Source organism: Bacillus rossius, unplaced genomic scaffold (genome assembly GCF_032445375.1).
Source record: "Bacillus rossius redtenbacheri isolate Brsri unplaced genomic scaffold, Brsri_v3 Brsri_v3_scf227, whole genome shotgun sequence".
NCBI lineage: Eukaryota > Metazoa > Arthropoda > Insecta > Phasmatodea > Bacillidae > Bacillus > Bacillus rossius.
The window spans coordinates 1-55,456 of NW_026962401.1; the positions used below are offsets into that span (position 1 = coordinate 1).

General features: G+C 57.4%; 24 non-coding genes and 1 pseudogene across 24 annotated transcripts; 14 read left to right on the top strand and 11 right to left on the bottom strand.

The window, feature by feature from the left end:
* Nucleotides 1-4,790: 4,790 nt before the first annotated feature.
* Nucleotides 4,791-4,953, top strand: LOC134543871 (U1 spliceosomal RNA). The gene has a single exon (XR_010077319.1). It is a non-coding gene; the product is annotated as a U1 spliceosomal RNA (small nuclear RNA).
* Nucleotides 4,954-5,252: 299 nt separating this feature from the next.
* LOC134543881 (U5 spliceosomal RNA) lies at nucleotides 5,253-5,372 on the bottom strand. Its single transcript, XR_010077328.1, has one exon. It is a non-coding gene; the product is annotated as a U5 spliceosomal RNA (small nuclear RNA).
* A 543-nt stretch (nucleotides 5,373-5,915) lies between these two features.
* Nucleotides 5,916-6,078, top strand: LOC134543882 (U1 spliceosomal RNA). The gene has a single exon (XR_010077329.1). It is a non-coding gene; the product is annotated as a U1 spliceosomal RNA (small nuclear RNA).
* Nucleotides 6,079-6,377: 299 nt separating this feature from the next.
* LOC134543883 (U5 spliceosomal RNA) lies at nucleotides 6,378-6,497 on the bottom strand. The gene has a single exon (XR_010077330.1). It is a non-coding gene; the product is annotated as a U5 spliceosomal RNA (small nuclear RNA).
* A 543-nt stretch (nucleotides 6,498-7,040) lies between these two features.
* On the top strand, nucleotides 7,041-7,203 carry LOC134543893 (U1 spliceosomal RNA). The gene has a single exon (XR_010077340.1). It is a non-coding gene; the product is annotated as a U1 spliceosomal RNA (small nuclear RNA).
* Nucleotides 7,204-13,557: 6,354 nt separating this feature from the next.
* On the top strand, nucleotides 13,558-13,720 carry LOC134543894 (U1 spliceosomal RNA). The gene has a single exon (XR_010077341.1). It is a non-coding gene; the product is annotated as a U1 spliceosomal RNA (small nuclear RNA).
* Nucleotides 13,721-26,324: 12,604 nt separating this feature from the next.
* Nucleotides 26,325-26,461, top strand: LOC134543880 (U1 spliceosomal RNA; annotated as a pseudogene).
* Nucleotides 26,462-39,521: 13,060 nt separating this feature from the next.
* LOC134543884 (U5 spliceosomal RNA) lies at nucleotides 39,522-39,641 on the bottom strand. The gene has a single exon (XR_010077331.1). It is a non-coding gene; the product is annotated as a U5 spliceosomal RNA (small nuclear RNA).
* A 543-nt stretch (nucleotides 39,642-40,184) lies between these two features.
* Nucleotides 40,185-40,347, top strand: LOC134543895 (U1 spliceosomal RNA). The gene has a single exon (XR_010077342.1). It is a non-coding gene; the product is annotated as a U1 spliceosomal RNA (small nuclear RNA).
* Nucleotides 40,348-40,646: 299 nt separating this feature from the next.
* LOC134543885 (U5 spliceosomal RNA) lies at nucleotides 40,647-40,766 on the bottom strand. The gene has a single exon (XR_010077332.1). It is a non-coding gene; the product is annotated as a U5 spliceosomal RNA (small nuclear RNA).
* A 543-nt stretch (nucleotides 40,767-41,309) lies between these two features.
* On the top strand, nucleotides 41,310-41,472 carry LOC134543872 (U1 spliceosomal RNA). The gene has a single exon (XR_010077320.1). It is a non-coding gene; the product is annotated as a U1 spliceosomal RNA (small nuclear RNA).
* A 299-nt stretch (nucleotides 41,473-41,771) lies between these two features.
* On the bottom strand, nucleotides 41,772-41,891 carry LOC134543886 (U5 spliceosomal RNA). Its single transcript, XR_010077333.1, has one exon. It is a non-coding gene; the product is annotated as a U5 spliceosomal RNA (small nuclear RNA).
* Nucleotides 41,892-42,434: 543 nt separating this feature from the next.
* Nucleotides 42,435-42,597, top strand: LOC134543873 (U1 spliceosomal RNA). Its single transcript, XR_010077321.1, has one exon. It is a non-coding gene; the product is annotated as a U1 spliceosomal RNA (small nuclear RNA).
* Nucleotides 42,598-42,896: 299 nt separating this feature from the next.
* On the bottom strand, nucleotides 42,897-43,016 carry LOC134543887 (U5 spliceosomal RNA). Its single transcript, XR_010077334.1, has one exon. It is a non-coding gene; the product is annotated as a U5 spliceosomal RNA (small nuclear RNA).
* Nucleotides 43,017-43,559: 543 nt separating this feature from the next.
* On the top strand, nucleotides 43,560-43,722 carry LOC134543874 (U1 spliceosomal RNA). The gene has a single exon (XR_010077322.1). It is a non-coding gene; the product is annotated as a U1 spliceosomal RNA (small nuclear RNA).
* A 6,342-nt stretch (nucleotides 43,723-50,064) lies between these two features.
* Nucleotides 50,065-50,227, top strand: LOC134543875 (U1 spliceosomal RNA). The gene has a single exon (XR_010077323.1). It is a non-coding gene; the product is annotated as a U1 spliceosomal RNA (small nuclear RNA).
* A 299-nt stretch (nucleotides 50,228-50,526) lies between these two features.
* Nucleotides 50,527-50,646, bottom strand: LOC134543888 (U5 spliceosomal RNA). The gene has a single exon (XR_010077335.1). It is a non-coding gene; the product is annotated as a U5 spliceosomal RNA (small nuclear RNA).
* A 543-nt stretch (nucleotides 50,647-51,189) lies between these two features.
* On the top strand, nucleotides 51,190-51,352 carry LOC134543876 (U1 spliceosomal RNA). The gene has a single exon (XR_010077324.1). It is a non-coding gene; the product is annotated as a U1 spliceosomal RNA (small nuclear RNA).
* A 299-nt stretch (nucleotides 51,353-51,651) lies between these two features.
* LOC134543889 (U5 spliceosomal RNA) lies at nucleotides 51,652-51,771 on the bottom strand. Its single transcript, XR_010077336.1, has one exon. It is a non-coding gene; the product is annotated as a U5 spliceosomal RNA (small nuclear RNA).
* A 543-nt stretch (nucleotides 51,772-52,314) lies between these two features.
* Nucleotides 52,315-52,477, top strand: LOC134543877 (U1 spliceosomal RNA). Its single transcript, XR_010077325.1, has one exon. It is a non-coding gene; the product is annotated as a U1 spliceosomal RNA (small nuclear RNA).
* Nucleotides 52,478-52,776: 299 nt separating this feature from the next.
* On the bottom strand, nucleotides 52,777-52,896 carry LOC134543890 (U5 spliceosomal RNA). The gene has a single exon (XR_010077337.1). It is a non-coding gene; the product is annotated as a U5 spliceosomal RNA (small nuclear RNA).
* Nucleotides 52,897-53,439: 543 nt separating this feature from the next.
* Nucleotides 53,440-53,602, top strand: LOC134543878 (U1 spliceosomal RNA). Its single transcript, XR_010077326.1, has one exon. It is a non-coding gene; the product is annotated as a U1 spliceosomal RNA (small nuclear RNA).
* Nucleotides 53,603-53,901: 299 nt separating this feature from the next.
* On the bottom strand, nucleotides 53,902-54,021 carry LOC134543891 (U5 spliceosomal RNA). The gene has a single exon (XR_010077338.1). It is a non-coding gene; the product is annotated as a U5 spliceosomal RNA (small nuclear RNA).
* Nucleotides 54,022-54,564: 543 nt separating this feature from the next.
* LOC134543879 (U1 spliceosomal RNA) lies at nucleotides 54,565-54,727 on the top strand. The gene has a single exon (XR_010077327.1). It is a non-coding gene; the product is annotated as a U1 spliceosomal RNA (small nuclear RNA).
* Nucleotides 54,728-55,026: 299 nt separating this feature from the next.
* On the bottom strand, nucleotides 55,027-55,146 carry LOC134543892 (U5 spliceosomal RNA). Its single transcript, XR_010077339.1, has one exon. It is a non-coding gene; the product is annotated as a U5 spliceosomal RNA (small nuclear RNA).
* Between the last annotated feature and the right edge of the window lie 310 nt (nucleotides 55,147-55,456).

Here is a 55,456-nt window from a genome sequence, read left to right on the forward strand (position 1 = left end):
GAGGGGGCTTGAGATCAGAGATGTGGAGGGTAAAAAAGTAGCGGTGAGAGAATGGCGCCCTGGGGGACGCCGGCGGAGATGGGGCGGGGGCCGGAGAGGACCCCCTCCACCCGAACCCGGAAGGTGCGACCCTCCAGGAAGGAGCAGAGGAGGCGGATGAGATGAGATGAGAGGTCGGTGGCAGAGAGGCGCTGGAGGAGCTGGGCATGCGGAACGGAATCGAAAGCACGGGCGAGGTCAAGAAGCACCATGCCCGTGTGTTGCCGCCTGGCGAATCCCTGGACCACCAGGTGCTCCACACGGGCAATGGCGTGGGTCGTCGAGTGGCGGGGGCGGAAACCGAACTGGTGGCGGGGGTAGAAGGTCCAGGGTGGTGACTTGAAAGAGGAGACGGCGGTGGATCGCCCGTTCCGCGACCTTGGACAGAATAGGAAGAAGCGAGATGGGCCGAAAAGATGAAGGGAGAGACGGGGGCTTGCCAGGTTTGGGGATGGGTGAGACGACGGCGGTTTTCCAGGGGGTGGGGAAGTGGCAGAGGAGGAACATTGCGTTGAAAAGACGGGTCAGAAACACAAGGGCCTTGCGAGGTAGGGCACGGAGCACGGGGGAGGGCAGAGAGTCGTGGCCAGGAGCAGAACGGGGCCGAAGGCGGGCGAGCAGGGTGCGGACCTCGGAAGGCGTGACGAGCGGCAGGGGGAAGGTGGCCGGAAGGGGGGGCAAAGTGACGTGGCGAGACAGGAGGCGGGCCCCGTCCTCGTCGTCCGAAGACTCGGAGGACAGGGAAGGGCCGGGTGCGGATGCGAAGGTGGTCGCCAGGTAGGCGGCCACCGCCTCGGATCGCTCCGAGGCCGTTTCCGCCACACCCGTGGGGGTGGTCAGCGGGGGGATGGTGGTAGGAACCGAGCGGAGACGACGGACGTGAGACCAGAGGGAGCCGGAGCAAGCAGAGAGGGATTGGAGACGCCGAGTCTCCAGACGGGCCCTCCACTCCGCGACCAATCGCCGGCAGCGCCCCCGCAGCACCAGGTACACCCGCCGGTGCAGCAGGGAACGACTAGCCTGCCAGAGGACGCGGAAGCGGTTGCGCAAGGACAAGGCGTCCCGGAGGTAAGGCGGAAATGGGTCGACAAGGGGACGGGGGGGAACCAGAGGTATGTTGGCAGAGGCGGCCGCGGAAATGGCGTCGGTCAGCGAGAGAACGTTGGCGTCAAGGCGGGCAGGGGTATCGAACGGAACAGACAGGTCTATGGCAGCGGAGAGGGAACGCTGAAAACCGCCCCAGTCGGCCTTGGGAAAATCGAAGCGGGGGAGGTGGGGGTTAGAACGGGGGTGAAAGTGAAGTGTGGCAAGAACAGGCAAGTGGTCGGAGGTGCCGGAGGTGATGGTGGTGAGATCCGAGAGAATGGGGAGGGGCGTGGACAGTGCAAAGTCGATGATGCTGGGTTGCCGGTTGAGCTGGGCCGGAAAAAAATGTCGGGGTCGGAGGGGCATAAAGAGAGAGAGGAGTACGCCGAAGGAGTTGCCGGAGGGAGCTGCCCCGCCGGTTCGCGGCGGCACAGCCCCAGAAGGGATGGGTGGCGTTGAAGTCCCCGGCCAGCACGACGTGGGCGTCGAGCCGACCGAGGGCGACAACGTCGGCCGTGGGAAAGGCGTACTGAGGGGGGAGGTACAAGGATACCAAGGTCAGGGAGTACGGGAGGCCGTGCAAGCGCACAGCAACCGCCTCGGCCGCGGGGGAAGAAGGGATGCGACGGCGATGATGTGAAATGGTGTTGCGGACGAGTAACGCCACCCCCCCGCCCCGACCATCGCGATCGGCACGGTGGACCGCATACCCGGGGACCAGGACGGGGGCAGAGGGGGAGAGCCAGGTCTCAGAAAGGAACACGACGTCGGGCGATCGCTCGTGGAGCAGGTGCAAAAGGTCGTGGAGCTTAGGGAGGAGGGAAAAGACGTTCCAGATGAGGACACTAAGGGGAGGGGCGGGATCCATCGAAGAAATTCAGAAGGGCCTGGAGGAGCACTTCGAACTTCTCGGTGGAGGTGCGGGCTCGGGAGAGTGCCGTCAGGACAGACCGGATGAGCGGGAGGTACTGTCGGATGAATGAAATGAAGTCGTGAATGAGGGATGAAAGCGACGAGCAGTCTGAGTCGGAGGCAAGCGGTCGAGAGTCAGAAGAAGGAGCGGAAGGAGGAGGGTGCGAGGTGGCAGAGGGGGGAACAACCGGTACAACGGGGGGAGGGCGTGCCCAAGCATTGGTGGAGAGAGCAGGAAACGTCTTGGGATCGGACAGGGACGGGACAGAGGGCCCGGTCCCCACGGCAGTCGTCGTGGCGTCAGTGAGTCGTTGAGGGTGTCGGCGCAGGTAAGCCTGAATCACGCGACAGTCAGTGGAAGTAGCGAAGTGGGCCCCGTCACAAAGCGTGCAGCGTCGGGTAGTCGAGGTGCAGTCCCGAGACCAGTGGGGCCCAGCGCACTTGAAACAGGCGAGGTCCCGGTGGCATCGGGAGGACGGGTGTCCAGGCCGCTGGCAGCGGTAGCACTGAGGTACGCGCCCCGAGCCGCGGTATTTCTCAACTGCCACCACCCAGCAGCCCAATGTCTTCAACTTCAGGAAGGGGGCTGCCTCACCCAGACCGGATGTAGTGACCAGGAAAGGCCGGGTCGTTGAAGTAGGAGAGGTGCGCATGGCCACCACAGATGCCACAGGTAGGTGCAGGTCGAGCAGGGACTGGGTGACCTCGTCAGCCGTCGTGGAGAGAGGGAGTTTCTTGATCACAACTCGATCGGCACGCTCGTCGGGGCGGAGATGGGTGTAGGGTTTATATCCGAGGCGTTGGAGTTCGTCAAATAGGAGCTGGTGGTCCTGAGGGTTGCTGGTATAAAAGGAGGTGCGGTCATTGACGGAGGTGACAGAGAGAGGACCGGAGAGGAGAGACTGAAAACGTTGTGCAGTGGCGAAGGGGCCGGCTGTGGGCGTGAGAAGGCAGGCGATCGGAGGCATGCGAGGCGTGCGAGGAGTGGAGGTAGGCGGGCGAGGCGCCGCCGAGGAGGAGGCACGAGGCTGCGAGGCTGGAGGGCGGGGTGGAGCACGAGATGAGCTGGGACTCGTCGAAGAGGGGCCCGGGAGAGTGGTGAAGGGCACAGGAGGAGGTTGCGTGTCGGGCCGGTGCCGCTTAGCATGCTGCTTGCGGCGGGGCTTGGCAGTCAAGGGTCGGTCCGAGGAGGCAGCCCCAGCGCCGTCGTCGGTGTCGGTATCCGGTAGACTGAGGAGACTGTCGTAGCGGTTGCTGGTAGGGACGGCATCGTCGGAGGAGTGCTGGTCGGGGTGGGCGCGCTTGACGGTCTTCGTGGGAACGATGAAGCCGGTGTCCATGGGAGTAGCAGTCGCAGCAGGAGGAACGGCGGCAGGCGGTGAGTCGGTCGGCAACAGCGGAAGAGAAGGCGCAGGAGACATGATCGGTGAAGTGATGCAGGCCGTGGTGGTAGTAGTAGTCACAGTTGGTGGTGTTGGAGCAGAGGTAGTCGTAGGCAGAGCGAGGATGGTGGAGACGTCCAGGCCGTGAAGATGTTTCGTCTCGCTGACCTTAATGCAAACAGTCTGGGTGCGCAGCCCGGCTGGCGCGGGGGAGGGAGGCGGAGCCACCCCCCCGACCCCAGCAGCGCCCGCCTCCCCAGACCCGACTTGCATGGTCTCCAAGCGCTGGCGATGCGGTCCACAGTATTGTCGTGGCTGGGGTGGCCGATTGTCAGTAGTCATCTCATCGCCAGAACCGGCCTCGGCCGAGGGCCTCGGACCAAAGTCGTCCCCGCCCTGGTTCGGCGTCATCGGGAGAGAGTCCATTCCAAACTCACCCCTCGGCCTCCCCAATAGGCTACAACTTGGTTGCCGGGAGTCACAAGAAGTGGCCTCGGCCGATGGCCTCTGACCGAGGTCGCCCCCGCCCTGGTTTGGCTTCATCGGGAGGGAGTCCATTCCAAACTCCCCCCTCAGCCGCCCCAATAGGCCGCGACTCGGTGGCGCACAGCACTCACAAGAAGAAGATCTAGGATCTAAGAACTAGATCTACACAAGAGCACTCCTGGTGGTCGACTCAGGAACTAGCAGCAGCAGGTCTCGGCGGCTCGCTGAAATTGCTGAAAGGAAACCAGTTAGTTAATGGCCAAAAGTGCTCAGATTTGCTTCAAAAAGCTTTTAAAAAATTCCCCTGAACAGTTTGATGCCTTTGAAGGGAAACCAGAGCACGGTTGAAACTTTGAAAATCCGGACTATATAGGAAAAATGTGCGGACCACCACTAATGGTGAAAATAGCGTACGGTCGTGCAGCCTGAAGCCGCGAATCGTCCGAAAATCGCCTCGTGGGACACGGCACTCGATATTTCGTGAAACCCTAGGTATGTTGCTAATGGAAAAAAGTTCCCCTCTCGACTGTGCCGTGGTGCCCGCCTTTTTGCCGAGGCGGACGCGACGACCCGAGTGCCGCCACGCGGCAAACGGTGTAACCAAGTGCCGCCACGCGGCAAACGGGGTAACCAAATGCACGCGGCGGTCGACCGTCGCCGTGGGTACAGAAACAAAGGAAACGAGGTGCGAGTAGAAACGGGCAGTTGTAGGAAGAAATTGTATTTGCATTGTTGGTGTGTACTGTCATGTAGTGTGATGAACTGGCACGGGAGTGTTATGTCTGGGGAAAGAGCTGTTTCGGAGGTAGAAGTACATAACCTCAAAACACGTTGATGAGGTGGTCCGAGCTCCAAGTGAAATAGAAAAGCGAAACACTGCGCAGCATACTTACCTGGCGTAGGGGCTACCCTGATCAAGCAGGGGGTTCCCCCAGGGTGAGGCTCTTCCCTTGCACTTCGGTTGAGCTGACCTCTGCGATTACCCCAAATGTGGGTAACTCGGGCGCGTAATTTTTGGTAGTCGGGACTGCGTTCGCGCTGTCCCGGTGAAAAAATTTCAACTTAGTAGTTGTGAAGTAGTGTTAAGAATTATGTACAGTGAAGTGTAATTTTTTTTTTTTTTTTCATCTGTGTATGGTATGTAATGCATTCGTAGGTCTCAAGTTTACGGTGCCTTGGCGAACAACCCCACCGTCTTGAAAGTGCGGAAGGAAGGTACGTAATTGTGCATGGTAATAGTTGAAAAAAGAAAAAAAAAATTCCCATGAACGATACTTGTCCAATTCGATTTTTCAGATTTCCCCCTCCCCGCCTCACCCCCGGGCCCAGTGGTTTAACGGTAACCGGCCCAGTGTGTAAACACTGGGCACAACAAAAAATTGTTTAAAGACTCATCAAATGTTCCCCTCCACGGAAATCTTTAGTAAAAGGCGAAAGATTTATGCGTTTGAAGGGAAACCAGAGCACGGTTGAAACTTTGAAAATCCGGACTATATAGGAAAAATGTGCGGACCACCACTAATGGTGAAAATAGCGTACGGTCGTGCAGCCTGAAGCCGCGAATCGTCCGAAAATCGCCTCGTGGGACACGGCACTCGATATTTCGTGAAACCCTAGGTATGTTGCTAATGGAAAAAAGTTCCCCTCTCGACTGTGCCGTGGTGCCCGCCTTTTTGCCGAGGCGGACGCGACGACCCGAGTGCCGCCACGCGGCAAACGGTGTAACCAAGTGCCGCCACGCGGCAAACGGGGTAACCAAATGCACGCGGCGGTCGACCGTCGCCGTGGGTACAGAAACAAAGGAAACGAGGTGCGAGTAGAAACGGGCAGTTGTAGGAAGAAATTGTATTTGCATTGTTGGTGTGTACTGTCATGTAGTGTGATGAACTGGCACGGGAGTGTTATGTCTGGGGAAAGAGCTGTTTCGGAGGTAGAAGTACATAACCTCAAAACACGTTGATGAGGTGGTCCGAGCTCCAAGTGAAATAGAAAAGCGAAACACTGCGCAGCATACTTACCTGGCGTAGGGGCTACCCTGATCAAGCAGGGGGTTCCCCCAGGGTGAGGCTCTTCCCTTGCACTTCGGTTGAGCTGACCTCTGCGATTACCCCAAATGTGGGTAACTCGGGCGCGTAATTTTTGGTAGTCGGGACTGCGTTCGCGCTGTCCCGGTGAAAAAATTTCAACTTAGTAGTTGTGAAGTAGTGTTAAGAATTATGTACAGTGAAGTGTAATTTTTTTTTTTTTTTTCATCTGTGTATGGTATGTAATGCATTCGTAGGTCTCAAGTTTACGGTGCCTTGGCGAACAACCCCACCGTCTTGAAAGTGCGGAAGGAAGGTACGTAATTGTGCATGGTAATAGTTGAAAAAAGAAAAAAAAAATTCCCATGAACGATACTTGTCCAATTCGATTTTTCAGATTTCCCCCTCCCCGCCTCACCCCCGGGCCCAGTGGTTTAACGGTAACCGGCCCAGTGTGTAAACACTGGGCACAACAAAAAATTGTTTAAAGACTCATCAAATGTTCCCCTCCACGGAAATCTTTAGTAAAAGGCGAAAGATTTATGCGTTTGAAGGGAAACCAGAGCACGGTTGAAACTTTGAAAATCCGGACTATATAGGAAAAATGTGCGGACCACCACTAATGGTGAAAATAGCGTACGGTCGTGCAGCCTGAAGCCGCGAATCGTCCGAAAATCGCCTCGTGGGACACGGCACTCGATATTTCGTGAAACCCTAGGTATGTTGCTAATGGAAAAAAGTTCCCCTCTCGACTGTGCCGTGGTGCCCGCCTTTTTGCCGAGGCGGACGCGACGACCCGAGTGCCGCCACGCGGCAAACGGTGTAACCAAGTGCCGCCACGCGGCAAACGGGGTAACCAAATGCACGCGGCGGTCGACCGTCGCCGTGGGTACAGAAACAAAGGAAACGAGGTGCGAGTAGAAACGGGCAGTTGTAGGAAGAAATTGTATTTGCATTGTTGGTGTGTACTGTCATGTAGTGTGATGAACTGGCACGGGAGTGTTATGTCTGGGGAAAGAGCTGTTTCGGAGGTAGAAGTACATAACCTCAAAACACGTTGATGAGGTGGTCCGAGCTCCAAGTGAAATAGAAAAGCGAAACACTGCGCAGCATACTTACCTGGCGTAGGGGCTACCCTGATCAAGCAGGGGGTTCCCCCAGGGTGAGGCTCTTCCCTTGCACTTCGGTTGAGCTGACCTCTGCGATTACCCCAAATGTGGGTAACTCGGGCGCGTAATTTTTGGTAGTCGGGACTGCGTTCGCGCTGTCCCGGTGAAAAAATTTCAACTTAGTAGTTGTGAAGTAGTGTTAAGAATTATGTACAGTGAAGTGTAATTTTTTTTTTTTTTTTCATCTGTGTATGGTATGTAATGCATTCGTAGGTCTCAAGTTTACGGTGCCTTGGCGAACAACCCCACCGTCTTGAAAGTGCGGAAGGAAGGTACGTAATTGTGCATGGTAATAGTTGAAAAAAGAAAAAAAAAATTCCCATGAACGATACTTGTCCAATTCGATTTTTCAGATTTCCCCCTCCCCGCCTCACCCCCGGGCCCAGTGGTTTAACGGTAACCGGCCCAGTGTGTAAACACTGGGCACAACAAAAAATTGTTTAAAGACTCATCAAATGTTCCCCTCCACGGAAATCTTTAGTTTTTTTTTTTTTTTTTTTTTTTTTTTTTTTTTTTTTTTTTTTTTTTTTTTTTTTTTTTTTTTTTTTTTTTTTTTTTTTTTTATAAAGTGGGGCCCCTAGGGGCCCACACACAAAAACATCATTTAATACATAAAGATACATACAAGGCAGTGGACAAGAACACTGTACAGAACATAAACACAAAGATGAAGAACATGACGATGCTGCTGGACCCCGCCAACACGGAGGTTCTTGAAGGTCCCGGCTACTTGTTGGGTGGAGGGGGGGTGAGGGACTGCTGGGGGTGAAGAGATGCTGATCCAGGAGCCGCGCAGCTGATGGAGGCCGCGCGGAGAAAACGGCGATGCTGATGACGATGGGAAGAAGACGGAGTGGCGATGTAGATGGTGAACTATGGTGGCGGGTCCGCGGAGGCTACCGGTGGACGTGGAGGTCTACGCCGTCATCTACCGGGCCCACCGGCCGCCGGGACGTCGTCAGCGTCGTCGTCGGAGTCGTCGCGTAAGTGGTCAGTCGAAAAGAGCGGTCGTCGTGGGTGGGGTGCAGGAGGCAGCGGCTCCGCAAGTTGAAGGATGAGGGGGTTGTCGCTGCGTCGGCATCGGCGTAGGAAGTAAGTTGTCATGGAGCGAAGGAGAGGGTGAAGGTGGGGCAGGCCGGAGTCTGCCAGGAGAGTCAGCCTGGAGGTGGCGCGGGGGAGTCCGAGAAGGAGACGAATCCCCAGGAAGTAGGTGCGGGTAATGGGGCGAAGGTTGAAACGGGATGAATGAACCCACACGGGGGATGCGTAGGTGAAGCGTGGGATGACGTAGGAATGAAATGCGGTGATGCGAACCGGGAGGGGGGTGCCAGATGAGGGTCGCAGTATCGGTGCCAGCTGCGCCAAGACCGCCCTGGATTGAGTCTTCATGGAAGCAAGGTGCGGGATGAAAGTGAAGGTACTGTCCAGGGTCACCCCCAGATAGCGGACCTCGGGTGACCAGGGGATGGCAGTGCTGGAAACTCGTGGGGGGTGGTCCTGGCGTGGGTGGATGCGTGAGAAGAGAATGGATTGGGTCTTCGAGCAGTTCAGCCCGATGCCGTGCGCGAGGAACTGAGTAGAGAGTGATGTGAGCCCGCGGCTCAGGCGGTCGCCGAGCATCCGCTCGGAGACGGAGGAAGCGAGGAGGCAAGTGTCATCGGCGTACTGAACCAGGTGAGTGCCAGGTGGTGGTTGCAGGTCGGCGATGTGAAGGGTGAAGAGAAGGGGTGAAAGGATGGCGCCCTGGGGGACGCCGGCCATGATGTGACGGGGGTCGGAGAGTTCGCCCTCCACCCGAACCCGGAAGGTACGACCCCCCAGGAACGAGCAGATGAGGCGTATGAGATGAGGTGGAAGGTCGGTGGCGGAGAGACGGTGAATGAGTTGTGAATGGGGCACGGAATCAAATGCCCGGGCAAGGTCCAGAAGCACCATGCCCGTGTGTTGGCGCCGTGCGAAACCTTGGACAGCCAGCACCTCCACACGGGCGATGGCGTGGGAGGTGGAGTGACGTTTGCGGAAACCGAACTGGTGATGGGGGAGAAGATGCAAGAGGTTGACGTGAAGGAGAAGGCGTGTGAGAATGGTCCGCTCTGCGACCTTAGAGATGATGGGTAGAAGAGAAATGGGGCGGTACGATGATGGTAGGGAAGGGGGCTTCCCGGGTTTGGGTATGGGTGAGACAATGGCCACTTTCCAAGGGGTGGGGAAATGACAGAGAAGGAACATCGCGTTGATGATGCGGGTAAGGAAGACCGTCGCCTTCCGAGGAAGAGCACGGAGGACGGGTGCAGGCAGAGAGTCGGAACCGGGGGCAGAAGGGGGCTTGAGACGGAGGAGGAGTGTGCGCACCTCCGATGGCGTGGCGAGAGGGAATGGCAGAGAGTCCGGAAGAACGGGCAGAGTGACGTGATGTGCGAGGGGGGGGGGGTGTGTCCCCGTCGTCCGAAGACTCGGAGGAGAGGGTGGGGGGGTCAGCGGAGGCAAACGTGGTCGCGAGGTAGGCAGCGACCGCCTCCGATCGCTCAGGGGCAGTCTCCGCCACCCCGGCCGGGTGGGTGAGTGGGGGAATAGTGGTGGGGACCGATCGGAGGCGCCGGACGTAGGTCCACAGAGAGCCGGATGCAGAGGCGAGGGAGCCGAGACGCCGGGTCTCCAAATGCGCCTTCCACGCCGCGACCATCCGGCGGCACCGGCCCCGCAGCAGGAGGAACACCATCCGTGTCAACGGGGACCGGTTGGCCTGCCACAGGCCGCGGAAGCGGTCGCGCAGGACCACGGCGTCACGCAGGTAAGGCGGGAAGGGGGTGATGCGGGTACTTGGAGTGGCCAGCGGAATGTGAGCGGAGGCGGCCGCAGAGACGGCCCGGGTGAATGACACGACGTTGGCGTCGAGACGGTCGGGGGTGTCGAAGGGGAGGGTGAGGTCGAGTGATGATGAGAGGGTGGTCTGGAACCCATTCCAGTCGGCGTTGCGGAAGTCGAAGCGGGGAAGGTGCGGGTTGGAATGGGGGTAGAAGTGAAGGGAGCCGAGGACGGGCAGGTGATCCGAGGCCCCGGCGGTGAGCGTGGTGAGACCAGAGATGATGGGGAGCGGTGTGGTGAGGGCGAGGTCGATGATACTGGGATGACGGTGGTGCTGAGCGGGGAAGAATGTGGGGGTGGCGGGGGCGCAGATGGAGAGGTTAGTACGCCGGAGGAGCTGACGGAGGGAGCTGCCTCGGCGGTTGGCCGCGACGCAGCCCCAGTAGGGATGGGTGGCGTTGAAGTCCCCGGCCAGCACGACATGGGCATCGAGCCGACCGAGGGCGACAACGGCGGCAGAGGGGAAGGCAAATTGGGGTGGGAGATACACGGAGACTAGAGTCAGGGAGTAGGGCTGTCCGAACAGGCGCACGGCCACAGCCTCAGTCGCGGGTGAAGGTGGAATGTGTCGGCGGTGATGGGTGAAGGTGTCGCGCACCAGGAGTGCCACCCCACCCCCCCGACCATCACGGTCGGAGCGGTGGACGGCATATCCCGGGACGCGGAGGGGTACAGCGGGGGTCAGCCAGGTCTCTGATAGGAACACGACATCGGGTGAGTGCTCGTCGACGAGGTGAAGGAAGTCGAGAAGCTTAGGGAGCAAAGAAAAGGCGTTCCAGACTAGGAGCTTAAGGGGCGGCGGGGGATCCATCGAAGAGACCCAGAAGCGCTTGGAGGAGCACCTCGAATCTCTCCGAAGGGGACTTGGCATGGGACAGGGCGGTCAGGGTGCGGCGAATGAAGGGAAAGTACTGCCGAAACAGCTGGATGAGGTCACGTATGATCGCGGTGAATGAAGTGTCGTCAGCGTCCGGTCGGTGAGATGAGGGGTCCTGAGGTGCAGATGGAGATGGCCCGTCGCGGGAGGGGAACAGGGTGGCGGCGGCGGAACCGCGCCGAGTCCAGGCGTTGGAGGTGACGGCGGGAAAGGCACGAGCGTCGGTCAAGTTTGGCGGTCGCGGTCGCGGTGCCGGGGTGGCCTCAGGCTGTTGTCGGGGGGGGTGGCGTCTGAGGTAGGCCTGGTTCACCCGGCAGTCCATGGAAGTCGCGAAGTGCGCCTCGCCGCAATTGACGCACTTCGGAGTCGTCGAAGTGCACTCGCGGGACCGGTGGGGCCCGGCACACTTGAAACAGGCCACCGGCCTCTCGCAGCGTGTGGATGGGTGGCCGGCCTGCTGGCACCGGTAACACTGCGGGACCCGCCCGCTGCCACGATAGCGTTCGACGGAGACCACCCAGCAGCCCAGGGAGCGTAGAGCCAGGAAGGGAGCTGCCTCCCCCAGGTGGTGAGTATTAACCAGGAACGGACGGGTCGTGGCGGTGTCGGTGACGCGGAGCGGAGTGACGGAAGCAACGGGTAGGTCCAGGTCGAGGAGGGCGGCGTGCACCTCCTCGGGGGTAGTGGTGAGTGGGAGACGCTTCAGGACGAGTCGGTCCCCCTTCTCGTCCTGTCGCAGGTGCGTGAAAGGCTGATGGCCGAGCTGGGTGAGGTGGTTGTATAGGAAGGTGTGATCAGCGGCGTTAGAAGTGTAAAAGGAGGTGCGGCCGTCGACGGAGGTGATGGATAGCTTGCCAGAAAGGAGCGACTGAAACGATTGGGCCAGGGTGAAGGGGCTGGTGGTGATGGGGAGGCGGCAGCCGATGGGCGGCATGCGGGTAGGCTTGACGGTGGCGGCGGCGGAGGCAGATGCGGGGGCGGCAGCAGGTTGGGTGGGAGGCCGGGTGCGGGGTCCAGGTGCAGATGCGGAGGTGGATGGTCGAGGCGACGGCTGACGAGCAGCGGAGGTCGATGGCTGAGTCGCGGCGGTCGTAGTCGGTCGGGGGGTGGTGCGGCGGGTGAGGTGTGAGATGCGGGATGACGTGGATGGTGCAGGTGACGAGTCCCGGGACGAGGTCCCCTCCTCGCCGGCGGAGTCGAGCTCGAGGGCGCCAAACCGGTTGGAGATGGAGGTGCGGTCCTCGGCGCGCCCCATCCTCGGCCGCTTCACCGTCCGGCGGGGGAAGCTGAAGCCGGTGTCCATCGGCACGTCCCGGGGGGCCGCAGGCTCGACAGGGATGAGTGGCAGTGAGGGGGAAGGCGCTGAGAATGGTGAGGAGATGGGGTGAGAAGCAGAGGGGGTGAAAGTGCAAACTGTCGTGGTCGTCATGGTGGTGGTCGTGGTGGTGAGGGTTGCTGCCATGGTGACGTCCGGGGTGAAGGGGGTGTCGGAGCAGAAGCCAGGTGGCACCATCTGGTGACGCTTGGACTCCGACACCTTCGTGCAGCGCTCCTGGGTGCGGATCCCGGTCCGGCTGGGGGTGGGGGGCGGCGAGCATCCCTCTGCTCCAGCATCGCCCGAGGCACCCGTCCGGTCTCGGTGGCCACCAGGAGGCCTGGTGTAGTCCCTCAATGGCGGTTGGAGTCGGCCCTCAAAGTCGGAGTCCCCCAGGGGCGGGTCCTCCCCGGACCCCCCCTCGGCCATGCCGACGAGAAACAATCAAGTCGGCAGGCCAAGAGCCACACCTGGGAGGAACTACTCTTCTCGGCCACCTGGTGACAGCCCCAGGAAGCAGCAGCAGCAGTCAGCAGTCAGTTAAAGGTGGAAGAAGATGGAGTGAATATAATAGGAGTGATGCTGAGTAGAACTTGTAAATAAAAATAAAATAATAATTAGTGGAACCCGAGGGTTGAATTTATTTCTGCAGAGTCCCCCCAGCAATGCCCAGGGGGGGACCCTGTTGCTTGCTGCTGAGAGTTACCAGATCCGGATATGCACCCAGCAGCAAGTCTTCGCACCAGAAACGACTGGTCGGATTATAAAAGCACGCGAGGAAAACTCGAATTAACTAAGGAAATCCCTGCAAACCACTCAGAGTAGCACCTAAGAGCAGTTTGAAGGGAAACCAGAGCACGGTTGAAACTTTGAAAATCCGGACTATATAGGAAAAATGTGCGGACCACCACTAATGGTGAAAATAGCGTACGGTCGTGCAGCCTGAAGCCGCGAATCGTCCGAAAATCGCCTCGTGGGACACGGCACTCGATATTTCGTGAAACCCTAGGTATGTTGCTAATGGAAAAAAGTTCCCCTCTCGACTGTGCCGTGGTGCCCGCCTTTTTGCCGAGGCGGACGCGACGACCCGAGTGCCGCCACGCGGCAAACGGTGTAACCAAGTGCCGCCACGCGGCAAACGGGGTAACCAAATGCACGCGGCGGTCGACCGTCGCCGTGGGTACAGAAACAAAGGAAACGAGGTGCGAGTAGAAACGGGCAGTTGTAGGAAGAAATTGTATTTGCATTGTTGGTGTGTACTGTCATGTAGTGTGATGAACTGGCACGGGAGTGTTATGTCTGGGGAAAGAGCTGTTTCGGAGGTAGAAGTACATAACCTCAAAACACGTTGATGAGGTGGTCCGAGCTCCAAGTGAAATAGAAAAGCGAAACACTGCGCAGCATACTTACCTGGCGTAGGGGCTACCCTGATCAAGCAGGGGGTTCCCCCAGGGTGAGGCTCTTCCCTTGCACTTCGGTTGAGCTGACCTCTGCGATTACCCCAAATGTGGGTAACTCGGGCGCGTAATTTTTGGTAGTCGGGACTGCGTTCGCGCTGTCCCGGTGAAAAAATTTCAACTTAGTAGTTGTGAAGTAGTGTTAAGAATTATGTACAGTGAAGTGTAATTTTTTTTTTTTTTTTCATCTGTGTATGGTATGTAATGCATTCGTAGGTCTCAAGTTTACGGTGCCTTGGCGAACAACCCCACCGTCTTGAAAGTGCGGAAGGAAGGTACGTAATTGTGCATGGTAATAGTTGAAAAAAGAAAAAAAAAATTCCCATGAACGATACTTGTCCAATTCGATTTTTCAGATTTCCCCCTCCCCGCCTCACCCCCGGGCCCAGTGGTTTAACGGTAACCGGCCCAGTGTGTAAACACTGGGCACAACAAAAAATTGTTTAAAGACTCATCAAATGTTCCCCTCCACGGAAATCTTTAGTTTTTTTTTTTTTTTTTTTTTTTTTTTTTTTTTTTTTTTTTTTTTTTTCATCAAAGGGAACTCCCACTGAAGGGAGTTACCCACCAAAAAATTCATCTTTAATATAAAAAGCGGATACAGGTGAACACAAATAAAACACAACATAGAACACGAATACATGGCCACAAGGGCGAATGGTGACAATCTTTATTCAACACTGACGAAACGGGGCCCCTCCGACGATACCGTCCTAGAGGTCCAGCTGCTTGTTGGGCGGCGAATCTTCTGTGGGCTGCCGGGGGCGACTCGGGGCGCAGAAGGTGCCGGGCCGCAGATGAAGACGGTCCGGAGCAGTGGCGATGTTAGGCAGTAGTTCACTGAGAGCAGAGATCTTGATGGGATGATGCCTGGTAACATTCCTCAGAGCCAACCGTGGGCGTGGTGATCACCGTCGTCAGCTGCCGGGCCCACCAGCCGCGACTGCACCAGCGTCAACGTCATCAGGGTCAGGGCGTCTCAAATGATCGTAGGTAAAGAGCGGTCGGCGGGGGTGAGGGGCGTCAGGCAGGGGCTCTGCAAGGAGTCGGATCAGGGGGTTGTCAGAACGCCGGCAGTGGCGGAGAAACTTCTTAGTCACCTTGCAGAGCAGCCCGTGTAAGTGCGGGAGCCCAGTCTGGTCCAGGAGGGTCTGTCGTAAGGTGGCGCGAGGGAGACCGAGCAGGAGGCGGGCACCGAGAAAGTAGGACCGGGTGATCGGACGGAGGTTGTACAGAGAGGAGTGGACCCAAGCCGGGCACGCGTAGAGGAAGTGGGGAAGAACAAAGGAACGGTAGGCAGTCACACGAACGTCGAGAGGGGTGCCGGATGTCGGTCTGAGTATGGTGGCCAGCTGAGCCATGACGGCACGGGACTTGGTGCGGATTGAGTCGAGGTGCGGCAGAAAAGTAAAGGTATTGTCTAGGGTGACCCCCAGATAACGGATGCGAGGCGACCAGGGGATGGCTACGGTGGAGATGACTGGCGGGTGGTCGTGGTGTGGATGAAGTCGGGAGAAGAGGATGGATCGTGATTTAGAGTGATTGAGCCCGATGCCATGCGCGAGGAACTGATTGTTGAGGGAAGTGAGGCCGCGGCCGAGACGGTCGCAGAGCAGCCGCTCGGAAACTGAAGAGGCCAGGAGACAGGTATCATCGGCGTACTGGACAAGATAGGTGCCGGGAGGGGGCTTGAGATCAGAGATGTGGAGGGTAAAAAGTAGCGGTGAGAGAATGGCGCCCTGGGGGACGCCGGCGGAGATGGGGCGGGGGCCGGAGAGGACCCCCTCCACCCGAACCCGGAAGGTGCGACCCTCCAGGAAGGAGCAGAGGAGGCGGATGAGATGAGATGAGAGGTCGGTGGCAGAGAGGCGCTGGAGGAGCTGGGCATGCGGAACGGAATCGAAAGCACGGGCGAGGTCAAGAAGCACCATGCCCGTGTGTTGCCGCCTGGCGAATCCCTGGACCACCAGGTGCTCCACACGGGCAATGGCGTGGGTCGTCGAGTGGCGGGGGCGGAAACCGAACTGGTGGCGGGGTAGAAGGTCCAGGGTGGTGACTTGAAAGAGGAGACGGCGGTGGATCGCCCGTTCCGCGACCTTGGACAGAATAGGAAGAAGCGAGATGGGCCGAAAAGATGAAGGGAGAGACGGGGGCTTGCCAGGTTTGGGGATGGGTGAGACGACGGCGGTTTTCCAGGGGGTGGGGAAGTGGCAGAGGAGGAACATTGCGTTGAAAAGACGGGTCAGAAACACAAGGGCCTTGCGAGGTAGGGCACGGAGCACGGGGGAGGGCAGAGAGTCGTGGCCAGGAGCAGAACGGGGCCGAAGGCGGGCGAGCAGGGTGCGGACCTCGGAAGGCGTGACGAGCGGCAGGGGGAAGGTGGCCGGAAGGGGGGGCAAAGTGACGTGGCGAGACAGGAGGCGGGCCCCGTCCTCGTCGTCCGAAGACTCGGAGGACAGGGAAGGGCCGGGTGCGGATGCGAAGGTGGTCGCCAGGTAGGCGGCCACCGCCTCGGATCGCTCCGAGGCCGTTTCCGCCACACCCGTGGGGGTGGTCAACGGGGGGATGGTGGTAGGAACCGAGCGGAGACGACGGACGTGAGACCAGAGGGAGCCGGAGCAAGCAGAGAGGGATTGGAGACGCCGAGTCTCCAGACGGGCCCTCCACTCCGCGACCAATCGCCGGCAGCGCCCCCGCAGCACCAGGTACACCCGCCGGTGCAGCAGGGAACGACTAGCCTGCCAGAGGACGCGGAAGCGGTTGCGCAAGGACAAGGCGTCCCGGAGGTAAGGCGGAAATGGGTCGACAAGGGGACGGGGGGGAACCAGAGGTATGTTGGCAGAGGCGGCCGCGGAAATGGCGTCGGTCAGCGAGAGAACGTTGGCGTCAAGGCGGGCAGGGGTATCGAACGGAACAGACAGGTCTATGGCAGCGGAGAGGGAACGCTGAAAACCGCCCCAGTCGGCCTTGGGAAAATCGAAGCGGGGGAGGTGGGGGTTAGAACGGGGGTGAAAGTGAAGTGTGGCAAGAACAGGCAAGTGGTCGGAGGTGCCGGAGGTGATGGTGGTGAGATCCGAGAGAATGGGGAGGGGCGTGGACAGTGCAAAGTCGATGATGCTGGGTTGCCGGTTGAGCTGGGCCGGAAAAAATGTCGGGGTCGGAGGGGCATAAAGAGAGAGAGGAGTACGCCGAAGGAGTTGCCGGAGGGAGCTGCCCCGCCGGTTCGCGGCGGCACAGCCCCAGAAGGGATGGGTGGCGTTGAAGTCCCCGGCCAGCACGACGTGGGCGTCGAGCCGACCGAGGGCGACAACGTCGGCCGTGGGAAAGGCGTACTGAGGGGGGAGGTACAAGGATACCAAGGTCAGGGAGTACGGGAGGCCGTGCAAGCGCACAGCAACCGCCTCGGCCGCGGGGGAAGAAGGGATGCGACGGCGATGATGTGAAATGGTGTTGCGGACGAGTAACGCCACCCCCCCGCCCCGACCATCGCGATCGGCACGGTGGACCGCATACCCGGGGACCAGGACGGGGGCAGAGGGGGAGAGCCAGGTCTCAGAAAGGAACACGACGTCGGGCGATCGCTCGTGGAGCAGGTGCAAAAGGTCGTGGAGCTTAGGGAGGAGGGAAAAGACGTTCCAGATGAGGACACTAAGGGGAGGGGCGGGATCCATCGAAGAAATTCAGAAGGGCCTGGAGGAGCACTTCGAACTTCTCGGTGGAGGTGCGGGCTCGGGAGAGTGCCGTCAGGACAGACCGGATGAGCGGGAGGTACTGTCGGATGAATGAAATGAAGTCGTGAATGAGGGATGAAAGCGACGAGCAGTCTGAGTCGGAGGCAAGCGGTCGAGAGTCAGAAGAAGGAGCGGAAGGAGGAGGGTGCGAGGTGGCAGAGGGGGGAACAACCGGTACAACGGGGGGAGGGCGTGCCCAAGCATTGGTGGAGAGAGCAGGAAACGTCTTGGGATCGGACAGGGACGGGACAGAGGGCCCGGTCCCCACGGCAGTCGTCGTGGCGTCAGTGAGTCGTTGAGGGTGTCGGCGCAGGTAAGCCTGAATCACGCGACAGTCAGTGGAAGTAGCGAAGTGGGCCCCGTCACAAAGCGTGCAGCGTCGGGTAGTCGAGGTGCAGTCCCGAGACCAGTGGGGCCCAGCGCACTTGAAACAGGCGAGGTCCCGGTGGCATCGGGAGGACGGGTGTCCAGGCCGCTGGCAGCGGTAGCACTGAGGTACGCGCCCCGAGCCGCGGTATTTCTCAACTGCCACCACCCAGCAGCCCAATGTCTTCAACTTCAGGAAGGGGGCTGCCTCACCCAGACCGGATGTAGTGACCAGGAAAGGCCGGGTCGTTGAAGTAGGAGAGGTGCGCATGGCCACCACAGATGCCACAGGTAGGTGCAGGTCGAGCAGGGACTGGGTGACCTCGTCAGCCGTCGTGGAGAGAGGGAGTTTCTTGATCACAACTCGATCGGCACGCTCGTCGGGGCGGAGATGGGTGTAGGGTTTATATCCGAGGCGTTGGAGTTCGTCAAATAGGAGCTGGTGGTCCTGAGGGTTGCTGGTATAAAAGGAGGTGCGGTCATTGACGGAGGTGACAGAGAGAGGACCGGAGAGGAGAGACTGAAAACGTTGTGCAGTGGCGAAGGGGCCGGCTGTGGGCGTGAGAAGGCAGGCGATCGGAGGCATGCGAGGCGTGCGAGGAGTGGAGGTAGGCGGGCGAGGCGCCGCCGAGGAGGAGGCACGAGGCTGCGAGGCTGGAGGGCGGGGTGGAGCACGAGATGAGCTGGGACTCGTCGAAGAGGGGCCCGGGAGAGTGGTGAAGGGCACAGGAGGAGGTTGCGTGTCGGGCCGGTGCCGCTTAGCATGCTGCTTGCGGCGGGGCTTGGCAGTCAAGGGTCGGTCCGAGGAGGCAGCCCCAGCGCCGTCGTCGGTGTCGGTATCCGGTAGACTGAGGAGACTGTCGTAGCGGTTGCTGGTAGGGACGGCATCGTCGGAGGAGTGCTGGTCGGGGTGGGCGCGCTTGACGGTCTTCGTGGGAACGATGAAGCCGGTGTCCATGGGAGTAGCAGTCGCAGCAGGAGGAACGGCGGCAGGCGGTGAGTCGGTCGGCAACAGCGGAAGAGAAGGCGCAGGAGACATGATCGGTGAAGTGATGCAGGCCGTGGTGGTAGTAGTAGTCACAGTTGGTGGTGTTGGAGCAGAGGTAGTCGTAGGCAGAGCGAGGATGGTGGAGACGTCCAGGCCGTGAAGATGTTTCGTCTCGCTGACCTTAATGCAAACAGTCTGGGTGCGCAGCCCGGCTGGCGCGGGGGAGGGAGGCGGAGCCACCCCCCCGACCCCAGCAGCGCCCGCCTCCCCAGACCCGACTTGCATGGTCTCCAAGCGCTGGCGATGCGGTCCACAGTATTGTCGTGGCTGGGGTGGCCGATTGTCAGTAGTCATCTCATCGCCAGAACCGGCCTCGGCCGAGGGCCTCGGACCAAAGTCGTCCCCGCCCTGGTTCGGCGTCATCGGGAGAGAGTCCATTCCAAACTCTCCCCTCGGCCTCCCCAATAGGCTACAACTTGGTTGCCGGGAGTCACAAGAAGTGGCCTCGGCCGATGGCCTCTGACCGAGGTCGCCCCCGCCCTGGTTTGGCTTCATCGGGAGGGAGTCCATTCCAAACTCCCCCCTCAGCCGCCCCAATAGGCCGCGACTCGGTGGCGCACAGCACTCACAAGAAGAAGATCTAGGATCTAAGAACTAGATCTACACAAGAGCACTCCTGGTGGTCGACTCAGGAACTAGCAGCAGCAGGTCTCGGCGGCTCGCTGAAATTGCTGAAAGGAAACCAGTTAGTGAATGGCCAAAAGTGCTCAGATTTGCTTCAAAAAGCTTTTAAAAAATTCCCCTGAACAGTTTGATGCCTTTGAAGGGAAACCAGAGCACGGTTGAAACTTTGAAAATCCGGACTATATAGGAAAAATGTGCGGACCACCACTAATGGTGAAAATAGCGTACGGTCGTGCAGCCTGAAGCCGCGAATCGTCCGAAAATCGCCTCGTGGGACACGGCACTCGATATTTCGTGAAACCCTAGGTATGTTGCTAATGGAAAAAAGTTCCCCTCTCGACTGTGCCGTGGTGCCCGCCTTTTTGCCGAGGCGGACGCGACGACCCGAGTGCCGCCACGCGGCAAACGGTGTAACCAAGTGCCGCCACGCGGCAAACGGGGTAACCAAATGCACGCGGCGGTCGACCGTCGCCGTGGGTACAGAAACAAAGGAAACGAGGTGCGAGTAGAAACGGGCAGTTGTAGGAAGAAATTGTATTTGCATTGTTGGTGTGTACTGTCATGTAGTGTGATGAACTGGCACGGGAGTGTTATGTCTGGGGAAAGAGCTGTTTCGGAGGTAGAAGTACATAACCTCAAAACACGTTGATGAGGTGGTCCGAGCTCCAAGTGAAATAGAAAAGCGAAACACTGCGCAGCATACTTACCTGGCTGGGGGCTCCGATCGCGGCCCAACGGCGAGAAGTAAGCGATTGAGTATGATGTTCAAAGAGAATAGTTAGGGACCAGTAAGTATATTAGCTATACCAGGGGTTCGCATAGGAACCAAACTCCCTCCCTGTTACACACTTTGCCGATTACCGTTATTTTGCATCAAGTTCCTCGTTCTTCCACCGCGCGGCAGCACTGTCTCCGACTGTGCTGCCGCCTGGCGACGCGTCGGCGAACTCGCTGCTCTCCATCTGCTGATCGCCATGCTCCGACTTCGGAGCATTCTGGATTTTCATCATGCTGGCCTTTAACTTCGTTGCTGTTTTTCTCTTGCTGTTCTGTCTTCCTTGTCGTGCTGCCTGCCTGCGCACGGCCTGTGATTTTTGCTTTTTGCTGTTCCTCGCCATTTTTCATCATTAATTGCTGCTTCGTTTCCTTGTTCGCGCTGCTTGCTTGCGCGCGCGCCATCGTTGCTGTTTTCTGCCGCCTGGTGGCGACTTTCCGTACTGCTCGAGGTTTAATGGTAACCCGATTTGTGTGTAAAATCGCTGTTTTCTGCTTTGTTCTTGTTGCTGCCTGCCACCTCGTGGCGCTTTTGTCAACTGCTTGCGGTTTAACTCTTGTCTGTTTTCTGCGTAAAATTGTGGTTTTTGGTTTTGTTATTGCTGCTGTCTGTTCTGTTGTGCGGCGTGTTTTTGGTCTTTGCTGCTCTTTTTTCTCGTACTTTTCGTGTCTTTTTGTCTGTTTTGTGCCTTGTGCGCTTGCTTTTTTCGACATTTTGCTGACTTTGTACTTTTGTATTTTCTATTATGGCTGATCGTTTTTCGACATCTCGCCCAACTGTTGGTCGGTCTGTTGACCCTCGGGTTCGCAAGACATACCTGAAATGTTCTCCGGATGCTGCCGGCCAGAGGCGCACTTTGACACGGCCTCGCAGCACCGCCCCTCCGCGGCGCCCTTCTGTGTCCAGCCCTCGGCCTGATGTTCCTGTGGTTCTTGCTGTCCCCCCTTCTGTCGACCGAGCTGCCGCTGCGTCCGGTTACGCTGGTCCTGCTGCCACGACTGCGCTGACCGTGCTGGCGTCCCTCACCACCACCACGACCACGACCACGACTTGCTCTTCGCCGCTGTCTGCCTCGCGGGTCGCGGCGGCGCTTCTGCCCATGTCTGACGAGCTGTGGACTCTGACGGCGGGCAACCTGTCCGACTCCGACTCTTCCCAGCACTCGGGGCAGCGGACCCCCAGTTCTGCAGGCCGCTCTTCGCCCTCTGGCTCGCAGCACAGTCAGGCTGACGTGCTGCCCTCGCAGCCCATTGGCCCTCTTCATCGCCCTGCTGCGGTGCCGCCTCCTGTTGCGGCCTCTCCTGCTCCTGCGACACTCAGTTATTCGCCTGGTCCTGTGCTGCCCCAGGGGTTCCTTGCAGGTATTCCGCGCGCGGAGCACGCCGTGGTGGACGTGTCTGCCTTCGGCCTTACCCCGCCTGCTGCGCCTGTTGTCACGCTGGCTGCTCCTGAGCCTCGTCCTGGACCTCCTGTCTCGCCGATAGTCTCCGCGGCTGGTGCTGCCTGTTCTGTGGTGCTCGGCTCTACTCCCGCCTCTGAGGCCGATTCGGACGCTGGACGCGTCCGTCTGGGCAAGCGGCGCACGGAGCCCACTCCTGCCAACTTTTCCTGGGCTGAGGACCCCATTGTCGAGTCGCTGCCTCTTGCTGCGGTTGCTGCGCCACCTTCCAGCCCGCCTAGTGACCCGCCTCCGAAGCTGCAGCGCGGCAAGGTTGGTCCCCGTCACCACGCCAAGACTTCCGGTCGCAGTGCCTCGCCGCCTCTCATGGCGCCGCCTCCTCCTGTGTCGGACCGTGCCATGCCGACTAGCACGCCTGCCGCTGGTGGGGCTGACCACAGTGCCAGTCGCTCTTCTTCTCGCTCCTCTTCGGTTCGAGGCCGCCGTCGACAGTCTTCACCCCGTCGTCGCGGGCCCCTGCACTCCTCCCAGGAGGCTGGCCCCTCGACTCGCACGCCTGCGCCGTCCTCGTCTCAATCTCTCCCGGACTCTGCTGCTCCTGGGGCTCGGCCGCCGACCAGGTCGAAGAAGCCGCCCCTGATTGTGTGCCGCGGTGGGCTCTCCCCATCTGCGCTCAAGGACATGGCGACATTACGCGCGCAGTTCACTGCCGACTTCAAAGCGACGCACTATGCGAGCTCCTCGACGTTCCAAATGGCCAACAAGGATGATCACTTTCGCATGTGCCAACACTTGCGTGCTCTGGGCAGGCGCTTTCACACCTGGACTTGTGCCGAAGATCGAAACGCCCGTGTCATCCTCCGTCGGCTGCACATTGACACGCCCACCGAGGATATTTCGGAGGCTTTGACTGAGCGCGGCATCCCCCACCACTCGGTGGTCCGCCTGCAGTCGCGCCAGGAATTTCCTGAGCCGCTGCCGCTGTTCCTGGTCGTGCTGCAGGGCATGGGTCCGCTCCACAAGGCCCTCCAACTTACCAACCTGTGTGGTGTCGGCGTCACTGTGGAACCGTTTCGTGGGGGTGGTCGCCTTGTACAATGTTTTCGGTGCCAGCACTTTGGCCACACGACCCACGGCTGTGATGAGGCCCTGCGCTGCGTGCGCTGCGGTGGCGAACATGCTTCCCGCGACTGTCGGCGCCCTGCTTCCGAGCCCGCGACGTGCTGCAATTGTGACGGCGACCATCCCGCCAATTACTCCAAGTGCCCTCATCGCCTCCGCAAGCTGGCATCTCTGGAGCAGCGGAAAGAACAGCAGCAGGCCCGGCGTCCCGAGCAGGCGCCTCCCCCTTCTACCTTCAGTGGTGGCCGGCGTGTCGCAGGCACCTCTTTTGCTGCGGCTGTCTCTGGGCCCTCGCCTACTTCTTCTGTTCACCGGCCCTCTTTTGCTGAGGATCCGCCTACTGCTGACGTGCTGCGGGAGCTGCTCGACATGCTCCGCAGTTTAGATGTGTGCTCTTGGCTCCGCAAGCTCGCCGCTCATGTCCGCTCCTTTCTCCAGGCGCCCACCTTGTCTGCGAAGTTTGAGGTCTTGCTGCTGGCGTCCGCCGATCTGCTTGCTGCGTCGTCTGGTGCTGCCGCTCCTCCCGCTGCTTCTTCTCGCCGATGACTGCACACGTCATGACGTGGAACGCCCGCTCGCTGTGCCTTCGTGCTGCCGACTTTGCCGACCTCCTTCGTGTCCACCGCCCGGCTATTGTTGGTGTTACCGAGACCTGGCTCACAGACGGCTCGCGCTTCCAGGTCCCTGGTTACGCGGCCCATCGGGCCGACCGCGCGTCCGGCCTTCGTGGTGGGGTTGCAGTCTTTGTCCGTTCGGACCTACGGCACCATCGTCGCGCGCTGCCGCCGTTGACGAACATGGAGGCAGTCGCTGTCCAGATCACCGGTGTTGTCCAGCCGTTCACCTTCTGCTGCGTCTATTCGGCACCGCACAAGGCCTTTCCTGTGCCGGCGTTCGCCACCTTGCTGCGCCTGGACCGACACTGCGTCATTGCGGGCGACTACAATTGTCGGCATGTTCACTGGGGCTGCGCCACCACCGACTTTCGTGGCCGTGGTCTCTACAGGCTGGTGTGCGAGGCTGGTCTGTCGCTGTTTGCTCCGTCGTCACCCACGTACTTCCCGACGCGGGCGGCTCAACACCCGTCTGTCCTGGACTTTTTTCTGTCCACTGGTGTGCCTGTGCTCAACGTCGCGACTCGTCTCGCCCTCGACTCTGACCACCTGCCCGTCTTTGGTGAGCTCCAGCTCGAGCGCGATTTTGGCGGCTTGCAGGAGCGCCTCGACTTCCGCCGGGCTGACTGGCCGTCCTATCGCCGTTGTTTGGATGCTCACCTTGACCTGTCTGCGGTTCCGCGCACTCCTCACGCTCTCGACGAGGCTGCCGCGGACTTTGCGGCTCTCCTTACCATGGCTGCTGCTGAGGCTGTTCCGGTCTGCCGTGCCCCCCGCTCTGGCCCGCCGATGCCGCGCGAGCTCCGCCACCTTCTTACGCTGCGCAACCGCGCTCGCGGCCGCTGGCAGCGCAACCGGGGTGACCGCCTCCTTGCTGAATACCACGAACTCAAGTCTGAGGTTCGCCGCGCAGTTGCAGCCTGGCGGGCGCAGGTACAGCTCGCCCGCATTCAGGCCCTTTCGCTGACTCGTGGCACTGTGTGGACTTTCCTGCGGAAGCTGCGTGCGACTCGCACCACGGTGCCGCCTCTTTGCGTGGATGGAGCCCTGCTGGAAGACCCGGCCGCCAAAGCTGCAGCCCTGGCCGCCCGCTTTCACGAGACGTTTCAGCCCCATGCTTCTTCTGCTCTCCGTGCTGCACCCCAGCTTGCTGCCTCGACCCCTGTGGACGAAGACCCGTTCCACGGCCACTTGCTGGCCACTCCTCGGGAAGTGGGTCGTGCCATTGGAGGTTTGCGCAGCCGTGTCGCACCTGGTCTTGACGGTGTTCAGGCGCCGCTTTTGCACCATTTGTCGCGGAGGGGCCTCGTGTACTTCACGCAGCTCTTGAACGCCATCCTTCTCCTCCAGCACTATCCGGCCCCCTGGAAGACGGCGGTGGTGGTGCCAGTTCCGAAGAAGGGGCAGGATGTACGGCTGCTCACCGGCCACCGGCCTATCTCCTTGCTGTCGGTCCTCTCCAAGGTGGCGGAGAAGATACTGTTAGCTCGCCTGCGCCTCCTTGTTGACCGTCTGGATCTGCTGCCACCTACGCAGTTTGGCTTTCGGAAGCGTCATTCGGCTCTTCACTCCTTGGCGGTCGTCGTGGATGACGTCACCCGAGCCTTCAACTGCCACGAACACTCGGTCTTGGTCCTGTTGGACTTGTCTCGTGCATTTGACTGCATCAGTCACTCGCTCCTCCTGGCCAAGCTCCGCACCTTCGGCTTTCCGGAGCGCTTCCTCGCCATCTTGCGTAGCTTCCTCTCCGGCCGTACTTTCCGGGTGCGCGTGGACTTTGCTTTGTCCGCGCCGTACGCCGTTGCCGCCGGTGTGCCTCAAGGGGCCCTGCTGAGTCCACTGTTGTTCGCCCTGTTCGTGGCTGATGTTCCTGTGCTGCCCGCTGCCAAGATCCTGCAGTACGCGGACGACACTGCACTTCTACTTACCGGGCCCGATGCGCTCCTGCTGGGTGCTCGTGCGCAGACCTGCCTTCGGTCGATTGCCACTTACCTGCAGTCGTGGGGCCTCCTGCCGAACCCGCAGAAGACGAATGCCATCTTCTTCTCCAAGCGCCGCAGTCGCCCGCCACCTCCGCTGACTCTGCTGGGCACCGTCCTCCCGTGGACGCGGTCTGCGCTGTACTTGGGGCTCCACCTGGACTCGTCGCTCACCTGGAACGAACACATCTCGCACATGGCCGGCCGCGCTCGCACGGCCATGCAAGCTCTCCGGCCCGTCCTTTCGCCGCGCAGTACTCTCCCTCTGGACATGCGGGTCCGCCTCTGGCAGGCGCTTGTGCTGCCCATCCTGCTCTACGGTTGCGTGGTATGGGCGTACGTGCCACCTTTCACCTTTCGGCCGATCCGCTCTACCTACCGTTGGTGCCTGCGGTACCTGCTCGCCACTCCCCATCGGACAGCCGCCGCCCGCATGCACGAACTTGCTGGCGTCGCTCCGCCCGAAGAAGTTGTCCGCCGCCTGGCCTCTGCTTTTTTCCGCCGTGCTGGCCGGCACCTGAACCCGGTCATCAACTCCCTGGCGGTTTACGACCCCTCTGTGGCCCACCCTCACCGCCGCATCAGGGACTTTGAATTGGCCGAGCCGCCCTAATGTTGATGTTTAACACTTTGCGGACTTGTTTAACTGTTACTGTACCTGTTCTTGTCGCTTTTGTATCGTGTGTTTGTTTTTAACGTTTGTTCTCTTATCTTATATTCTTTTGCTTGCTGTGTAATTGCCATGTTCACTGTTACTCTACTTATTTATGTCCGCTAATCGGCATGTTATTTAACCACTTTGCTGCCTGTATTTAATCATGTACTCTAGGTTTTTTCTATGTTAATCATTTTTTCCTAGTTAATAATTGTTTTTGCTGCTGTGTATGTATCTATATTTAGCTGTTAAGTTTATTATTATTTAGAATTCTGTAAGCGCGCAAAAGCGCAGGGTCGCTGGGACGCGCGGTTCCCTTCGGCAGTCGGGTGCTGTGATGTACCATGTTCTAGCATGTAAGAAAAAAAAAAAAAAAAAAAAAAAAAAAAAAAAAAAAAAAAAAAAAAAAGGGGGTTCCCCCAGGGTGAGGCTCTTCCCTTGCACTTCGGTTGAGCTGACCTCTGCGATTACCCCAAATGTGGGTAACTCGGGCGCGTAATTTTTGGTAGTCGGGACTGCGTTCGCGCTGTCCCGGTGAAAAAATTTCAACTTAGTAGTTGTGAAGTAGTGTTAAGAATTATGTACAGTGAAGTGTAATTTTTTTTTTTTTTTTCATCTGTGTATGGTATGTAATGCATTCGTAGGTCTCAAGTTTACGGTGCCTTGGCGAACAACCCCACCGTCTTGAAAGTGCGGAAGGAAGGTACGTAATTGTGCATGGTAATAGTTGAAAAAAGAAAAAAAAAATTCCCATGAACGATACTTGTCCAATTCGATTTTTCAGATTTCCCCCTCCCCGCCTCACCCCCGGGCCCAGTGGTTTAACGGTAACCGGCCCAGTGTGTAAACACTGGGCACAACAAAAAATTGTTTAAAGACTCATCAAATGTTCCCCTCCACGGAAATCTTTAGTTTTTTTTTTTTTTTTTTTTTTTTTTTAACAAAGGGAACTCCCACTGAAGGGAGTTACCCACCAAAAAATTCATCTCTAATATAAAAAGCGGATACAGGTGAACACAAATAAAACACAACATAGAACACGAATACATGGCCACAAGGGCGAATGGTGACAATCTTTATTCAACACTGACGAAACGGGGCCCCTCCGACGATACCGTCCTAGAGGTCCAGCTGCTTGTTGGGCGGCGAATCTTCTGTGGGCTGCCGGGGGCGACTCGGGGCGCAGAAGGTGCCGGGCCGCAGATGAAGACGGTCCGGAGCAGTGGCGATGTTAGGCAGTAGTTCACTGAGAGCAGAGATCTTGATGGGATGATGCCTGGTAACATTCCTCAGAGCCAACCGTGGACGTGGTGATCACCGTCGTCAGCTGCCGGGCCCACCAGCCGCGACTGCACCAGCGTCAACGTCATCAGGGTCAGGGCGTCTCAAATGATCGTAGGTAAAGAGCGGTCGGCGGGGGTGAGGGGCGTCAGGCAGGGGCTCTGCAAGGAGTCGGATCAGGGGGTTGTCAGAACGCCGGCAGTGGCGGAGAAACTTCTTAGTCACCTTGCAGAGCAGCTCGTGTAAGTGCGGGAGCCCAGTCTGGTCCAGGAGGGTCTGTCGTAAGGTGGCGCGAGGGAGACCGAGCAGGAGGCGGGCACCGAGAAAGTAGGACCGGGCGATCGGACGGAGGTTGTACAGAGAGGAGTGGACCCAAGCCGGGCACGCGTAGAGGAAGTGGGGAAGAACGAAGGAACGGTAGGCAGTCACACGAACGTCGAGAGGGGTGCCGGATGTCGGTCTGAGTACGGTGGCCAGCTGAGCCATGACGGCACGGGACTTGGTGCGGATGGAGTCGAGGTGCGGCAGAAAAGTAAAGGTATTGTCTAGGGTGACCCCCAGATAACGGATGCGAGGCGACCAGGGGATGGCTACGGTGGAGATGACTGGCGGGTGGTCGTGGTGTGGATGAAGTCGGGAGAAGAGGATGGATCGTGATTTAGAGTGATTGAGCCCGATGCCATGCGCGAGGAACTGATTGTTGAGGGAAGTGAGGCCGCGGCCGAGACGGTCGCAGAGCAGCCGCTCGGAAACTGAAGAGGCCAGGAGACAGGTATCATCGGCGTACTGGACAAGATAGGTGCCGGGAGGGGGCTTGAGATCAGAGATGTGGAGGGTAAAAAGTAGCGGTGAGAGAATGGCGCCCTGGGGGACGCCGGCGGAGATGGGGCGGGGGCCGGAGAGGACCCCCTCCACCCGAACCCGGAAGGTGCGACCCTCCAGGAAGGAGCAGAGGAGGCGGACGAGATGAGATGAGAGGTCGGTGGCAGAGAGGCGCTGGAGGAGCTGGGCATGCGGAACGGAATCGAAAGCACGGGCGAGGTCAAGAAGCACCATGCCCGTGTGTTGCCGCCTGGCGAATCCCTGGACCACCAGGTGCTCCACACGGGCAATGGCGTGGGTCGTCGAGTGGCGGGGGCGGAAACCGAACTGGTGGTGGGGTAGAAGGTCCAGGGTGGTGACTTGAAAGAGGAGACGGCGGTGGATCGCCCGTTCCGCGACCTTGGACAGAATAGGAAGAAGCGAGATGGGCCGAAAAGATGAAGGGAGAGACGGGGGCTTGCCAGGTTTGGGGATGGGTGAGACGATGGCGGTTTTCCAGGGGGTGGGGAAGTGGCAGAGGAGGAACATTGCGTTGAAAAGACGGGTCAGAAACACAAGGGCCTTGCGAGGTAGGGCACGGAGCACGGGGGAGGGCAGAGAGTCGTGGCCAGGAGCAGAACGGGGCCGAAGGCGGGCGAGCAGGGTGCGGACCTCGGAAGGCGTGACGAGCGGCAGGGGGAAGGTGGCCGGAAGGGGGGGCAAAGTGACGTGGCGAGACAGGAGGCGGGCCCCGTCCTCGTCGTCCGAAGACTCGGAGGACAGGGAAGGGCCGGGTGCGGATGCGAAGGTGGTCGCCAGGCAGGCGGCCACCGCCTCGGATCGCTCCGAGGCCGTTTCCGCCACACCTGTGGGGGTGGTCAGCGGGGGGATGGTGGTAGGAACCGAGCGGAGACGACGGACGTGAGACCAGAGGGAGCCGGAGCAAGCAGAGAGGGATTGGAGACGCCGAGTGTCCAGACGGGCCCTCCACTCCGCGACCAATCGCCGGCAGCGCCCCCGCAGCACCAGGTACACCCGCCGGTGCAGCAGGGAACGACTAGCCTGCCAGAGGACGCGGAAGCGGTCGCGCAAGGACAAGGCGTCCCGGAGGTAAGGCGGAAATGGGTCGACAAGGGGACGGGGGGGAACCAGAGGTATGTTGGCAGAGGCGGCCGCGGAAATGGCGTCGGTCAGCGAGAGAACGTTGGCGTCAAGGCGGGCAGGGGTATCGAACGGAACAGACAGGTCAATGGCAGCGGAGAGGGAACGCTGAAAACCGCCCCAGTCGGCCTTGGGAAAATCGAAGCGGGGGAGGTGGGGGTTAGAATGGGGGTGAAAGTGAAGTGTGGCAAGAACAGGCAAGTGGTCGGAGGTGCCGGAGGTGATGGTGGTGAGATCCGAGAGAATGGGGAGGGGCGTGGACAGTGCAAAGTCGATGATGCTGGGTTGCCGGTTGAGCTGGGCCGGAAAAAATGTCGGGGTCGGAGGGGCATAAAGAGAGAGAGGAGTACGCCGAAGGAGTTGCCGGAGGGAGCTGCCCCGCCGGTTTGCGGCGGCACAGCCCCAGAAGGGATGGGTGGCGTTGAAGTCCCCGGCCAGCACGACGTGGGCGTCGAGCCGACCGAGGGCGACAACGTCGGCCGTGGGAAAGGCGAACTGAGGGGGGAGGTACAAGGATACCAAGGTCAGGGAGTACGGGAGGCCGTGCAAGCGCACAGCAACCGCCTCGGCCGCGGGGGAAGAAGGGATGCGACGGCGATGATGTGAAATGGTGTTGCGGACGAGTAACGCCACCCCCCCCGCCCCGACCATCGCGATCGGCACGGTGGACCGCATACCCGGGGACCAGGACGGGGGCAGAGGGGGAGAGCCAGGTCTCAGAAAGGAACACGACGTCGGGCGATCGCTCGTGGAGCAGGTGCAAAAGGTCGTGGAGCTTAGGGAGGAGGGAAAAGACGTTCCAGATGAGGACACTAAGGGGAGGGGCGGGATCCATCGAAGAAATTCAGAAGGGCCTGGAGGAGCACTCCGAACTTCTCGGTGGAGGTGCGGGCTCGGGAGAGTGCCGTCAGGACAGTCCGGATGAGCGGGAGGTACTGTCGGATGAATGAAATGAAGTCGTGAATGAGGGATGAAAGCGACGAGCAGTCTGAGTCGGAGGCAAGCGGTCGAGAGTCAGAAGAAGGAGCGGAAGGAGGAGGGTGCGAGGTGGCAGAGGGGGGAACAACCGGAACAACGGGGGGAGGGCGTGCCCAAGCATTGGTGGAGAGAGCAGGAAACGTCTTGGGATCGGACAGGGACGGGACAGAGGGCCCGGTCCCCACGGCAGTCGTCGTGGCGTCAGTGAGTCGTTGAGGGTGTCGGCGCAGGTAAGCCTGAATCACGCGACAGTCAGTGGAAGTAGCGAAGTGGGCCCCGTCACAGAGCGTGCAGCGTCGGGTAGTCGAGGTGCAGTCCCGAGACCAGTGGGGCCCAGCGCACTTGAAACAGGCGAGGTCCCGGTGGCATCGGGAGGACGGGTGTCCAGGCCGCTGGCAGCGGTAGCACTGAGGTACGCGCCCCGAGCCGCGGTATTTCTCAACTGCCACCACCCAGCAGCCCAATGTCTTCAACTTCAGGAAGGGGGCTGCCTCACCCAGACCGGATGTAGTGACCAGGAAAGGCCGGGTCGTTGAAGTAGGAGAGGTGCGCATGGCCACCACAGATGCCACAGGTAGGTGCAGGTCGAGCAGGGACTGGGTGACCTCGTCAGCCGTCGTGGAGAGAGGGAGTTTCTTGATCACAACTCGATCGGCACGCTCGTCGGGGCGGAGATGGGTGTAGGGTTTATATCCGAGGCGTTGGAGTTCGTCAAATAGGAGCTGGTGGTCCTGAGGGTTGCTGGTATAAAAGGAGGTGCGGTCATTGACGGAGGTGACAGAGAGAGGACCGGAGAGGAGAGACTGAAAACGTTGTGCAGTGGCGAAGGGGCCGGCTGTGGGCGTGAGAAGGCAGGCGATCGGAGGCATGCGAGGCGTGCGAGGAGTGGAGGTAGGCGGGCGAGGCGCCGCCGAGGAGGAGGCACGAGGCTGCGAGGCTGGAGGGCGGGGTGGAGCACGAGATGAGCTGGGACTCGTCGAAGAGGGGCCCGGGAGAGTGGTGAAGGGCACAGGAGGAGGTTGCGTGTCGGGCCGGTGCCGTTTAGCATGCTGCTTGCGGCGGGGCTTGGCAGTCAAGGGTCGGTCCGAGGAGGCAGCCCCAGCGCCGTCGTCGGTGTCGGTATCCGGTAGACTGAGGAGACTGTCGTAGCGGTTGCTGGTAGGGACGGCATCGTCGGAGGAGTGCTGGTCGGGGTGGGCGCGCTTGACGGTCTTCGTGGGAACGATGAAGCCGGTGTCCATGGGAGTAGCAGTCGCAGCAGGAGGAACGGCGGCAGGCGGTGAGTCGGTCGGCAACAGCGGAAGAGAAGGCGCAGGAGACATGATCGGTGAAGTGATGCAGGCCGTGGTGGTAGTAGTAGTCACAGTTGGTGGTGTTGGAGCAGAGGTAGTCGTAGGCAGAGCGAGGATGGTGGAGACATCCAGGCCGTGAAGATGTTTCGTCTCGCTGACCTTAATGCAAACAGTCTGGGTGCGCAGCCCGGCCGGCGCGGGGGAGGGAGGCGGAGCCACCCCCCCGACCCCAGCAGCGCCCGCCTCCCCAGACCCGACTTGCATGGTCTCCAAGCGCTGGCGATGCGGTCCACAGTATTGTCGTGGCTGGGGTGGCCGATTGTCAGTAGTCATCTCATCGCCAGAACCGGCCTCGGCCGAGGGCCTCGGACCAAAGTCGTCCCCGCCCTGGTTCGGCGTCATCGGGAGAGAGTCCATTCCAAACTCTCCCCTCGGCCTCCCCAATAGGCTACAACTTGGTTGCCGGGAGTCACAAGAAGTGGCCTCGGCCGATGGCCTCTGACCGAGGTCGCCCCCGCCCTGGTTTGGCTTCATCGGGAGGGAGTCCATTCCAAACTCCCCCCTCAGCCGCCCCAATAGGCCGCGACTCGGTGGCGCACAGCACTCACAAGAAGAAGATCTAGGATCTAAGAACTAGATCTACACAAGAGCACTCCTGGTGGTCGACTCAGGAACTAGCAGCAGCAGGTCTCGGCGGCTCGCTGAAATTGCTGAAAGGAAACCAGTTAGTTAATGGCCAAAAGTGCTCAGATTTGCTTCAAAAAGCTTTTAAAAAATTCCCCTGAACAGTTTGATGCCTTTGAAGGGAAACCAGAGCACGGTTGAAACTTTGAAAATCCGGACTATATAGGAAAAATGTGCGGACCACCACTAATGGTGAAAATAGCGTACGGTCGTGCAGCCTGAAGCCGCGAATCGTCCGAAAATCGCCTCGTGGGACACGGCACTCGATATTTCGTGAAACCCTAGGTATGTTGCTAATGGAAAAAAGTTCCCCTCTCGACTGTGCCGTGGTGCCCGCCTTTTTGCCGAGGCGGACGCGACGACCCGAGTGCCGCCACGCGGCAAACGGTGTAACCAAGTGCCGCCACGCGGCAAACGGGGTAACCAAATGCACGCGGCGGTCGACCGTCGCCGTGGGTACAGAAACAAAGGAAACGAGGTGCGAGTAGAAACGGGCAGTTGTAGGAAGAAATTGTATTTGCATTGTTGGTGTGTACTGTCATGTAGTGTGATGAACTGGCACGGGAGTGTTATGTCTGGGGAAAGAGCTGTTTCGGAGGTAGAAGTACATAACCTCAAAACACGTTGATGAGGTGGTCCGAGCTCCAAGTGAAATAGAAAAGCGAAACACTGCGCAGCATACTTACCTGGCTCGTGGCTACAATTGCGGACAAAGGGCTTGAAGTAAGCGGTTGAGCATGATATTCAAAGAGAATAGTTAGGGACAACAGTAAGTACAGATTATACCAGGGGATCGAATAGGATCCAAACTTCCTCCCTTTTCAGTTTTCAGTTTTCATTTTACACACTCCGACGATTACCATTATTTCTCACTAAGTTCCGTTTCTCACCACCGCGCGGCAGCACCGTCTTCGCACTGTGCTGCCGCCTGGCGCCCATTCCGCGAACTCGCTCTGTTTCTTCTGCTGTTCGCGATGTGCCGAATTCGCCGCTCGCCTTTCTTCCTGCGCGCAGTTGTCTGATGATGCTGTGTCGCCTTTTGTTTTTCTGTTTCTTGTTGCTGCTCCATTTTTCCGCCGTTTTTTCGCTTACTGTCTCTCCTGATGCTCAACTCGCTACTTCTTGCTGTCCGCAATGTCTGCTCGCGCGCTGCCTGTGCGCGCGCATTTCTTTTGCTGCTCCCTGCCATCTAGTGGCGGCTTTTGCAACTGCTTGTCTCGCCTCGCGCGGTCTTCTCGCTGATTTCGCTGCTTTTGTGCAACCATCGGTCTTTATGTTTTGTTTTCGTCCTTTGCATATCTTGATAGTATATTTAATCCAGTTTGCTGATTTATATTGTGTTTTCTGTCTCCATTATGGCAGATAAATTTCGCAAATCTGACCGACTTTCTGACCGCCCTCGCGACTCCACAGTTCGCAGGGCGAAAATCACCTATACCAAAGATGACCCCGGCCAAGGCCGCAGTTGGCGCCGAATGAAGCCGACCCCCCCAGCTCCTACAGGCTCCTCGCAGGCGAGTGCAACAAGCACTGATGATGTTGACTCTCAGTCTTCGCGAGTGAGCTCCGACCACGAAGAGGAACTTTTGGTTACCAAGCAGCCTGCCGCAGCTTGCTATGGCATGCGGCCTCCTGCTACTTCCTCCAGCTTGGTTTCTTTGACCACCACCACGATTACGACTACTGTTTGTTCCGCCCCGATTTCTGCCTCGGCCATGTCTGCTTCGAGCCTTTACTCGCAGCCTGGCCCCTATTATGCCTCCACTCTTGCCAGTGGGGTGCCTGCTGATTCTGACACCTGCTCATCTCTGCCACTCGGCCAGGCCTCTGTGTCTGCCGCTGTTCGCCCTGCTTCGCCCTCTGCTTCGCATGGTCTCCCTGGGCCCGATTTGACGCCTTTTTCGCAGCCTCGGTCAGCCGCGCCTGAGTCTGGCATGCTGCCGCCGCCGATTGTTCTGCCCTCTTCTGACCACTCTGCGCGGTTGCCTGCTGTTTCTTCTGCCGACATGTTCTCGTCGCCGCTGCAGGAAGCCTCCGTGTCTCGCGCTGGCCATGGTGCTGCCGTCCCTTGTTCTGCACCCAACTTGTCTACGCGGCCTGACGCCACGGCGCAATTACAGGACCTCCCTGCTTCCGCGCAGCCTGGTATTTTCGACCCCTCTCGTGCCCCCGACTTTCAGTTCGGCGGCGCTCTGAGCTTCTCGATGGGGCCACCTGCTCCTGACACTTCCTCTGGCCGTTTGGGGAAACGTCAGACTGACCTTTGGGCGGACGACGAGTATGACTGGTCTGCTGCTCCAACTGGTGACCGTCCTCCAGCCCCGTCTTCGCCCCTACACGGCCTGCAGCCGCCCATGCCTCAACGCGCCTACGCCAAGCGTGCCAAGCGTGCTGCTACTGTGGTCCACACTTCGCAGATTGCTGGTCCTTCTCATGTGGACGTGCCGTTGATCTTGCCTCCGGTGTCTGTGCACGGTGGTCCTGAGGGCCGCCCGACGACGACTCAGTTGCCCCCGCCTCCCGTGTCTCGGCCGCCGCCGCCGTCGCAGAAAATGCCGCCGGCGCGGCCCGGCACTGATCTTCGCCCTCCAGACTCTGGAGTGGCTCGTGGTGCTCGTGCCACCAAGAAACCGCCGTTGATTGTGCGCAGGGGCGGTTTGTCCCCGAACGCCATTAAGGAACTGGATGCGCTGCGCGCAAAGTTCTCTCAGCCCTTTGTTGCCACGCATTATGACTCCACCTCGACTTTCCAAATGGCAAATATGGAGGACCATTTTGCCATGACCAACTTGCTGCGGTCCAAGGGCGAGAAGTTCCACACCTGGACGTGCGCTGAGGACAGGAATGCCAGGGTGGTCATCCGCAAGTTGCACATAGACACGCCGATTGAGCACATTTCGGGGGCCTTGATGGAGAACGGCATTCGTCACTCCAAAGTGACTCGTCTCGCCAGCCGCTCTGCCTTTCCTGAGCCGTACCCACTGTTCCTGGTGGTGTTGGAGGGCACCACTCAGGTGGCTGAGGCTATGAAGATTCGCCATCTCGGCGGTGTCGGCGTGACCATAGAGCCCTTCCGCGGTGGTGGTGGGACCGTCCAGTGTTTTCGGTGCCAACGTCTGGGACACTCGTCGCATACCTGTGATGAAGACCCGGTCTGTGTCCGGTGTGGCGCTGACCATCCCTCGGCTGCCTGCCCTGTCCCTAAGTCGGACCCGCCGAAATGCGTTTTCTGCGAGGGCCCACATCCTGCGAATTATTCGCGATGTCCTGAACGGCTCCGTCTCATCCAGGCCAGGGAGTCCAGACAACAACAGCGCCAGCCACCTGTTCCTGCCGCACAAGCTCCGCGGTTGATCCCCCCTGGCATGCAATCGCGTCGATCTGGAGGCCGCTCTTATGCCGATGCTACGTCGCGTCAGCCGTCACAGCAACCGCCGCCCGTCTCTGGCCCTGAAGATCCAAGTCACTCCGAGTCTCTTCGTGACCTCCTTGACTTTTTCAAGCGGCTGGACATCTGCACATGGTTCAAGCGAGTCATGGCTGCGATTCACCGCTTTCAGGCTGCCTGCTCCTGGACTGCCAAGTGTGACATCATACTTGGACTCCTGGATCAGGTTCAACGCGCTTTTTCGTCCAGTTCTGAGGCCTTACCACCTACACACTGACATGCAGTACACTGTTCTTACCTGGAACATGCGGTCGGTCTCCTCACGCTTACCTGACTTGCTGGTCCTTCTCCATCAGTTCCGGCCTGCCTTGGTGGGGCTGACCGAGACTTGGTTGACTGCGGCAGATGACTTCTCCTTACCTGGCTACCGCATCCACCGTGCTGATCGTTCCTCTGGTCCACGTGGCGGCGTTGCTCTCCTCGTGCGGCAGGACATCAAGCATCATCGCCGTTCTGTTCCTCATCTCTCGGTGGTGGAAGCTGCGGCCGTTCGGTGTTCCGGCGCGGGTGCGTCTTTCACCTTCATCGTGGTTTACATGCGGCCGAAGACTCCCTTTCCCGCTGCCGAGTTGACTGCGCTCTTTCAGATGGATGCCAACTGCCTGATGGCCGGCGATTACAACTGCCGTAGCACCTCGTGGGGCTGTAGGACGACCGACTACAGGGGACGGGGTCTTGGCCGTCTGGTGTCACACCTGGGCCTCCAGATTTTTGCGCCGTCGGAGCCCTCTTACCGGCCTGCTCGTCTGGATCATGCTCCTTCTGTCCTTGATTTCTTCATCGCGCCTCCTTCTATGAGTCTCATTGATACGGCTGCTGTGACGTTGTCCGACTCGGACCACTTGCCTGTCCGTACTCTTCTTGAGCTGGCTTCCTCTTTGGATTCTTTGCCGCTCCACTGGGATTTTCGCCGTGCTGACTGGCCTCGCTATCGCCGCCTCCTTGATGATGGTCTCGACCTCACGGCTGTTCCACGTGATGCGCAATCTTTCGACCAGGCAGTGGATTCTTTCACGCTCCTTCTCAAGTCGGCCGCGCAGCAGGCCATCCCTTTGCGACCGCCGCGGCACGTCGGTACCCCGTTCCCTCGGGAGTTGCGTGCGCTTGTCAGGACTCGTGACAGGGCGAGGGAGCGGTGGCAACGCTCGCATCAGGAGGCCGACTTGGAACAGTACAAGTGTTGGAGGAGGGCCGCCCGGCACGCCATTCACCGTTGGCAGGCTCAGGACCAACTTGAGAAGCTCCAGGCACTTTCTGTCACGTCGGGCTCGGTGTGGACCTACATCCGTCGGCTCAAGGCTACCTCCCGTACGATTCCGCCTCTTACTGTTGGCGTTCGTCAGGTTGACTCTCCTGCGGAGCAGGCGGAGGTCATCGCCGCTCATTTCGAAGGAACGTTCCAGGTGCCGCGTCCCGTTCTGGGCGCAGGCCCAGCTCACACGTTGCCGACCTCCTTTACTTGCGTGGCGCCCCCTCCTGTTGAGGGGTGGATGCTCACAACGCCCAAAGAGGTCGGGAAGATCTTGAAGACTGTGCGCCTCTCTGCGGCTCCTGGACACGACGGCATTCCTCCACGACTGGTTACTTCGTTGTCCAGGAAAGGAATCGTCTACCTGACCGTCCTCATTAATGCTATCTTCTTGCTGCTCCACTTTCCGACCTCCTGGAAGCACTCTGTTGTGGTCCCGGTGCTGAAGAAGGATCAACTGCGTCATTTTCCGGCTTCCTATCGCCCCATTTCGCTCTTGTCGATCCTGTCGAAGGTGGCGGAGCAAGTGTTGTTGTCCCGTCTTCGCGTGGCCGTCGACGTCCTGCAGTTGTTGCCTGACCATCAATTTGGTTTCCGGAAGCGGCACTCGGCCATGCACGCTGTTGCGCTCCTCGTCGACAAGATCACAGCGGGTTTCAATAGGTCTGAGCACTCCATGTTAATCTCCTTGGACTTGGCAAAGGCCTTTGATTCCATTCAACATCCGGCGCTCCTTCACAAATTGCGCTCCTTTGGTCTGTCCGAGCGGCTGCTCACCATCCTCCACAGCGCGCTTCAGGCTCGGACGTTTCAGGTGCGGGTCGCCTCGTCACTCTCCACCACGCGGGACATCACCACCGGCGTTCCTCAGGGGTCCGTGCTCAGCCCCATGTTGTTCGCGCTGTACGTTTCCGACATTCCTGCTGTTCCGAACACTCAGATCGTACAATACGCTGACGACACGACCTTGCTCGCTTCTGGCACGGACGCTTATCTTCTGCGTGCGCGTGCACAGCTGGGCCTCAACGTTCTGCAGGACTATTTCTCGCGTTGGGGGGTCTCCGCCAATGCTGCTAAGTCCACGGCTCTGTTCTTCACCAAGCGTCGGAAACGTCCGCCCGCGCCCCTCACGCTTTGCGGCTCGCCTATCGCCTGGTCCGACAATGTGCGCATTCTTGGGTTCCATCTCGACCGCACTTTGACCTGGCACGACCACGTTCGTCAGTTGGCCGCTCGGACACGCACCGCTCTTCGTGCCGTCCGCTCCGTTCTCTTGCCGGTCAGCTCCATCGAACTGGACCTCCGTCTTTTCCTTTGGCGCACGCTCGTCCTTCCGGTTCTGTTGTACGGTGCCGTGGTGTGGGCCTACGTGCCCAAGTTCTGTTTCCGGCCTATCGCCTCCACCTACAACTTCTGCCTCCGCTTCGTCGCCGGCCGTTCCGTCCGCACGCCTCTTCCGGAGCTGTACGAGTTCACCGGCTCTCCTCATCCCGGCGATCTCGTCACGTCGCTGGCTCGGAACTTCTACTCCCGCACGCCGCGCCACCACAACCCCCTCGTCTCGTCTCTGGCCGACTACGACCCGACCGTCTGGCACCCCCATCGGCGTCTCCGAGACTTCAGCCTCGAACGCCCTCCATAGCCCTCGTGTGCTGCCGCCTGCTGCCCTCCACCGTCTCTGTGCAGTGTGGTGTCCTGCAGTGTTGTGCTCGCGTCATGGCCTGTCCGTTTTAACCTCTGTTTGTGTCTACTGCTCTCGTGAGCGAAGCTGCGGCCCGTGCTGCGAAGAACCTGTGTTTTGTGTTGAGTGGCCGCCGTGTCGGCGAAGAACCTGTGTTGGTGTGCCCCTCCGTCGCGCCGGTTTCGTATTTTGTTAAATATATTGAGTGTGCTGTCCATTTGCTACTGTAACTGTATTCGCCTAGTTATGCATTGTTAATTACTGCCGTGTTTTCTGTATTGTAATATTTAACCTTTATTATTCACTTGTTCCTTTTATTTTGCTGTACTGTAATTTTATGATTAACGCAGGGTTTTTATTATTTTCCCTGTAGCATTGCTGTGTTGTTTTGTGTAATGTATTATGTATGCTCATTATTGTTAAGTTGATGTATATGCTTAAAGGAACGGGCTAACCGTTGGGTTAAGTTTGTGTACAGTGTCTGTTTGTGTACTTTATTGTAAAGTGTACATGTCTTTCCGGGATGAATAAAGTCATCCTAACTAAAAAAAAAAAAAAAAAAAAAAAAAAAAAAAAAAAAAAAAAAAAAAAAAAAAAAAAAAAAAAAAAAAAAAAAAAAAAAACTTGCACTTCGGTTGAGCTGACCTCTGCGATTACCCCAAATGTGGGTAACTCGGGCGCGTAATTTTTGGTAGTCGGGACTGCGTTCGCGCTGTCCCGGTGAAAAAATTTCAACTTAGTAGTTGTGAAGTAGTGTTAAGAATTATGTACAGTGAAGTGTAATTTTTTTTTTTTTTTTCATCTGTGTATGGTATGTAATGCATTCGTAGGTCTCAAGTTTACGGTGCCTTGGCGAACAACCCCACCGTCTTGAAAGTGCGGAAGGAAGGTACGTAATTGTGCATGGTAATAGTTGAAAAAAGAAAAAAAAAATTCCCATGAACGATACTTGTCCAATTCGATTTTTCAGATTTCCCCCTCCCCGCCTCACCCCCGGGCCCAGTGGTTTAACGGTAACCGGCCCAGTGTGTAAACACTGGGCACAACAAAAAATTGTTTAAAGACTCATCAAATGTTCCCCTCCACGGAAATCTTTAGTAAAAGGCGAAAGATTTATGCGTTTGAAGGGAAACCAGAGCACGGTTGAAACTTTGAAAATCCGGACTATATAGGAAAAATGTGCGGACCACCACTAATGGTGAAAATAGCGTACGGTCGTGCAGCCTGAAGCCGCGAATCGTCCGAAAATCGCCTCGTGGGACACGGCACTCGATATTTCGTGAAACCCTAGGTATGTTGCTAATGGAAAAAAGTTCCCCTCTCGACTGTGCCGTGGTGCCCGCCTTTTTGCCGAGGCGGACGCGACGACCCGAGTGCCGCCACGCGGCAAACGGTGTAACCAAGTGCCGCCACGCGGCAAACGGGGTAACCAAATGCACGCGGCGGTCGACCGTCGCCGTGGGTACAGAAACAAAGGAAACGAGGTGCGAGTAGAAACGGGCAGTTGTAGGAAGAAATTGTATTTGCATTGTTGGTGTGTACTGTCATGTAGTGTGATGAACTGGCACGGGAGTGTTATGTCTGGGGAAAGAGCTGTTTCGGAGGTAGAAGTACATAACCTCAAAACACGTTGATGAGGTGGTCCGAGCTCCAAGTGAAATAGAAAAGCGAAACACTGCGCAGCATACTTACCTGGCGTAGGGGCTACCCTGATCAAGCAGGGGGTTCCCCCAGGGTGAGGCTCTTCCCTTGCACTTCGGTTGAGCTGACCTCTGCGATTACCCCAAATGTGGGTAACTCGGGCGCGTAATTTTTGGTAGTCGGGACTGCGTTCGCGCTGTCCCGGTGAAAAAATTTCAACTTAGTAGTTGTGAAGTAGTGTTAAGAATTATGTACAGTGAAGTGTAATTTTTTTTTTTTTTTTCATCTGTGTATGGTATGTAATGCATTCGTAGGTCTCAAGTTTACGGTGCCTTGGCGAACAACCCCACCGTCTTGAAAGTGCGGAAGGAAGGTACGTAATTGTGCATGGTAATAGTTGAAAAAAGAAAAAAAAAATTCCCATGAACGATACTTGTCCAATTCGATTTTTCAGATTTCCCCCTCCCCGCCTCACCCCCGGGCCCAGTGGTTTAACGGTAACCGGCCCAGTGTGTAAACACTGGGCACAACAAAAAATTGTTTAAAGACTCATCAAATGTTCCCCTCCACGGAAATCTTTAGTAAAAGGCGAAAGATTTATGCGTTTGAAGGGAAACCAGAGCACGGTTGAAACTTTGAAAATCCGGACTATATAGGAAAAATGTGCGGACCACCACTAATGGTGAAAATAGCGTACGGTCGTGCAGCCTGAAGCCGCGAATCGTCCGAAAATCGCCTCGTGGGACACGGCACTCGATATTTCGTGAAACCCTAGGTATGTTGCTAATGGAAAAAAGTTCCCCTCTCGACTGTGCCGTGGTGCCCGCCTTTTTGCCGAGGCGGACGCGACGACCCGAGTGCCGCCACGCGGCAAACGGTGTAACCAAGTGCCGCCACGCGGCAAACGGGGTAACCAAATGCACGCGGCGGTCGACCGTCGCCGTGGGTACAGAAACAAAGGAAACGAGGTGCGAGTAGAAACGGGCAGTTGTAGGAAGAAATTGTATTTGCATTGTTGGTGTGTACTGTCATGTAGTGTGATGAACTGGCACGGGAGTGTTATGTCTGGGGAAAGAGCTGTTTCGGAGGTAGAAGTACATAACCTCAAAACACGTTGATGAGGTGGTCCGAGCTCCAAGTGAAATAGAAAAGCGAAACACTGCGCAGCATACTTACCTGGCGTAGGGGCTACCCTGATCAAGCAGGGGGTTCCCCCAGGGTGAGGCTCTTCCCTTGCACTTCGGTTGAGCTGACCTCTGCGATTACCCCAAATGTGGGTAACTCGGGCGCGTAATTTTTGGTAGTCGGGACTGCGTTCGCGCTGTCCCGGTGAAAAAATTTCAACTTAGTAGTTGTGAAGTAGTGTTAAGAATTATGTACAGTGAAGTGTAATTTTTTTTTTTTTTTTCATCTGTGTATGGTATGTAATGCATTCGTAGGTCTCAAGTTTACGGTGCCTTGGCGAACAACCCCACCGTCTTGAAAGTGCGGAAGGAAGGTACGTAATTGTGCATGGTAATAGTTGAAAAAAGAAAAAAAAAATTCCCATGAACGATACTTGTCCAATTCGATTTTTCAGATTTCCCCCTCCCCGCCTCACCCCCGGGCCCAGTGGTTTAACGGTAACCGGCCCAGTGTGTAAACACTGGGCACAACAAAAAATTGTTTAAAGACTCATCAAATGTTCCCCTCCACGGAAATCTTTAGTAAAAGGCGAAAGATTTATGCGTTTGAAGGGAAACCAGAGCACGGTTGAAACTTTGAAAATCCGGACTATATAGGAAAAATGTGCGGACCACCACTAATGGTGAAAATAGCGTACGGTCGTGCAGCCTGAAGCCGCGAATCGTCCGAAAATCGCCTCGTGGGACACGGCACTCGATATTTCGTGAAACCCTAGGTATGTTGCTAATGGAAAAAAGTTCCCCTCTCGACTGTGCCGTGGTGCCCGCCTTTTTGCCGAGGCGGACGCGACGACCCGAGTGCCGCCACGCGGCAAACGGTGTAACCAAGTGCCGCCACGCGGCAAACGGGGTAACCAAATGCACGCGGCGGTCGACCGTCGCCGTGGGTACAGAAACAAAGGAAACGAGGTGCGAGTAGAAACGGGCAGTTGTAGGAAGAAATTGTATTTGCATTGTTGGTGTGTACTGTCATGTAGTGTGATGAACTGGCACGGGAGTGTTATGTCTGGGGAAAGAGCTGTTTCGGAGGTAGAAGTACATAACCTCAAAACACGTTGATGAGGTGGTCCGAGCTCCAAGTGAAATAGAAAAGCGAAACACTGCGCAGCATACTTACCTGGCGTAGGGGCTACCCTGATCAAGCAGGGGGTTCCCCCAGGGTGAGGCTCTTCCCTTGCACTTCGGTTGAGCTGACCTCTGCGATTACCCCAAATGTGGGTAACTCGGGCGCGTAATTTTTGGTAGTCGGGACTGCGTTCGCGCTGTCCCGGTGAAAAAATTTCAACTTAGTAGTTGTGAAGTAGTGTTAAGAATTATGTACAGTGAAGTGTAATTTTTTTTTTTTTTTTCATCTGTGTATGGTATGTAATGCATTCGTAGGTCTCAAGTTTACGGTGCCTTGGCGAACAACCCCACCGTCTTGAAAGTGCGGAAGGAAGGTACGTAATTGTGCATGGTAATAGTTGAAAAAAGAAAAAAAAAATTCCCATGAACGATACTTGTCCAATTCGATTTTTCAGATTTCCCCCTCCCCGCCTCACCCCCGGGCCCAGTGGTTTAACGGTAACCGGCCCAGTGTGTAAACACTGGGCACAACAAAAAATTGTTTAAAGACTCATCAAATGTTCCCCTCCACGGAAATCTTTAGTAAAAGGCGAAAGATTTATGCGTTTGAAGGGAAACCAGAGCACGGTTGAAACTTTGAAAATCCGGACTATATAGGAAAAATGTGCGGACCACCACTAATGGTGAAAATAGCGTACGGTCGTGCAGCCTGAAGCCGCGAATCGTCCGAAAATCGCCTCGTGGGACACGGCACTCGATATTTCGTGAAACCCTAGGTATGTTGCTAATGGAAAAAAGTTCCCCTCTCGACTGTGCCGTGGTGCCCGCCTTTTTGCCGAGGCGGACGCGACGACCCGAGTGCCGCCACGCGGCAAACGGTGTAACCAAGTGCCGCCACGCGGCAAACGGGGTAACCAAATGCACGCGGCGGTCGACCGTCGCCGTGGGTACAGAAACAAAGGAAACGAGGTGCGAGTAGAAACGGGCAGTTGTAGGAAGAAATTGTATTTGCATTGTTGGTGTGTACTGTCATGTAGTGTGATGAACTGGCACGGGAGTGTTATGTCTGGGGAAAGAGCTGTTTCGGAGGTAGAAGTACATAACCTCAAAACACGTTGATGAGGTGGTCCGAGCTCCAAGTGAAATAGAAAAGCGAAACACTGCGCAGCATACTTACCTGGCGTAGGGGCTACCCTGATCAAGCAGGGGGTTCCCCCAGGGTGAGGCTCTTCCCTTGCACTTCGGTTGAGCTGACCTCTGCGATTACCCCAAATGTGGGTAACTCGGGCGCGTAATTTTTGGTAGTCGGGACTGCGTTCGCGCTGTCCCGGTGAAAAAATTTCAACTTAGTAGTTGTGAAGTAGTGTTAAGAATTATGTACAGTGAAGTGTAATTTTTTTTTTTTTTTTCATCTGTGTATGGTATGTAATGCATTCGTAGGTCTCAAGTTTACGGTGCCTTGGCGAACAACCCCACCGTCTTGAAAGTGCGGAAGGAAGGTACGTAATTGTGCATGGTAATAGTTGAAAAAAGAAAAAAAAAATTCCCATGAACGATACTTGTCCAATTCGATTTTTCAGATTTCCCCCTCCCCGCCTCACCCCCGGGCCCAGTGGTTTAACGGTAACCGGCCCAGTGTGTAAACACTGGGCACAACAAAAAATTGTTTAAAGACTCATCAAATGTTCCCCTCCACGGAAATCTTTAGTTTTTTTTTTTTTTTTTTTTTTTTTTAACAAAGGGAACTCCCACTGAAGGGAGTTACCCACCAAAAAATTCATCTTTAATATAAAAAGCGGATACAGGTGAACACAAATAAAATAAAACACAACATAGAACACGAATACATGGCCACAAGGGCGAATGGTGACAATCTTTATTCAACACTGACGAAACGGGGCCCCTCCGACGATACCGTCCTAGAGGTCCAGCTGCTTGTTGGGCGGCGAATCTTCTGTGGGCTGCCGGGGGCGACTCGGGGCGCAGAAGGTGCCGGGCCGCAGATGAAGACGGTCCGGAGCAGTGGCGATGGTAGGCAGTAGTTCACTGAGAGCAGAGATCGTGATGGGATGATGCCTGGTAACATTCCTCAGAGCCAACCGTGGACGTGGTGATCACCGTCGTCAGCTGCCGGGCCCACCAGCCGCGACTGCACCAGCGTCAACGTCATCGGGGTCAGGGCGTCTCAAATGATCGTAGGTAAAGAGCGGTCGGCGGGGGTGAGGGGCGTCAGGCAGGGGCTCTGCAAGGAGTCGGATCAGGGGGTTGTCAGAACGCCGGCAGTGGCGGAGGAACTTCTTAGTCACCTTGCAGAGCAGCTCGTGTAAGTGCGGGAGCCCAGTCTGGTCCAGGAGGGTCTGCCGTAAGGTGGCGCGAGGGAGACCGAGCAGGAGGCGGGCACCGAGAAAGTAGGACCGGGCGATCGGACGGAGGTTGTACAGAGAGGAGTGGACCCAAGCCGGGCACGCGTAGAGGAAGTGGGGAAGAACGAAGGAACGGTAGGCAGTCACACGAACGTCGAGAGGGGTGCCGGATGTCGGTCTGAGTACGGTGGCCAGCTGAGCCATGACGGCACGGGACTTGGTGCGGATGGAGTCGAGGTGCGGCAGAAAAGTAAAGGTATTGTCTAGGGTGACCCCCAGATAACGGATGCGAGGCGACCAGGGGATGGCTACGGCGGAGATGACTGGCGGGTGGTCGTGGTGTGGATGAAGTCGGGAGAAGAGGATGGATCGTGATTTAGAGTGATTGAGCCCGATGCCATGCGCGAGGAACTGATTGTTGAGGGAAGTGAGGCCGCGGCCGAGACGGTCGCAGAGCAGCCGCTCGGAAACTGAAGAGGCCAGGAGACAGGTATCATCGGCGTACTGGACAAGATAGGTGCCGGGAGGGGGCTTGAGATCAGAGATGTGGAGGGTAAAAAGTAGCGGTGAGAGAATGGCGCCCTGGGGGACGCCGGCGGAGATGGGGCGGGGGCCGGAGAGGACCCCCTCCACCCGAACCCGGAAGGTGCGACCCTCCAGGAAGGAGCAGAGGAGGCGGACGAGATGAGATGAGAGGTCGGTGGCAGAGAGGCGCTGGAGGAGCTGGGCATGCGGAACGGAATCGAAAGCACGGGCGAGGTCAAGAAGCACCATGCCCGTGTGTTGCCGCCTGGCGAATCCCTGGACCACCAGGTGCTCCACACGGGCAATGGCGTGGGTCGTCGAGTGGCGGGGGCGGAAACCGAACTGGTGGCGGGGTAGAAGGTCCAGGGTGGTGACTTGAAAGAGGAGACGGCGGTGGATCGCCCGTTCCGCGACCTTGGACAGAATAGGAAGAAGCGAGATGGGCCGAAAAGATGAAGGGAGAGACGGGGGCTTGCCAGGTTTGGGGATGGGTGAGACGATGGCGGTTTTCCAGGGGGTGGGGAAGTGGCAGAGGAGGAACATTGCGTTGAAAAGACGGGTCAGAAACACAAGGGCCTTGCGAGGTAGGGCACGGAGCACGGGGGAGGGCAGAGAGTCGTGGCCAGGAGCAGAACGGGGCCGAAGGCGGGCGAGCAGGGTGCGGACCTCGGAAGGCGTGACGAGCGGCAGGGGGAAGGTGGCCGGAAGGGGGGGCAAAGTGACGTGGCGAGACAGGAGGCGGGCCCCGTCCTCGTCGTCCGAAGACTCGGAGGACAGGGAAGGGCCGGGTGCGGATGCGAAGGTGGTCGCCAGGTAGGCGGCCACCGCCTCGGATCGCTCCGAGGCCGTTTCCGCCACACCCGTGGGGGTGGTCAGCGGGGGGATGGTGGTAGGAACCGAGCGGAGACGACGGACGTGAGACCAGAGGGAGCCGGAGCAAGCAGAGAGGGATTGGAGATGCCGAGTCTCCAGACGGGCCCTCCACTCCGCGACCAATCGCCGGCAGCGCCCCCGCAGCACCAGGTACACCCGCCGGTGCAGCAGGGAACGACTAGCCTGCCAGAGGACGCGGAAGCGGTTGCGCAAGGACAAGGCGTCCCGGAGGTAAGGCGGAAATGGGTCGACAAGGGGACGGGGGGGAACCAGAGGTATGTTGGCAGAGGCGGCCGCGGAAATGGCGTCGGTCAGCGAGAGAACGTTGGCGTCAAGGCGGGCAGGGGTATCGAACGGAACAGACAGGTCAATGGCAGCGGAGAGGGAACGCTGAAAACCGCCCCAGTCGGCCTTGGGAAAATCGAAGCGGGGGAGGTGGGGGTTAGAATGGGGGTGAAAGTGAAGTGTGGCAAGAACAGGCAAGTGGTCGGAGGTGCCGGAGGCGATGGTGGTGAGATCCGAGAGAATGGGGAGGGGCGTGGACAGTGCAAAGTCGATGATGCTGGGTTGCCGGTTGAGCTGGGCCGGAAAAAATGTCGGGGTCGGAGGGGCATAAAGAGAGAGAGGAGTACGCCGAAGGAGTTGCCGGAGGGAGCTGCCCCGCCGGTTTGCGGCGGCACAGCCCCAGAAGGGATGGGTGGCGTTGAAGTCCCCGGCCAGCACGACGTGGGCGTCGAGCCGACCGAGGGCGACAACGTCGGCCGTGGGAAAGGCGAACTGAGGGGGGAGGTACAAGGATACCAAGGTCAGGGAGTACGGGAGGCCGTGCAAGCGCACAGCAACCGCCTCGGCCGCGGGGGAAGAAGGGATGCGACGGCGATGATGTGAAATGGTGTTGCGGACGAGTAACGCCACCCCCCCGCCCCGACCATCGCGATCGGCACGGTGGACCGCATACCCGGGGACCAGGACGGGGGCAGAGGGGGAGAGCCAGGTCTCAGAAAGGAACACGACGTCGGGCGATCGCTCGTGGAGCAGGTGCAAAAGGTCGTGGAGCTTAGGGAGGAGGGAAAAGACGTTCCAGATGAGGACACTAAGGGGAGGGGCGGGATCCATCGAAGAAATTCAGAAGGGCCTGGAGGAGCACTTCGAACTTCTCGGTGGAGGTGCGGGCTCGGGAGAGTGCCGTCAGGACAGTCCGGATGAGCGGGAGGTACTGTCGGATGAATGAAATGAAGTCGTGAATGAGGGATGAAAGCGACGAGCAGTCTGAGTCGGAGGCAAGCGGTCGAGAGTCAGAAGAAGGAGCGGAAGGAGGAGGGTGCGAGGTGGCAGAGGGGGGAACAACCGGTACAACGGGGGGAGGGCGTGCCCAAGCATTGGTGGAGAGAGCAGGAAACGTCTTGGGATCGGACAGGGACGGGACAGAGGGCCCGGTCCCCACGGCAGTCGTCGTGGCGTCAGTGAGTCGTTGAGGGTGTCGGCGCAGGTAAGCCTGAATCACGCGACAGTCAGTGGAAGTAGCGAAGTGGGCCCCGTCACAGAGCGTGCAGCGTCGGGTAGTCGAGGTGCAGTCCCGAGACCAGTGGGGCCCAGCGCACTTGAAACAGGCGAGGTCCCGGTGGCATCGGGAGGACGGGTGTCCAGGCCGCTGGCAGCGGTAGCACTGAGGTACGCGCCCCGAGCCGCGGTATTTCTCAACTGCCACCACCCAGCAGCCCAATGTCTTCAACTTCAGGAAGGGGGCTGCCTCACCCAGACCGGATGTAGTGACCAGGAAAGGCCGGGTCGTTGAAGTAGGAGAGGTGCGCATGGCCACCACAGATGCCACAGGTAGGTGCAGGTCGAGCAGGGACTGGGTGACCTCGTCAGCCGTCGTGGAGAGAGGGAGTTTCTTGATCACAACTCGATCGGCACGCTCGTCGGGGCGGAGATGGGTGTAGGGTTTATATCCGAGGCGTTGGAGTTCGTCAAATAGGAGCTGGTGGTCCTGAGGGTTGCTGGTATAAAAGGAGGTGCGGTCATTGACGGAGGTGACAGAGAGAGGACCGGAGAGGAGAGACTGAAAACGTTGTGCAGTGGCGAAGGGGCCGGCTGTGGGCGTGAGAAGGCAGGCGATCGGAGGCATGCGAGGCGTGCGAGGAGTGGAGGTAGGCGGGCGAGGCGCCGCCGAGGAGGAGGCACGAGGCTGCGAGGCTGGAGGGCGGGGTGGAGCACGAGATGAGCTGGGACTCGTCGAAGAGGGGCCCGGGAGAGTGGTGAAGGGCACAGGAGGAGGTTGCGTGTCGGGCCGGTGCCGTTTAGCATGCTGCTTGCGGCGGGGCTTGGCAGTCAAGGGTCGGTCCGAGGAGGCAGCCCCAGCGCCGTCGTCGGTGTCGGTATCCGGTAGACTGAGGAGACTGTCGTAGCGGTTGCTGGTAGGGACGGCATCGTCGGAGGAGTGCTGGTCGGGGTGGGCGCGCTTGACGGTCTTCGTGGGAACGATGAAGCCGGTGTCCATGGGAGTAGCAGTCGCAGCAGGAGGAACGGCGGCAGGCGGTGAGTCGGTCGGCAACAGCGGAAGAGAAGGCGCAGGAGACATGATCGGTGAAGTGATGCAGGCCGTGGTGGTAGTAGTAGTCACAGTTGGTGGTGTTGGAGCAGAGGTAGTCGTAGGCAGAGCGAGGATGGTGGAGACGTCCAGGCCGTGAAGATGTTTCGTCTCGCTGACCTTAATGCAAACAGTCTGGGTGCGCAGCCCGGCCGGCGCGGGGGAGGGAGGCGGAGCCACCCCCCCGACCCCAGCAGCGCCCGCCTCCCCAGACCCGACTTGCATGGTCTCCAAGCGCTGGCGATGCGGTCCACAGTATTGTCGTGGCTGGGGTGGCCGATTGTCAGTAGTCATCTCATCGCCAGAACCGGCCTCGGCCGAGGGCCTCGGACCAAAGTCGTCCCCGCCCTGGTTCGGCGTCATCGGGAGAGAGTCCATTCCAAACTCTCCCCTCGGCCTCCCCAATAGGCTACAACTTGGTTGCCGGGAGTCACAAGAAGTGGCCTCGGCCGATGGCCTCTGACCGAGGTCGCCCCCGCCCTGGTTTGGCTTCATCGGGAGGGAGTCCATTCCAAACTCCCCCCTCAGCCGCCCCAATAGGCCGCGACTCGGTGGCGCACAGCACTCACAAGAAGAAGATCTAGGATCTAAGAACTAGATCTACACAAGAGCACTCCTGGTGGTCGACTCAGGAACTAGCAGCAGCAGGTCTCGGCGGCTCGCTGAAATTGCTGAAAGGAAACCAGTTAGTTAATGGCCAAAAGTGCTCAGATTTGCTTCAAAAAGCTTTTAAAAAATTCCCCTGAACAGTTTGATGCCTTTGAAGGGAAACCAGAGCACGGTTGAAACTTTGAAAATCCGGACTATATAGGAAAAATGTGCGGACCACCACTAATGGTGAAAATAGCGTACGGTCGTGCAGCCTGAAGCCGCGAATCGTCCGAAAATCGCCTCGTGGGACACGGCACTCGATATTTCGTGAAACCCTAGGTATGTTGCTAATGGAAAAAAGTTCCCCTCTCGACTGTGCCGTGGTGCCCGCCTTTTTGCCGAGGCGGACGCGACGACCCGAGTGCCGCCACGCGGCAAACGGTGTAACCAAGTGCCGCCACGCGGCAAACGGGGTAACCAAATGCACGCGGCGGTCGACCGTCGCCGTGGGTACAGAAACAAAGGAAACGAGGTGCGAGTAGAAACGGGCAGTTGTAGGAAGAAATTGTATTTGCATTGTTGGTGTGTACTGTCATGTAGTGTGATGAACTGGCACGGGAGTGTTATGTCTGGGGAAAGAGCTGTTTCGGAGGTAGAAGTACATAACCTCAAAACACGTTGATGAGGTGGTCCGAGCTCCAAGTGAAATAGAAAAGCGAAACACTGCGCAGCATACTTACCTGGCGTAGGGGCTACCCTGATCAAGCAGGGGGTTCCCCCAGGGTGAGGCTCTTCCCTTGCACTTCGGTTGAGCTGACCTCTGCGATTACCCCAAATGTGGGTAACTCGGGCGCGTAATTTTTGGTAGTCGGGACTGCGTTCGCGCTGTCCCGGTGAAAAAATTTCAACTTAGTAGTTGTGAAGTAGTGTTAAGAATTATGTACAGTGAAGTGTAATTTTTTTTTTTTTTTTCATCTGTGTATGGTATGTAATGCATTCGTAGGTCTCAAGTTTACGGTGCCTTGGCGAACAACCCCACCGTCTTGAAAGTGCGGAAGGAAGGTACGTAATTGTGCATGGTAATAGTTGAAAAAAGAAAAAAAAAATTCCCATGAACGATACTTGTCCAATTCGATTTTTCAGATTTCCCCCTCCCCGCCTCACCCCCGGGCCCAGTGGTTTAACGGTAACCGGCCCAGTGTGTAAACACTGGGCACAACAAAAAATTGTTTAAAGACTCATCAAATGTTCCCCTCCACGGAAATCTTTAGTAAAAGGCGAAAGATTTATGCGTTTGAAGGGAAACCAGAGCACGGTTGAAACTTTGAAAATCCGGACTATATAGGAAAAATGTGCGGACCACCACTAATGGTGAAAATAGCGTACGGTCGTGCAGCCTGAAGCCGCGAATCGTCCGAAAATCGCCTCGTGGGACACGGCACTCGATATTTCGTGAAACCCTAGGTATGTTGCTAATGGAAAAAAGTTCCCCTCTCGACTGTGCCGTGGTGCCCGCCTTTTTGCCGAGGCGGACGCGACGACCCGAGTGCCGCCACGCGGCAAACGGTGTAACCAAGTGCCGCCACGCGGCAAACGGGGTAACCAAATGCACGCGGCGGTCGACCGTCGCCGTGGGTACAGAAACAAAGGAAACGAGGTGCGAGTAGAAACGGGCAGTTGTAGGAAGAAATTGTATTTGCATTGTTGGTGTGTACTGTCATGTAGTGTGATGAACTGGCACGGGAGTGTTATGTCTGGGGAAAGAGCTGTTTCGGAGGTAGAAGTACATAACCTCAAAACACGTTGATGAGGTGGTCCGAGCTCCAAGTGAAATAGAAAAGCGAAACACTGCGCAGCATACTTACCTGGCGTAGGGGCTACCCTGATCAAGCAGGGGGTTCCCCCAGGGTGAGGCTCTTCCCTTGCACTTCGGTTGAGCTGACCTCTGCGATTACCCCAAATGTGGGTAACTCGGGCGCGTAATTTTTGGTAGTCGGGACTGCGTTCGCGCTGTCCCGGTGAAAAAATTTCAACTTAGTAGTTGTGAAGTAGTGTTAAGAATTATGTACAGTGAAGTGTAATTTTTTTTTTTTTTTTCATCTGTGTATGGTATGTAATGCATTCGTAGGTCTCAAGTTTACGGTGCCTTGGCGAACAACCCCACCGTCTTGAAAGTGCGGAAGGAAGGTACGTAATTGTGCATGGTAATAGTTGAAAAAAGAAAAAAAAAATTCCCATGAACGATACTTGTCCAATTCGATTTTTCAGATTTCCCCCTCCCCGCCTCACCCCCGGGCCCAGTGGTTTAACGGTAACCGGCCCAGTGTGTAAACACTGGGCACAACAAAAAATTGTTTAAAGACTCATCAAATGTTCCCCTCCACGGAAATCTTTAGTAAAAGGCGAAAGATTTATGCGTTTGAAGGGAAACCAGAGCACGGTTGAAACTTTGAAAATCCGGACTATATAGGAAAAATGTGCGGACCACCACTAATGGTGAAAATAGCGTACGGTCGTGCAGCCTGAAGCCGCGAATCGTCCGAAAATCGCCTCGTGGGACACGGCACTCGATATTTCGTGAAACCCTAGGTATGTTGCTAATGGAAAAAAGTTCCCCTCTCGACTGTGCCGTGGTGCCCGCCTTTTTGCCGAGGCGGACGCGACGACCCGAGTGCCGCCACGCGGCAAACGGTGTAACCAAGTGCCGCCACGCGGCAAACGGGGTAACCAAATGCACGCGGCGGTCGACCGTCGCCGTGGGTACAGAAACAAAGGAAACGAGGTGCGAGTAGAAACGGGCAGTTGTAGGAAGAAATTGTATTTGCATTGTTGGTGTGTACTGTCATGTAGTGTGATGAACTGGCACGGGAGTGTTATGTCTGGGGAAAGAGCTGTTTCGGAGGTAGAAGTACATAACCTCAAAACACGTTGATGAGGTGGTCCGAGCTCCAAGTGAAATAGAAAAGCGAAACACTGCGCAGCATACTTACCTGGCGTAGGGGCTACCCTGATCAAGCAGGGGGTTCCCCCAGGGTGAGGCTCTTCCCTTGCACTTCGGTTGAGCTGACCTCTGCGATTACCCCAAATGTGGGTAACTCGGGCGCGTAATTTTTGGTAGTCGGGACTGCGTTCGCGCTGTCCCGGTGAAAAAATTTCAACTTAGTAGTTGTGAAGTAGTGTTAAGAATTATGTACAGTGAAGTGTAATTTTTTTTTTTTTTTTCATCTGTGTATGGTATGTAATGCATTCGTAGGTCTCAAGTTTACGGTGCCTTGGCGAACAACCCCACCGTCTTGAAAGTGCGGAAGGAAGGTACGTAATTGTGCATGGTAATAGTTGAAAAAAGAAAAAAAAAATTCCCATGAACGATACTTGTCCAATTCGATTTTTCAGATTTCCCCCTCCCCGCCTCACCCCCGGGCCCAGTGGTTTAACGGTAACCGGCCCAGTGTGTAAACACTGGGCACAACAAAAAATTGTTTAAAGACTCATCAAATGTTCCCCTCCACGGAAATCTTTAGTAAAAGGCGAAAGATTTATGCGTTTGAAGGGAAACCAGAGCACGGTTGAAACTTTGAAAATCCGGACTATATAGGAAAAATGTGCGGACCACCACTAATGGTGAAAATAGCGTACGGTCGTGCAGCCTGAAGCCGCGAATCGTCCGAAAATCGCCTCGTGGGACACGGCACTCGATATTTCGTGAAACCCTAGGTATGTTGCTAATGGAAAAAAGTTCCCCTCTCGACTGTGCCGTGGTGCCCGCCTTTTTGCCGAGGCGGACGCGACGACCCGAGTGCCGCCACGCGGCAAACGGTGTAACCAAGTGCCGCCACGCGGCAAACGGGGTAACCAAATGCACGCGGCGGTCGACCGTCGCCGTGGGTACAGAAACAAAGGAAACGAGGTGCGAGTAGAAACGGGCAGTTGTAGGAAGAAATTGTATTTGCATTGTTGGTGTGTACTGTCATGTAGTGTGATGAACTGGCACGGGAGTGTTATGTCTGGGGAAAGAGCTGTTTCGGAGGTAGAAGTACATAACCTCAAAACACGTTGATGAGGTGGTCCGAGCTCCAAGTGAAATAGAAAAGCGAAACACTGCGCAGCATACTTACCTGGCGTAGGGGCTACCCTGATCAAGCAGGGGGTTCCCCCAGGGTGAGGCTCTTCCCTTGCACTTCGGTTGAGCTGACCTCTGCGATTACCCCAAATGTGGGTAACTCGGGCGCGTAATTTTTGGTAGTCGGGACTGCGTTCGCGCTGTCCCGGTGAAAAAATTTCAACTTAGTAGTTGTGAAGTAGTGTTAAGAATTATGTACAGTGAAGTGTAATTTTTTTTTTTTTTTTCATCTGTGTATGGTATGTAATGCATTCGTAGGTCTCAAGTTTACGGTGCCTTGGCGAACAACCCCACCGTCTTGAAAGTGCGGAAGGAAGGTACGTAATTGTGCATGGTAATAGTTGAAAAAAGAAAAAAAAAATTCCCATGAACGATACTTGTCCAATTCGATTTTTCAGATTTCCCCCTCCCCGCCTCACCCCCGGGCCCAGTGGTTTAACGGTAACCGGCCCAGTGTGTAAACACTGGGCACAACAAAAAATTGTTTAAAGACTCATCAAATGTTCCCCTCCACGGAAATCTTTAGTAAAAGGCGAAAGATTTATGCGTTTGAAGGGAAACCAGAGCACGGTTGAAACTTTGAAAATCCGGACTATATAGGAAAAATGTGCGGACCACCACTAATGGTGAAAATAGCGTACGGTCGTGCAGCCTGAAGCCGCGAATCGTCCGAAAATCGCCTCGTGGGACACGGCACTCGATATTTCGTGAAACCCTAGGTATGTTGCTAATGGAAAAAAGTTCCCCTCTCGACTGTGCCGTGGTGCCCGCCTTTTTGCCGAGGCGGACGCGACGACCCGAGTGCCGCCACGCGGCAAACGGTGTAACCAAGTGCCGCCACGCGGCAAACGGGGTAACCAAATGCACGCGGCGGTCGACCGTCGCCGTGGGTACAGAAACAAAGGAAACGAGGTGCGAGTAGAAACGGGCAGTTGTAGGAAGAAATTGTATTTGCATTGTTGGTGTGTACTGTCATGTAGTGTGATGAACTGGCACGGGAGTGTTATGTCTGGGGAAAGAGCTGTTTCGGAGGTAGAAGTACATAACCTCAAAACACGTTGATGAGGTGGTCCGAGCTCCAAGTGAAATAGAAAAGCGAAACACTGCGCAGCATACTTACCTGGCGTAGGGGCTACCCTGATCAAGCAGGGGGTTCCCCCAGGGTGAGGCTCTTCCCTTGCACTTCGGTTGAGCTGACCTCTGCGATTACCCCAAATGTGGGTAACTCGGGCGCGTAATTTTTGGTAGTCGGGACTGCGTTCGCGCTGTCCCGGTGAAAAAATTTCAACTTAGTAGTTGTGAAGTAGTGTTAAGAATTATGTACAGTGAAGTGTAATTTTTTTTTTTTTTTTCATCTGTGTATGGTATGTAATGCATTCGTAGGTCTCAAGTTTACGGTGCCTTGGCGAACAACCCCACCGTCTTGAAAGTGCGGAAGGAAGGTACGTAATTGTGCATGGTAATAGTTGAAAAAAGAAAAAAAAAATTCCCATGAACGATACTTGTCCAATTCGATTTTTCAGATTTCCCCCTCCCCGCCTCACCCCCGGGCCCAGTGGTTTAACGGTAACCGGCCCAGTGTGTAAACACTGGGCACAACAAAAAATTGTTTAAAGACTCATCAAATGTTCCCCTCCACGGAAATCTTTAGTAAAAGGCGAAAGATTTATGCGTTTGAAGGGAAACCAGAGCACGGTTGAAACTTTGAAAATCCGGACTATATAGGAAAAATGTGCGGACCACCACTAATGGTGAAAATAGCGTACGGTCGTGCAGCCTGAAGCCGCGAATCGTCCGAAAATCGCCTCGTGGGACACGGCACTCGATATTTCGTGAAACCCTAGGTATGTTGCTAATGGAAAAAAGTTCCCCTCTCGACTGTGCCGTGGTGCCCGCCTTTTTGCCGAGGCGGACGCGACGACCCGAGTGCCGCCACGCGGCAAACGGTGTAACCAAGTGCCGCCACGCGGCAAACGGGGTAACCAAATGCACGCGGCGGTCGAC